The 72,089-nt window shown below is 40.8% G+C and overlaps 3 protein-coding genes across 3 annotated transcripts in view; 1 reads left to right on the plus strand and 2 right to left on the minus strand.

The window, feature by feature from the left end:
• Positions 1-16,543, minus strand: part of PDE6C (phosphodiesterase 6C) — a 72,080-nt gene extending 55,537 nt beyond the window's left edge. The window contains exons 1-7 of the mRNA XM_036736535.1: positions 16,064-16,543; positions 8,011-8,163; positions 6,540-6,629; positions 4,046-4,186; positions 2,718-2,792; positions 1,349-1,413; positions 1,159-1,225 (exon numbers count right to left, since the gene is read on the minus strand). Coding sequence (XP_036592430.1) covers positions 1,159-1,225; positions 1,349-1,413; positions 2,718-2,792; positions 4,046-4,186; positions 6,540-6,629; positions 8,011-8,163; positions 16,064-16,543 — 1,071 coding nt within the window. The remainder of the gene's footprint in view (positions 1-1,158; positions 1,226-1,348; positions 1,414-2,717; positions 2,793-4,045; positions 4,187-6,539; positions 6,630-8,010; positions 8,164-16,063) is intronic.
• A 17,963-nt stretch (positions 16,544-34,506) lies between these two features.
• On the plus strand, positions 34,507-45,810 carry RBP4 (retinol binding protein 4). Its single transcript, XM_036734414.1, has 6 exons — positions 34,507-34,613; positions 34,721-34,853; positions 34,967-35,106; positions 35,396-35,502; positions 44,454-44,666; positions 45,531-45,810. Exons 2-6 carry the CDS (start codon positions 34,743-34,745, stop codon positions 45,542-45,544), a joined length of 585 nt encoding a protein of 194 aa, XP_036590309.1. The 5' UTR covers positions 34,507-34,613; positions 34,721-34,742; the 3' UTR covers positions 45,545-45,810.
• A 1,396-nt stretch (positions 45,811-47,206) lies between these two features.
• Positions 47,207-60,113, minus strand: FFAR4 (free fatty acid receptor 4). The gene is made up of 3 exons (XM_036734413.1): positions 59,520-60,113; positions 52,217-52,345; positions 47,207-48,518 (listed from the first exon to the last, which is right to left on the minus strand). The coding sequence occupies exons 1-3, from the start codon at positions 60,093-60,095 to the stop codon at positions 48,120-48,122; spliced, it is 1,104 nt and encodes a 367-aa protein (XP_036590308.1). The 5' UTR covers positions 60,096-60,113; the 3' UTR covers positions 47,207-48,119.
• Positions 60,114-72,089: the final 11,976 nt, after the last annotated feature.

Genomic DNA, 72,089 nt, shown 5'->3' on the forward strand with positions numbered 1-72,089 from the left:
CAGATGTTCAGGGATGAGAAGAAACAATATGTGTCCTCCAAAGGCCAGGCAGTGTGGGATAGCAGCCAGGACAGTGACCTGGGCTGTCGGAGATTTGGGCTCTAGTCCCAGCTTTGCCTCCAACTTGTTGAGTGACCTTGGACAACTCATTCCATTTCTCTGAGATACTTTTTTTTGCATATAATAAAACAACACAATAGTGTTGGATCATATGGCTTCCAACTTCTGTGATTCTACATTAGCAAGGGAGGGTTATGATATGGTGAGTGAGCCCTGATACTGTTTGGCAGTAGCCAGCACAGATGTGGAGGAGGTATTTAACATGGGAGAAATTGGTGCAGATTTCAGGTTTCCTTCAGTGCTCTGAGAATCGAAGAATTTTAGGGCTAGAAGAAAGTGAAGAAGGAAATTGAGCTGTTGAGTGCATGGAACAGACAGTAAATCTGGTAATTCATGAGTATCCAGTATGGGAGGGGTAAAGAAATAAAAGAGAAGAGCAAGGAAATTATAGAATGAGACTATATGAAAGAAGAAAAACCTGAAACTGAATGCTATGTAATTATGATGACCAAGTCTGGCCCCAGAGAAGAGTTGAGAAAGTGTACCTTCCCGACCCATCTTTGCAGAGGTGGGGACTATGAGTGTGGAATAGTGCAATATTATCAGATGTGAATAATGTGGTGGTTTTGTTGAACTACCTTGTATATACACGTATACATACATATATTTAATATTTGGGATTGCTCATTAGGTAAAGGAGGGGAGAGATAGATTAGAAAATAAAGATGTCAGAAAAACAAAAGACATCAATAAAAATAAGGTTTAAACATTTTTTAAAAGAACAATATAATAAGGAAACTATTTATAGAACATCACACTATAGTAGAAAGGGTCTTGTTGGAAACTAGAGTCCAAAGACCTAGGACCAGGATCTAAGCTTGGTTGTGTGGGCATACCTTTGGCATTCCTCTAATAATATGGAGTCTAGAAGTCTTCAAGTAGCTTTATGACATATGTGTCACTTTGTCTCGCATTTGAAAGAATGGTCTGTCCCAAGGCTAACTAATGTGGCTATATCCTGATGTTTTATTTTTAATTTTTTAGATAACATCAGTTGGTATCTACATTTTGATAAATAATAATTGCAGAGAAACTTACAAATCCATGTTCAGCAACATATGTTGGCAAGCCACTAACAAGAGACCAGTGATCTGCAGGAGGCGTCCTTTAGGTTAAAAAAAAAGAAATTATGGAGCAGATAAATATAAGCTATATGAAATCTGTCAGTACACATAGGATAAAAATCATTTGCCACTCATATAACAATTTCATTAGTAAGAATACTCACTGGATGACTTTGATCTCTTCTTTTCCATGTAGAATATAATCAATAATCTTATAAAAGATAATTTCCTAAATGAAAGGGACAGATTAAGAATGTGTCAGAATGAACAAAGAAGCCTCCTTAAAAGGAACCCTTAGTTTGAGAAATAGTTTTCATAAGAATACTTTAAAGCAGAGGGTCCAGCATCTTCTCTACCAACCCCCTTCCCCAATGTACCTTTTCTTCCTGATATAAATGTCTGCTTCTACAGATTAAGGCTGTAGTAAAACTAAGAGTAGGTCATGGCCTACTTAGCTACACAATAAATCTCTTTTTTTTTTTTTAACAAATTTAATTGTTTAAAAAACCAGTTGAATTTTGGTCAATTTTTGCAGGATTTTTTTTTGTGGGGGGGGGAGTAGGAAAGAAATAGCTATAAGTTCTTTCATCATATTACCAGATTTAATCCCTCCTCCACCCTACCCCCCAACTTTTACCTGCTTGCTTTCAGTAATGTAGAAATAGCCTGATAGAGATTTAAACTTGGTCTCAAGAAGTCACTTCTAGCTCAATTTTCAGTGGGAATTTTATTTTCCCATTGGTAAAATAAAATTCCATACAGACTATATCTCGACTGAATGAATGAATGAAAAAGCATTTATTAAACACTATGTGTCAAGCAGTGTGCTAAGTACTGGAGATATAAATAAAAGGAGCCCTCAAGGGGTTTACATTCTAATAGTGGGAGATAGTACATATAAGGGAGAGGTGTTCAGGAAGGGGCACTTTGGTCTTGAAATTTACAGCAATGGTGATTTGGGTCACGGAGGGGGAGGCAAAGATTGATATACCCTTCAAGGAACAATGGCAGAGATGAATGAATCATGATTCCCTTGGTGTGGAACTCAAGTTTCTCCAGTGCTCCAAGAGCCACAGAATATTTTAGAGTTAGAAAAAGGTGAGGGAGGAAATTGAAGATGAACCTTGAATGGCTATTGAACTGAATTGGGAGTAAGGGAAGTTTGTAGAGGCTCCCTGAAGTTACAAGGTGGTTATTAAGGTTGAAAAGAAAGATCTCTGGGGAGTAGAGAGTGAAGCCAAGCATGGCTGGTATCTTCCTGAAGTAATAAATCAGAAGCAGCAGTTCCAGTCAGGACAGTGGGACCCAGGGTATATCTTCCCCAGAATCTAGCACAGGGTTTTACATACAGTTTGTTATATGGGATGGATGAATGGATGGATGGATGGATGGATGGATGGATGGATGAATGGATGACTCTCCCAGTTTATGTTCGTGCAGAGCCTCCTGCCCAAAATGGAACTAAGACCCAGGATTTTTTTTCCATCTAGTACAATGTGGAGTGAGCCAAAGAGAGCCTTTCTTCGAACTTACTCTGCCATCTGGTGTCTTTGGACCTTTGTAAGGCTGTACTTCTCCAAGCTTGATTGGCCATTCATCATAGAACTCCTACAGAAAATTAGGTTTGGATGTTATTCAACAAAATATTTCACAAATCAGCCTGCTCTAGATACATCCTGTGTGGTTGTTTAGTTGAATGTATTTCACAGCATTTCTTATTCATAGGCACAGAATTGTCTAAACTACTTTAGAGGTCATCTAGTACAACACTTTGACCTTACAGATGAAGAAACAGGAAAAAAGAGGGTGAATGACTTTCTCAGGGTCACACAATTAGCTAATTAGCAGAACTAGGATTAGAATTCAGGGTCATGTTCTTTCTATACCACCACACCTCTTTTCTTAAGTCATTTCAAGTCTCAAGGGCATTAAGAAAAAAAAATGATTAGTTGTTAGTAGAATAATAAATGAAAACCCATGAGAGGCAGAGTTTCTAGGTAATTAATAATCAATTTATTTATTAGGCCAGTAATAAATTGATGGTCAGTGGTTTTTCTCAGTAACTGAAAAACCAAAGGGAGGCTCAGAATCACCTTAAATCCCTTCTGAAAGGGAATTCTAACAAGTAGAACTCAACCCTGATTGGTAGATATTTAATCAGGAGGTGAGCTAAAAGTCTTCAGCTCCTCCTTCTGAGAAAGTGGCTTATCTTGAGACTCAGCAGCATTAAGGCATCTGGACTGAGAATCTACTTCCATCCAGACCTCTGGCTAGTGATCTGGGTGGCCCTAAACTCTAATGGAGGGGATCAAGGACAGGGGGTTCTTCTCCCAGGCAAAGGCTTGCCCAGACTGGATACTGTTTATACTCTAAACAGAAATTAGGTTTCTAGTTGGGTGGGGTTGGGCCCAACCTAGGTAATGAGCATGTGCCTTGGGAGCAATCTCATCACTCAGTCATGTCTTTCAGAGACTGACTGACCTTTTCAGGAGTTGGACCTTAAACAGAAAAAAGCAAGAGAAAGTGTGGATCACAAATTAGTAATTAGTTATTAATATAATAGTATAATATTAATTTCTCTCAGTAGACATCAGATTTAATTACTACGTATTACAAATAGGTGAGCAACAAGCTCCTTATACTTCATCAAAAGTGGTAAACACCCTCACAGATCCTACTTTTAATTTTTTTATCATAAAGCTAAGAGCTGTAATTTCATCTGAGACAAGTACTTACGATCTATTTTTAGTTAGTTATTTAAATAGTTCAGGTGAATCATTAAGCTAATTGCATTGTCTGTGACAAGTGTGTGATTCACGGGAGACTGTAGGTGGGAAAAAAATCAATAGAATGATGAAGACCTTTTCTTTGGTCATGTCCAGTAGGCCAATGGAGTATCTTTCACAATTCAAATAGGCTCTAATGGTATATAGGGCTTTGTGAAATTGTCGCTCGATATCTGTAAGTTCTTCAAATACTTTGTTGGCTGACCATAAAAGGACCTGTGAATAGTTGTAGGGAAAAGAAAGAATGAAATATATAATCTTCAGATAAAACATTAGAATATTCACATCAGGAAAAAAATATTATTTATGCTGATACTTTATGAATATACATTCAACAGGCTCCTAATGTGTCCAATTCTCACTCAAGTAGGAGCAAGAATGGATAATTGAAAATATATTGATGGGACAGCCTTCATGAATTGACCAATGGGGACGAAGAAGGCAATGCAGTATTCTAACATGCAGAATTATACCTAGTGAAAACTTGAATGTATAAATCTCTGAATATGGGTCTTAAGGTGAGGGCAGGGTGAGCTAATAAGCTAGCAAGTATCTGGGACCAGATTTGAACTCAGGTCTTCCTGACTCCAGGCCTGGTGCTTTATACATTGTGCCACCTAGCCATACATACTCTGCCCACTATCCACCAAAGGAAGTAGTGAGTACAAATAACCATCATGATTTCATAAAGAATAGGTCACATCAAACTAACCTGGTTTGCTTTTTTTTTTTTTTCAAGGTACCTAGATCAGAAGAAGATAGATATACCGAATATAGATATGAGTTTACCAATATTTTAGCAAAGCATTTGACAAAGTCTCTCATGCTATTCTTCTGGAAAGTATGGAGGTTGCTGGGTAAGATGATATTACAGTTAGGAAGATTCAGAATCAGTTGAATGGATGGACCCAAAGAATAGTTATTAATGGTTTGATATCAGCTGGGAAAGAGGTTTCAAGTAGATGGTAGAAATCTGTGCTTGGCCACGCACAGTTTACCAGTTTTGTTCATGATTTGGATAAAGGCATAAATGTCATGTTTATTAAATTTGCACATTACACAGAGCTGAGAGAGCTAGCTAATATACTAAATGACTAAGTTGATACCAAAAAAGACTTTGACAAGGTTGAGCATTGGGTTGATTCTAATAAGATATATAATAGGGATAAATGTAAACTTTTACACTTGGGTTTAAAAAATCAATTTCCCAAGTACACAAAGAAGGAGGAAATTTAAACAGCAGTTTGAAAAAGATCTCAGAGTTTTAGTGGACTGCAAGTTTAATATGAGTCAATAATATTATACGGGCAACCAAAAAAGCTGGTGCAAGCTTAGAATGCATTAAGAGAGACATAGTATTTAGGACTGGGAGATAATAATAATATCAATGATAATATCTAACATTTATATAGTGCTTCAAGGTTTGTAAAGCAATTTTCCTATATTACATTTGGGAACAGACCTACTGTACTCTACCCAGGTCAGATGATATCTGGAGTATTGTGTTTGATTCTGGATATCAAATTCCAGAAAGGCTGTCAGTTTGTTTTGTTTTTTAAAAATATATATTTATTAAGTACCTGCTATGTTCCAGGCACTTTGTTAAATGATGGGTATTCAAAGGCAAAAGCAAAACAGTCCCTGCCCACAAGAAACTTGCATTGTATTGGGAGAAAAAACATAGATACATAAAAATATATACAAAGGATGTACAAAATAAATCTCAGGTCATTTTGAGGGATGGGAGAGACTGTAGTTGCTGGGGGTCTCATGTAGAAAAGGTGGCATTTGAGCTGAGCTTTGAAGCAAACTAGGCATTTTTAGAGATAAATGGAAGGATGGGCATTCCAAGGATGGAGAACAGTCTCAGAGCAATCATGACAGGCTTTGGTGACTTCCTTCTGCCTGATGAGCCTTTGACATGTGCTCACATAAACACACACACACACTCACTCTCATGCACTGACTCTGGATTTCCTCGTGCCCTCCTCCCCCTTGTTTCATCTGAAGACAACTTTAGGCTCAGAACTGTGCCTATCAAGTCTGTCTGGATTTTGTCACCATAGTCCCCAGAACTAGAATCATTCTAAAGATATAGCACCAGAACCTAGCACACACTCAATCACAGGGTTTGAAGCACCCACCAGCAGAGGAAGTCCCATAGTGCCCAGAATCTATATGCTCCCACTTTTCTGTAAACACCCAGTGCTTAGTACAGTGCCCAGCAAATAGTAGGGACTTGAAAATGTTAATTGACTGATTATACTCCACAACTTCTTCTACCCCAAAAACCAAGAGACTAGACTTTAGAGCACCAGTCAAACCATAATCAACAGTACCAAGTCTGGGAGAGGTAGTAGAGAGATTACTTATTGCACTTAATGCACAGCTAAATCTTCTCTCCATAGGTGTAGACCTGCCTCAGGGATCTTAGCCTTAATACCCATGCTTAATGAGACACAGCTAGCCTCTGGAATCCTGGAGGAATTTAGGCTCATTGTCCCTTGTGTGCCTTCCTTAGAAATGTTAGCAAAAAAGTATATTATTGACCCTGGCTTCATTATTTTACCTGAACTTTTCGAGATTCAATACTGTAGAGGTATGCCATGTGGTGCTGCCTTAGAACAAAAGAAACAAAATTGAGGTATTTGGAAAAAACCTAAAAATAAAAAAAAAGAAAAAAGTGAGTAGCCATTAAATTCATCTTTTTGGGGGGGGGGGAGGGGATGTAGATGGTCCACATATAGGGAATATAGATCCAATATAGGGAACTCTCTGCATGGAAACTTCCTTCATTGGTGCAGATAGATCATTTGTTCAGTCAAGTCTAACTCTTTGTGATCCCATTTGGGGTTTTCTTGTCAAAGATGCTGGAATGGTTTGCCATTTCCTTCTCCAGCTCAATTTACAGATGAGGAAACTGCAGCAAACAAGGTTAAGTGACTTGCCCAGGGTCATACAGCTATTAAGTGTTTGAGGACAGATTTTAACTCATGAAGTTGAGTCCACTGCACCACCCAGCTGCCCTACATAGACCACTACTTATCTTTTTTTCTTTTTTTTTTTTTGGAATAATATTTTATTTTTCCTAATTACATGTAAAGGTAATTTTTAACATTCATTTTTAAAAATTTGAGCTCCAAATTCTCTCCCATTTTTCCTTCCATTGCCTCTCTGAGATGGCAAGCAATTTGACATAGGTTATACATGTGCAATCATACAAATGTGTTTCCATATTAGTTATGTTGTGAAAGAAAACACAGACTAACTTTAAAATAAACACACAAAAAATTTTAAAAGTGAAAAACAGTACACTTTGGGCTCCATTCAGACTCCATCAGTTCTTCCTCTGGAGGTGGATAGCATTTTCCATCATGAATCCTTTACAATTGCCTTGGATCATTGTATTGCTGAGAAGAGCTAAGCCATTCCCAGTTGATCACTGTTACAATATTGCTGTTACTGTGTATAATGTTTGCCTGGTTCTGCTCACTTCACTCAGCATCAGTTCATGTAAGTCTTTGCGGGTTTTTCTGAAATCAGCCTGCTCATCATTTCTTATAGTGCAATAGTATTCCATTAAAATCATATACCACAACTTGTTCAGCCATCCCCTGACAGATGGACATCCCCTCAATTTCCAATTCTTTGTCACCACAAAAAGAGCTGCTATAAATATTTTTGTACATGTAGGTCCTTTTCCCTCTTTAAAAATCTTTTTGGGATACAGGCCTAGTAGTGGTATTGCTGGATCAAAGGGTATGCACAGCTGGGTAGCCTTTTGGGCATAGTAGACCACCACTTATCTGTAACTTCTAGACTTAGAGCTGCCTGGGGTTCTGAGAAATGAAGTGTCTTGCCCACAAATACATGCCAAAGGCAGAACTCAAACCCAGGTCGTCCTGATTCCAAGACTGGCCGCATAGGCTGCCTTTCATTTTGAAACAAAAAGAAGAAAATGAGAATAAAATCTCATTTCTAATTCCTTTCCATTAAAAATGGAACTTGTACCTGTTTCTTGTCCCCACACCCACCATTACCTCTTCATCCTGCTTAGTAAACTCGGGCTCATTGACTTTGTTCACAGCCATCATTACAGCGAGGACCTCCTTGCCCATCGTGATAGGCATTGCCAGCATATTCTTAGTGGTATAACCAGTTTGCTTATCCAGAAAGTCAGAAAAATGGCTGTTCTGAAATAAAATAAATATTCATTCATTTATTAAAGTTGTTCAGGCAGATCATCCCTCATCTAAGGGCATTAATTAGCTCCATGAAAACTTGACATTAGGTGTCTATTAGTAATAGGGTGTGTGAGCTAGCTTGTCATTCTCTTTCATTCACCTCCTTCCCTAACCCTTGATGAGGCGGGGCTACTCTTCCTTTGGGTGGGATTTTTTTTTCAACTACTCATTCTCTCAACCTCTCCTCCTTTGGAAGAATGGTTTTCCTTTTAAATTAGGTTGTGAGAAACAATGGGAAGGAAAATAGGAAAGTCTCATCTCCAATACCATCCCAAGCTAGTCAGAGCCCACTTTCCCCTTCCCCCTTCCCCAGCCATTGCTGACTCATTCATTCATTGCCTAGAGATATCCTGATACAGGTTTCTCTTTCTAACTTGGGGAATTAAAAAAAATAATTTTTTTTCAGCTCCTAGCCCTCACTCATTAGGTTACTGATTTAAAAAAAAACAAGCTGTAAAAATTATAGTTTTAAATGTATTTTTCCTCCCAGATGCTCCCTAATTTCCCCTCCTTGATTCAATTCACACATATATACAGGCACACATAGACACAATGACACACACAGATTATCAGGCTCCCACCTGCTCGTCTCCCTGGGAAGGCATGAGAGGAGCCAAAGAAAGGGAAAGGGAAAAGGGAAATGAAGAATAACCACCTGGGAGTCTGTCATGAGGGTTTGGTGGGGGACAGTGTTGGTCAGCAATACAGCCTCTGTTCCTCCATTTCACACATAATATCCATTCACTCAGCCCAATCTTGGAGTCCAGTACTGATGGTCATGTAGCTCGGCCTCCCACTTCCATATGCTCATGGGGCTTCTCTGGCTACTCTTTCTCCTCTGCCCTAGCCCCATGTTTACCTGCTTTTCTGATTTACTTCCCAATAATCACTCAGAGTGGAAAGAGCTAGTACTGGCCAAAGTTTGGTCCCATTAGTCATAAAGCCAGGGGCAAATTCCTTAGAGGATCAAGGAGGGTGATTTTTGCCGGAGAAGATCGCCATCATCCTGATCTCCTTGGCAACAAGACAGCACCATAAGTGAAAACATTATCAAAGAAGTGATGGGGAGTGATTCCACAGGAGCAATTTTCTAAATAGGTGGTTGGCTGAATGAAGGCAGAGTTGGATTTTGCAGCATTATTGGCGGGGGTTTTAAAGAAAAGGAGATAAGGGCTGGTCAGGCGGTGAGAGTGAGGGATAATTGATAGCGTCTGTGTTCCATTGATATTCTCTCATTATCGAGGGAAAGCAAGGAAGGGTTCCAGTATGTTTCATGGCTCTTTGGTGAAATTATGGGAGGAGATGGGGAGAAGCCTCATGGAATAAATGAACATGCCAGGTTGTGATCTGCGTGGTGAGGTTAGGTCACAATCAAAGATGTGGTGAGGCTCAAATGAGACAATGGATGTAAAATGCCTTGCAAAACTCAAAACTATGTAGAAATGCCAGTTATTATTATTATTGTTAATAATATTATTATTCTTATTCTGCAGTCACTGGGTCTCCAGTCTGGTGACAACTTCATTCCCTGAACCTTCTAATGCACTCAAGCAGTGTTACAGAGCAATAAAGAGGTATGCTGGAAAAAGTTTAACTACCAGGCTCTCTGAAAAATATATCCACATATCCATAAATACTTGAATGCATACACACACACACACTTTTAAGTTTAATCTGCATTATTAATATTTTATTAAGCCTAGAAACCAACAAAAAATAAATCAAGCCCTGATTTGAAGTGATTGGGCTTTCCGAGGTGTAAATGCTCATGGTGAAAATTTAACAATGAGCTCTCACTAGCTAGTTAGAGCTGGCTCTAGTATAGCCCTAATTATAATGCATTTTCAGGGAAATATTATATAGCATAATCCTGATAACTGATACTTCTCTGGCACTGGAAGATTTGCGAAGATCCTTATTGGACATTATTTCATTTGGTTGTTTAACAACAATCCTTTGAGTTTGCTGCTCTTTTTATCCTCATTTTGCATATGGGCCTGAGAGAGTGCCTGGGATCATACAGCTTATAAATATCAGAGCTAGATTTTGAATCCAGACCATTCTGGTGTCAAATCTAATACTCTAGTCAATGCTCCAGGCTGCCTGTATATAAAGCTAGTACCTGCTTGGATAGCTGTGAGCACTGGTCGCATTCAAAGTAGCCATTTTTCATAGACCTAAAAGTTTCTGCAGAACTAATAATTCTCAGTTTCAGAAAGGATTAAATTGAAGCCATTCAAGACAATTCTCTAAGAAATGAGAGAAAAACTTGTACGAGAAGCCCACTCCAGGAGCCTGTAACCAAGAAGATTTCCTTTTTCCATCCCCTATTCTTCCTGTGCCCACCTTTTTTTTTTGCTCATTGGAGATGGAGTATATGTAGCTCTGGGATAGAAATTTGCTATAATTCACATTAAGATCTTTGGATTCTCTGAGCATCAGAGAATAATAATAATGTAATAAAATTGTAAGACATCATTAGCAAATAGCTTTGAGGTCAGAACTATTTTCAATATAAGGGATAGAGACTAGACCTGTAATTTCATTGGTACAAGGAACACCTGAGTGAAGAGACTTTCTCTATAGACATACCTCATTTTATTGCACTTGGCTTTATTGCACTTTGCAGATATTGGGTTTTTTTTTTTTTTTACAAATTTAAGGTTGAGTAAGTCTATTGGCACCATTTTCCCAATAGTATGTGTTATGTCTCTATGTCATATTTTGGTAATTCTCGGAGAATTTCAAAGTTTTTCATTATTATTATATTTATTAGGGTGAGCTGTGATCAATGATCTTTGATACTATTGTAATTGTTTCAGGGTACCATGCACTGAGCCCATATAAGATGGCAAACTTAATTGACGTGTTTGTTCCGACTGCTCCCACTGACTGGTTGTTCCTCATCTCTCACCCGGGGCCCCCCTATTCCCTGAGACACAACAATATTGAAATTAGGCCAATTAAAAACCCTACGATGGCCTCTAAATTTTCATGTGAAAGGAAGCAGCATGCTTCATTGTTGTCTTATTTTAGGAAATTGCCACACAGCCATCCTAACCTTTGGCAACCACCACCCTGATCAGTCAGCAGCCATGCATATTGAGGCAAGACCCTTTGCTAGCAAAAGGATTACAACTAGCTCAAGGTTCAGAAGATGGTTAGTATTATTTTTTTTTAGCAATAAAGTATTTTTAATTAAGTTATGTACATAGGTTTTTAAGACATAATACTATTACACACTTAATAGACTATGGTATTGTGTAAACATAACTTATATGTGCACTGGGAAACCAATAATTTCATGGGAATCACTTTATTGAGACATTTGCTTTATTGTGGTGGTCTGGAACCAAACCTGCAATATCTCTGAGGTATATCTGTACTTAGAAACAGGTTGGTACCTTTTCTGCAAATTATAATCTTAGTCTAATCTAAAAGCAGGCTAGTGGGCTGCCTCTGTAGGGACTGTGTTCCCCCTCACTAGAGATTTTCAATGGAAGGTTGGTTGGGTAAGTCATAGGACTTCTTGGTCATGTAGGGGTTGGGTGAAACTTTGAGGTCCCTTCCAACTGTGAAATTGATGATTCCCCATAGCAACCATGGGGTAGATAGTATAAACAGCATTATCTCCTTTTTATAGGTGAGGAAATTGAGACTCCCAGAGACAGAGAGACCTGTGGTCAAGAGGCAGAGTTAGAAAATGATGCCAGGATTCTGACTCCAAGTCATTCACCTCCATCATATCGCTTCTCACTATGTACTGTGTTTCCTCTCTGTTGTGCCACCATAGTTTTGCTCTGCACACCTTGTAATCCTCAGTTGTTGAAATGACATTTTTTTTAAATGGTAGAAATTTGAAAAGAATAAGATACAGGAGCCCTGTAACAGGAATTGTATCGGGGGTGGAGGAGGGTGGGGAACCAGAATATTGTCTACCATTAAGCTAACCAAGGTTATAAGTTTCATTACACCTACTATTATTTTTGAGAGGCAGAATAGCATAGTAGACAGTGGCAGAACTGGCCTCTGACTCAGAAAGACCTGCATTCAAGTCCTGTTGGTGTCTGCTGGTCCATGTTTCTAGTCAAGTCACTTAACTGCTCAAAGCCCCTGGGCAACTTGGTAAAATTAGCATAAAATGCAGAATAGTTGCCAATATGAATTAGTAGAGGGAGTTTCTTCATTGGAAGCTCCCTATGCCAATGAAAAGACAGGTCCGGTCCAAGCTATTATCTTTGGAGAGACATGGTTTGATATAGAATATAGGCATTCTCCTCTGGCTATGATGGGAACTTGCGGTACTTTGGAGCCCTGGGTTAATGGGCATTTTATAGCATGTAGACAAACCTTTTGCTTATTCTTGTCAATTCTTGTCTTGACAAGGATAACATGAATCCATGAAATCTATAGAGAATTTTTCAATAGTCTCCGCCTTCTTCCTCACTGTGCCTTCATAGGAAAATAGATTGATGAGAATTTCACATCCTCTTCCTGTACCTGCTCACCCCCTAGTGGAAGTGCTAATAAGCAATAAAATAATTAAAAGATAGACAGCTGATGAATGGAGCTGTGATTCCCCAGCCTAGAAGTCCTCTTCTCCTACCAGTAGAGGGGAATGGGCTTTCAGAAATCTGCATATGGATCTCTTCAGCATCCTTCTCTTGAGTAAGGCACTTCATGAGGTCTGTATTAAAATTAGCTATGTAGTATTTTGTAGGTTTCATGGTAGTTTTTACAGTAGTGTAGCTGATAGAGGGCCAGTGTTGGAACTGGGAAGGCTTGCGTTCAGGTCTTACCTTTGACACAGACTAGCTAACTTCTCGGTTACCCATGCAATTCTCTAAAACTGCAAATTGCATAGTTGTTAATCTCTCCTGGCATTGGCTAATTTACATCAGGCATTACCTATACTGACGAAGTTACTGGCCTGGACCCTGGCCCTCTTCCCCAAAAAGTCATCTACCTGTGTTAACATTGACAAGTCAATGGGACCTCAATTTCCGAGTCTGTCCATTGACAGGGCTTGGACTAAGTCATCTGTGGGATCCTTTCCACGCTAAGGTTCCATTGGTTTTGTGATTCATCTTCTTTCTGGGCCCAGTAATATACTAAAACAGGCACACCATTCAATCAACCCCATTTAGAATCATGGCGGGGGAGGGGGCAGAATAAAGAGGGAGGGGCACCGCTGCTGAGCCCTGTTTCCTTGTCTGTCAGAGAGGGAGTCAGAACCAATGCTCTTTTAAAGGTCCCTCCCAGCACGGATTGTCTGTTGTTCTATGTCATTGTCTATAACTCCTGCTGTTCTGCTGTGTAGACATGTGACAGAGGACAGAAGAATCCTGAGGCTGCAAAGTATACTGAGCACCCCCACTGTGTTTGTTCCCTAAACTTGAGAAACCACACCCATTAATTATATAAAGGCAGCAGAAAGAAATAAACTGATGTTAAAAAAATTTCTTTTTCCTCCTGTTAAAAATTAAAGGAATCAAAAACCTTTTGACTTAGTGTTTACTTAATAACCCAATGTCCTACTAATTGTGAGCAGTAATTTGGCTAGAGATGTTATAACACGTGTGAAAGTGTTCAGGATTTTCTTTCCTATGTAATCACCCCCAGCAAAAAAAAGAGGTGCTTTCTGGCAGCAAATGACCCAGAATGTGGAGCTACAGTCCTTCCAGTTGATTAAAGCTCCTTGCATGAAGGGCTCACAGCAGTGTGATATCCTCCCATCACCTTTAGAAACAAACTTGGGGCAGCTTCACCAGAGAGAAGGATAAGAAAGGAATCACCCACGTGGCATCTTTCTTGATCTCTGCAGTCTTTTCCCCATGTAATCAGCTTCATTAATTTAGAAGGATTATCCTTCCAGCCTGCCCATGGCATGTCAGGGGCAACCCGACAGAGAGAGTATTTTTAATAGCAGTCCAGCATAAAACAGTCGGGTAACAGCAATCATTTTACAAGACATTTTCTTCCTACCTCATCTTAAGGTACAATGCTAATGATGGCTTGTGTATGTGTTGGTTATTTCCTTCAAGAAATTTTAACTGTGTTGTGTTCATTGTATGTAACTAATCTCTTAGAAGAAAGGGGGCTGACTTTGGGATTAGGAAGACCTGGGTTAAGGTCCTGATTCTGGTTCACACTAAATGTGTGACCATGGGGAAAGTCTCAGCCTGTCAGTGCCTCAGTCTACCATCTATCCATATTGAGAAAAGAATTTGTGTAACTGGAAATTCCTCCACACCAATAAAATAATATAACCAGATCCCTTCCTCTTCTCTCCCCAATATTCCCATGATGTAGAGAAGCTTTACACAAAATCCTTGTGTTTAATTTTGTTCTAAATTCCATATGAAAATGATGAGAAAATGAAAAATCTGGACTTAGCCTCTCACTGTGGAACCTATTTTGAAATTCTTCTAAGGAGTCTATAGGTAGAAGAGCAGTGCTCATGTGTGAACCTATTTGGCTAGATTGAAGGGAAGACTTCATGGCTGAGTGTTGGAGAAATAGAGAAACTCTCAGAAGCACTAAGGAAGGGCGAATAAATAAATATTTTGAAAAAGAAAGAAAAGGAGAATAGGAGCTATTTTTCAGTCATGTCTGACTTTTAGTGACCCCATTTGGGGTTTTCTTGGCTTTACCATTTCCTTCTCCAGCTCATTTTGCAGATGAGGAAACTGAGGCAAACAGGGTTAAGTGACTTGCCCAGAGTCACCCAGCTAGTTACTGAGGCCAGATTTGAACTCAGGAAGATGAGTCTTCCTGACTCTAGGTCCAACCCTTTATTCATGGTGCTACCTCACCGCCCCTAATAGGAGTCACAGACCCATTTTATAGGTCCCAGTGTACTATGGGACTTTGAACAAACTGCTTAAATTTCTCTGGGCCTCCACATCTGCAAAATGAGGACATTAGATTAAATGATCTTTAAGGTCCTTTCAACTTCCTTGATTTTATAGTTCTGTAAAAATTCACATCTCTAATAATAAATAATTTCTCAATATGGCAACTCAACCCAGGACTTCTGACTCCTAAAGGAAAAGAAGGAAACATCTAGACCACCCACTTGGTAGCCATCACAGGCAAACTTTACCCCCATGAGTCACTTTGAGGACATACTTGAATTTAAAGATACCCTGGCACACAGGCAAAATTCTCTCACCTTGGGAAATAATCTCTATTTGCCTACCCCAAAACTCTCCTTTGTGGGACTCTACCCCCATCTCACAAAAGACTGTCTCACTTCAGGAATTTCTTCTACCAGGATCATGTTTCCAGATTAGAAGAAAACCTGACTGCATTTTCCACAAGCACCAGGGATAGTCTTCTCTCTCTCTGAAGATTGTTCTTCTTTTCTCAGGAAAAAAAAAAATCAAACTTGTTTTTTGGGACACCTTTTGTCTTCATTGGATAACCTTTCCTTGAATGCCCCTGTGGGATCTCCAGCCTGGCATCATAGAGGATTGCATGAAGCAAATAGCCAGTCACTTTATGCTCAACCCTGGGGAAAAAACATTTACTCACTAGGAAGAACTGATGAACTGATAACATATTTGGAGCAAACAACCTATCAACCTCAGAAGCTATGGGATATGGGTTGAATAAACCCTCAGCAGGCCCCAGGTTCCTGTCTGTCAGATAACAGCAAAAGAGTACAGCAAATGCAGGAGGAGGTTTCAGTTACCGGCCCTCTCCCTACTCATGTCCAGTTAACCAGGGTCAGTCCAACCACTGCAGTACTAATAGGAATGTGTCCCTAGGCTACAAGTTTTGCTTTTCCATGAGACCCCTGAAAACAGATCCCCTCCCCTTCTCACTCCATGCTCAGGTCACCTACCTTGGTTACATCCGGAATATTAAAGGATTTTTTAGTATGAGCGACCCAACCCACAATCCCGATGTCTAGTGGAAAAACAACTTCTTTGTCAGGAGACACAAGGTTCTCCTCCAGTGTGGAGGTTGGGGTGACATTAAGCAGCCTCGACGCCACCTCTGGAATTCCATTGCGTGATCGGCAGATGAACATGCTACAGCGGTCTGCAGACAGCAGCTGGCACAGCCTCCTCAGACCCTTGTGTACCACTGCCTCCATGCTGGCTGCTTCATCTTGCATGTTCTGTAACAACTCAAAGATCAAGGCTGATTCCTCTACTTGGGTCATCTCATTAAAGGAGGTACTCTTCTGGATGGAGGCTGGGCTGCCTTTGAAGACTTCTCCCAGCACCTCCACCCTCAGCTTCTTGTCAAAATACTCCTTAGCAAACTGGGGGTTATTTACTAGGTATTTCTCCACGTCCTCCTTGGTGATCTCAGCCATTTTATTTGCTTTTTTTCTTCTTGCCTCTGAAGAATCGAGTTGCCTATGAAACGTTAACAGCAAGGAAGGCAACTAGCAGTAACAGCTACTGAGGAAACGGTGAAAGCTATGGACCACTCTCCAGTGGAGACATCTTGCAGCAGCTCCCCAACCTTCTGAAAGCCCAGAAGTATGACAGAAGGTGCTGGCTTAGTGGACTCTTTGCAGGGTAGCCTGGAAGCTGTGACTTTGCTGTTCAGGACACTAAGCCCTGTAAGCACAATTAGCTTCTAAATCCTAAGAGAATCATTTGAGCATCTTAGACCAAGCCATTCTTAGACTTCAAATCGCAAGCGAATATGTCACAGGTAACGGCCTAGCACTGGTTAACGTCTTCAGCAAGGACAAAAATCTAGAGAATTTCACAAATCGTATTTATTCAGTATTCTCTTTACAAAGTGACTGCCTTTTCACTAAAGCAAAGACTACCTTTAATTTTAAACTTCTAGTAAGGGAAACTATATGGATTTGAAAAGTGTGTTTTAATTTATCAAATCATACTTCAATCAGGGTGTGAGTTTGGCAGGCCATTTTCAAGTGCCCTTAATTTTAATCAAGGAAGAAAACTTTTTTTGAAACAAAATCTATTAATGATTTGACTGTGAAATTAAGTTGTAATGGCATAATATATAGGATGCGAGTAGTACAATTTTTCTCCCTTAGAATTCAGCAGTATATGTGTTTAACTAAATATTTGTGATACATCGATATTATGGCTAATTACATAATACAAAATAATACCCACAACAAGGTTGAAAAATGAACAAATCCATTGTGTTTCTGTTTACAATCCTATTGTAAACATGGTTTTCTTTACTCTCCACATTTTAAGAAGACATCTATTGCTCTGGTCATGGATGGCAGCCATAAACCATGTCGTTAGTTCCCTAATCAAAACCAAGCATAGTGCACGGCATATAATAGATCTTTAATAAGTGCCTGCTGATTGAACAGTTGATTTTGTGTATATCTTATATTTATTTATTTGTGAATGTTATATCCTCCTAGTAGAAAGCAAGCTCTCTCAGGGCAAGGGACTGCATGGTTTTTGTGTTTCTATACCCAGCCCCTAGGATAATTAATGCTTTGCAAATTGCAGATACTTAACAAATGTCTGTTAAATGAATAGTGGATTCTGTTGAGACTTTCCTCAGGATGTCATCCACGACATGGGTGAGCACCTTTGGAAATCATTTGTTTACCTGTGTGATACTTTGATTTTGAATTTTAGCATATTGTTGAACAAAATTATTGCTGTGGTCTAAATGTTGTGGAATATTAACATATACATGGGTGGCACCTTGTGTGAAGAGGATCTTTAAGGTTACATTCTGCTCTCCTGAATCAATGCTTTTTTTCGGTTAATTAATAAAGGATAAACATGATAGGATATTATATTTTGATTATGTAATAATCTAGGGCAAGGGGTGAGCTGACCACAAAATCTTCTGATCTTGAATTAGTTTCTTTTCTTCCTAAACACAAATCCCAGGGGATTTTGTGGCCAGTTTGCCATTTGCCCTGGGTGGTTACAATTATATTCTCTATAGCCTTATGTCAATTGTTTAACTATGAAGCTGTGGCTTATTGTAAAAACAAAAACAGAAACCTGCCTATGAACGTCTTCTTGTTTCCTTCTAATATTTTCACTACGAATGCCTTTATTGCATTAATAGACCAGTCTTACAAACTCTACAAAGAAGATAAAGTAGGTATATAAGTTATTAGTACATCAGGGCATGACTTGGTTCTTGGAAGCTATGCCAAGTCAACAGAAGCTTATCAGGTCTTACTGAAGCTGGAAAGATTTTGATCAGAATCCCCGAAGTGTGGCCCATTTGAGTAACGGCCTACTTAAATATAGAGAACCTCATGACCAGGAGATGGAGACTTGATGATGAATTTTTTCGGCCATTGTGATTCATGAAACAGATACCAACATCAAATGACACTTTAGAGAAAAAGATGAAAAGCAGAAGACATGCCTATCCAACCCAACCTATTAGCAATTTCAAAAAACAAGGACTATTTAATAAAAATAATATCATTAAAAAAACAAAAAAACAAAAACAAAAAAGGGGGCAGCTAGGTGGTACAGTGAGTAGAGCACCAGCCCTGGAGTCAGGAGGACTTGGGTTCAAATGTGGCCTCAGACACTTGACACACTTAATAGCTGTGTGACCTTGGGCAAGTCACTTAACCCCAATTGCCTTGTCTTCCCCCCTCCAAAAAAATGAAAACAGAAATAAAGGTAATATCATTGCTTATCACCTTTTCTTTGAAAAGTTTCAACTATGTGTAATGATCCCCACAATAAAGGCGCTGAAAGAACCTAGATATTACATCAGCTAGCAAACACTGTGTCTTATTGTTAGCAGAGACATGGTAGTCGAGGGCAACATTAGTATAGAGTTCCAGCTTATTTGCAAAAAATTGTGGAGAAGAATGATGTAAAATCAAAAGCATCATTGCCCCGCTAACCATCCAAAAATAGGAATGGAAAAAAGAACCAAAACATCTACTTCATTGATGGAGCCTTCATGGACCCAGTGCAACCTCCATGTCACAATGATATACTGGAATAGGACTTTTGACTATATAACTTTCATAAAAATATCAGTTTTAAAAGTCTGCTCCAGATAACCAAAAAAGATAATGAATTTTAACATGTATTTCCTTAGTGTATAGGTGTAAAATAAAGCAGGCTTCTGAAAAATGTTTTTTTTTAAGTTTAACTCTAATTCAGAAAGCATCTAATAAAAATAATAATAGCTTAAATTTACATGGTACTTTTATAAAAACTCATATTTACATAATATCTTAAGGTTTATAACAAAAGAATTAAATTCTCGTAAGACAAAAAAAATGTCTACACAGCGTTTGGCTGCGTGCCAACTAAGTGGCTTACTCTTTTATTAAATATCAATTTAATCTGTGAAACAGTAGTTTGAATCCTAGAGTATCATAAATGCATTTTATTACATTTCTTTGTTTTTTTATGTTATATTGTATCATTTTATTGATAAATTGTTGCATTAGTATTTCTTCTTGAAACTGTTTTTTCACAAAACCGTGTTTGCCAAAAACATTGTTTGGAAGTAAAAACAAAGAAGTAGCTGAGATCATCTGAAATCACCACCTTTCAGTTTCAGCCTTGGCCTAGTCCACTGATTCCTTGGCCTAGTCCACCATTTTGCAATGCTCCTTCTTCTCCCTGACCCCTAGTCTTCCTCTTCCCAGCACACACGTTGAAACCAGGAGTTCCAGGCGATCTCATAGCACTTTTTTCCTCTTAACTGAGCTCCAACGTGAAGCCCTCTGATTGGAAGAGAACGGGGAAGAGAAAGAGAAGGAACTGAACATTTATCAAGTAAGCATCTACTTACTATGTGCCAGGCCCTGTGCTAAGGGCTTTATAGACATTATCTCACCAGATCCTCCCAAAAATCTTGTGAGGAAGGTGCTATTATGATATCCATGTTACAGCAGAGGAAACTAAGGGAGACAGAAGGTAAGTGACTTGTAGAGGGACACATAGCTAGGAAGTATCTGAGGCTAGACTTGAATTCAGGTCTTCCTGACTTCAGGCCCAGCACTCTAAACACTGAACCACCCAGATACCTCTGATTAGCTTTGGTTTAAATGGAGAAATGGGCATGGCTAGGCCTTTCCATGGACAATATAGTTGGGGTCACTACAGAGATAAACCAGATGCTGTTCCATTCAAGCACACCGACAACCTAATTTTCTAACCAAATGAATTAAATTGATTGATTGCTTTGGTGTAATTGAAAGGATCCCAGAGAAAAAACAAGTCAAACTCGTTGTTAGCTTCCATGCCACCAAAACACAAGGCAACTGAGTAAAGTTTTTATTTTTCAACTTGGTTTTGGCATCTTGTAAACAGAGTCTGGGGTTAAGAGTATATGGTCCAGACTACACATGTATAACCTATGTTGAATTGCTTGCCTTCTCAAAGAGGTGAGGAGGGAGTAAGGGAGAGAGTTGGGAACTCAAAGTTTTAAAAACGAATGTTAAAAATTGTTTTTACATGCAACTGGGAAATAAGATATACAAGCAATGGGACATAGAAATCAATCTTGTCTACAGGAAAATAGAAGGAAAGGGGATGAGAAAAGGTGTTGGGGGGGTGATAGAAGGGAGGGCAGACTGAGGGAAGGGGTAATCAGAATGTATGCTGTCTTGGGGTGGGGGAAGGGAGAGATGGGGAGAAAATTTGGAATTCAAAATTTTGTAGAAGTGAATGTTGAAAACTAAAAATAAATAAATTAATTAAGAGTATATGGTCCATTCTCTGTCTTCTCTTTCTCTTGACTGCCATTTTGGAATGTCATTGAGAAGTTCGATTCATGCTCAATGGACGTTTAGTTACGTGTCCACCGGTCTTAGATCAGGGCTAAACATTTTTTGTTAAGTGGAATGATGCATAGTGTGATATGATTAAAAAAAAGCACTGGAATTAGAATCAGAAAACCAGGATTCAGGTCAGGATTCATCACATACTTGGCTGTGTGACTTTGGGTAACCCACTAAACTAATAGATTATAGTAGGTAGAATGTTCAATTTGCTGTTAAGGAGATCAGAATTTAAATACTGCTTCTGTAACCTGCAATTTGTGCTGTCGTTGACAAGTCACTCAATCTATATCAGCTTCAGTTTCCTCATCTCTAGAATCGGGATAATGGAATAAAATACCTGTCATACCTCCCTCGCAGGGTTGCTGTGAGGCCTAAATTAGATACTCAGAGTCCACCGCAAACCTTAACTTATACATAAATCTATATAAGTGCATGAGGTAAATGTGAGCTAGTATTAAAACACTATCTATGCCTAATGTGTTATCATTATTGTAGTTATCTTTCAGTATAAGCAATCCAAATCTGAGTGGGTTTTTTAAAGCATTTTCTAGGAACCAATTTTCTCTAGTGGCCCAATGAATTGAGCACTGGGCCTGGAGTCAGGAAGATCCGCGTTTACATCTGTCCTCAAACACTTAGAAGTTGTGTGACCCTGGGCAAGTCACTTACTTTCTGCCTGTCTCAGTTTTCTCATCTCTAAAATGAGGATTATAAAAGTATCTAACTCATGGTGTTGTTGGGAGGATCAGAGGAGGTAAAAATTGTAAAATGCTTAGCACGTAGCAAGTGCTTAATAGGTATATTTTTTAGAAAAAGAGTAATGTCTTACAATGAATTTAACATCCTCCACCAAGTCAACATATATTTTAATTCTCAGTGACTTTAATGAGAAGGTAAGCAGAGGGAAGGAAGGTGAAAAACATATTGGAAATTATGTTTCAACATTAAGAAATGAAAGAGAGAAGGTGGCGGCTAGAAAGCAGGGACATGCCTAAAGCTCTCCCCCAGGACCCTCCAAACACCTATAAAAATGGCTCTGAACAAATTCTAGAACTTCAGAACCCATGAAATAGCAGAGGTAAGCAGGGCTCCAGTCCAGGACAGCCTGGATGGTAGCAGAGTAAGGTCTATCGCATGCAGCTGGGAGCAGAGCGGAGCAGAGCCCAGTGGGCTGCGCAAGGACCGACCAGACCGGGAGCCGGGCGGAACAGGCCCTAATGCCCTGAATCAGTGAATTGTGGCAGTTACCAGACTTCTCAACCCACAAACACCAAAGACAACAGAGAAGGTTAGTGGGAAAAACTGCAGGGGACAGAGTGAAAGGAGTTCGCAGTTGGGCCACCGCCCTGGGGGCAGCAGAGGTGGTGAACCTACAGAACTACAGCTGCAGTTGCTTCTGGCCCCAGGCCCACCTGGTGGGAGGAATTAAGTGGCAGAACAGAGCAGGAATGCAGAGCCTGCTCAAATCTGAGTCACGGTCCAAATTGGCGGTTCTTGGGGGAGGAGGAGCACTGCTGTGGCAGAGTTTGCTGTGTAGAAAAAGCTCTGAAAACAACAGCACAGGCCCTCAAGCTTGGGACAAAGCACTCTATACTGTACAAGCAGTCATACCCCAACAAAAAAACTCAAAGGTCAGGTAGTTGGCTGGGAACATGGCCAGGCAGCGAAAACGCGCTCAGATTCAGACTCAGACTTTGGAATCTTTCTTTGGTGACAAAGAAGACCAAAACATACAGCCAGAAGAAGTCAACAAAGTCAAAGAGCCTACATCAAAAGCCTCCAAGAAAAAACATGAAGTGGTCTCAGGCCATGGAAGAGCTCAAAAAGGATTTGGAAAAGCAAGTTAGAGAAGTAGAGGAAAAATTGGGAAGAGAAATGAGAGTGATGCAAGAAAACCATGAAAAACAAGTCAATGACTTGCTAAAGGAGACCCAAAAAATACTGAAGAAAATAACACCTTAAAAATAGACTAACCCAAATAGCAAAAGGGCTCCAAAAAGCCAATGAGGAGAAGAATGCCTTGAAAGGCAGAATTAGCCAAATGGAAAAGGAGGTCCAAAAGACCACTGAAGAAAATACTACCTTAAAAATCAGATTGGAGCAAGTAGAAGCTAGTGACTTTATGAGAAATTGAGATATTATAAAACATAGGTAATCTTTCACAACATTAGTATCATGGAAGGGTTTTTAAAATTTTTTTAATTTAATTTATTTAATATATTTAGTTTTCAGCATTGATTTTTACAAGAGTTTGAATTATGAATTTTCTCCCCATTTCTACCCTGCCCCCCACTCCAAGATGGTGTATATTCTGGTTGCCCCGTTCCCCAGTCAGCCCTCCCTTCTGTCACCCCACTCTCCTCCCATCCCCTTTTCCCTTCCTTTCAAGATAAATTTCTATGCCCCATTGCCTGTGTATCTTATTTCCCAGTTACATGCAAAAACTTTTTTTTTGTTTTTGAACATTTGTTTTTAAAAACTTTGAGTTCCAGATTTTCTCCCCTCTACCCACCCTCCCTAAGAAGTCAAGCAATTCAACATAGGCCACATGTGTATCATTATGTAAAACCCTTCCACAACACTTATGTTGTGAAAGACTAACTATATTTTGCTCCTTCCTAAACTATCCCCCTTTATTGAATTTTCTCCCTTGACCCTGTGCCTTTTCGAAAGTGTTTGTTTTTGATTACCTTTTCCCCCATCTGCCCTCCCTTCTATCATCCCCCCCTTATTTATCTTCTTCCTCCTTCTTTCCTATGTGGTAAGATACCCCATTGACTGTGTATGGTATTCCCTCCTCAGGTCAAATCTGATGAGAGCAATATTCACTCATTCCCCCTCGCCTGCCTCCTCTTCCCTTCCTACAGAACTGCTTTTTCTTGCCACTTTTATGCGAGATAATTTACCCCATTCTATCTCTCCCTTTCTCCCCCTCTCAATATATTCCTCTCTCATCCCTTAATTTGATGTTTTTTTAGATATCATCCCTTCATATTCAACTCTCCCTGTGCCCTCTGTCTCTCTCTCTCTCTCTCTCTCTCTCTCTCTATATATATATATATATATATATATATATACATATATATACATACATATATATACATACACATATATATGTATATATACACACACATATACATACATACACACATATACATATATATTTTATATATATATATATATACACACACATATATATATATATATATGCATATTCCCTTCTGCTACCCTAATACTGAGGTCTCATGAATCATACACATCATCTTTCCATGTAGGAATGTAAACAAAACAGTTCAACTTTGGTAAGTCCCTTGCGATTTCTTTTTCTTGTTCTTTTTCTTGATTACCTTTTCATGCTTCTCCTGAATCTTGTGTTTGAAAGTCAAATTTTCTATTCAGTTCTGGTCTTTTCACTGAGAAAGCTTGAAAGTCCTCTATTTTATTGAAAATCCATATTTTGCCTTGGAGCTTGATACTCAGTTTTGCTGGGTAGGTGATTCTAGGTTTTAATCCTAGCTCCATTGACCTCCAGAATATCCTCTTCCAAGCCCTTCGGTCCCTTAATGTGGAAGCTGCTGGATCTTGTATTATTCTGATTGTGTTTCCACAATACTCAAATTGTTTCTTTCTGACTGCTTGCAATATTTTCTCCTTGATCTGGGAACTCTGAAATTTGGCAACAATATTCCTAGGAGTTTTCTTTTTGGGATCCATTTGAGGAAATGATCTGTGGATTCTTTCAATTTCTATTTTAACCTCTGCTTATAGAATATCAGAGAAGTTCTCCTTGATAATTTCTTGGAAGATGATATCTAGGCTCTTTTTTTGATCATGGCTTTCAGGTAGTCCAATAATTTTTAAATCATCTCTCCAGTATCCATTCTCCAAGTCAGTGGTTTTTCCAATGAGATATTTCACATTGTCTTCCACTTTTTTATTCCTTTGGTTCTGTTTTATAATATCTTGATTTCTCATAAAGTCACTAGCTTCCATTTGCTCCAGTCTTATTTTTAATGTAGTATTTTCCTCAGTGGTCTTTTGGACCTCCTTTTCCATTTGGCTAATTCTGCCTTTCAAGGCATTCTTCTCCTCATTGGCTTTTTGGAGCTCTTTTGCCATTTGAGTTAGTCTATTTTTTAAGGTCTTGTTTTCTTCAGTATTTTTTTCAGTATTTTTTTGAATCTCCTTTAGCAAGTCATTGACTTGTTTTTCATGGTTTTCTCACATCTTTCTCATTTTTCTTCCCAATTTTTCCTCTACTTCTCTAACTTGCTTTTCCAACTCCTTTTTGAGCTCTTCCATGGCCTGAGACCACTTCATGTTTTTCTTGGAGGCTTTTGATGTAGGCTGTTTGACTTTGTTGACTTCTTCTGGATGTATGTTTTGGTCTTCTTTGTCACCAAAGAAAGATTCCAAAGTCTGAGACTGAATCTGAGTGCGTTTTTGTTGCCTGGCCATGTTCCCAGGCAATTTACTTGACCCTTGAGTTTTTCAATGGGGTATGACTGCTTGTAGAGTAAAGAGTACTTTGTTCCAAGTTTTAGGGGATGCACTGTTGTTTTCAGAGCTATTACAGCCAGCTCTGCCACACCAGCACTCCTCCTTCCCCAAGATCCCCCAACTGGGACTGGACTCAGATCTTATGCAGGCTCTGACTCCTGCTCAGATCCACCACTTAATTCCTCCCACCAGGTGGGCCTGGGGCCAGAAGCAACTGCAGCTATAGTTCCTTTAGCTGCCCAACCTCTGCTGCCTCCCGGAGGTGGCCGAACTGCAAACTCTTTCCACTCTCTCCCCTGCAGCTTTTCCCACTAACTTTCTCTGTTGCCTTTGGTGTTTGTGGGTTGAGAAGTCTGGCAATTGCCACAGCTCACTGATTCAGGGTGCTAGGGCCCGCTCTGCCCCACTCCCGGTCTGGTTGGTCCACAAGAGCCGAGCCGCGCTGGGCTCAGCTCTCTTGCTCCCAGCTCTGTGCCCATTAGACCTCACCCAGTGACCATCCAAGCTGTCCTGGGCTGGATCCCTGCTTCCCTCTGCTATTTTGTGCATTCTGCAGTTCTAGAATTTGTTCAGAGCCATTTTTTATATGTTTTTGGAAGGACTTGACGTGGAGCTCAAGCTAGTCCCTGCTTTCCAGCTGCCATCTTGGCTCCGCCCCCTCGTGGAAGGGTTTTGCACAATGATATGCAGGTGGCCTATGTTGAATTGCTTGCCTTCTTAGGGAGGGTGGGTGGGGAGGGAAGAAGGGAGAGAATTTGGAACTCAAAGTTTTAAAAGCATATGTTCAAAAAAAAGTTTTTGCATGCAACTAGGAAATAGGATATACAGGCAACGGGGCATAGAAATCTATCTTGCTCTACAAGAAAGTAAGGGAAAGAGGATGTGGGAGGTGGGGGTGGGGTGACAGAAGGGAGGGCTGACTGGGAAATGGGGCAATCAGAATATATGCCATCTTGGAGTGGGGGGGAGGGTAGAAATGAGGAGGAAATTTATAATTCAAACTCTTGTGAAAATCAATGCCGAAAACTAAAAATAGTAAATAAATAATAATTAATAATAACAAAGAAATGAATGAGGCCAAAAGCTTGTAAATTACTCAGAAACTTTGCACCCATATGTAATGAACGTATCTTGAAGGAGAGAGTGCAAGGTGCCAGACATGGCAAGCCCAAAATAATATAACAAAAGAAATGAAAATGCTTTCTCTTATGAGATAAAAAACAACTTTACCAGTGTGGCAGTCCTTTCAGAATTAGTTATTTGTGACTTCTCAGGTAACACTAACTGTTAAGGGCAAAGGTAAAAATCAGGAGAAAGGATAAAGACATGAAAAAATTGTGTGCAAGTACAAAAACTCTAACTTGACCTATTTAAATAAGCTATTGACTATCTAAAGAAATGGATAAAAGCAAAGACATAGTAAAGTAAAAGTAAAGACAGAGTAAAGACTAATTCTTAGGGAATTTTAACCATTATAAACTAGTTGCCACAATGAAGATGCCAAAAGAAATTAGAAACTGCTTGGGCAACAAACACTTGATCTTGTCCTAACTAGAAAGATGAGGCACTTAGGCACAATTTTGTGGCATGACTTGGTCCCTCTTAGCTGAAAGTATTATTTTTTTCCCTTCCAATTTTCCTTGGAGTACTTTGTCTTAATTTCTACCTTGTCTTATACTTATCCGTGTATTGTACATCTCCTAATACCCCAGAGAGAAATCAACTACTCAGGGAAAACTTTGTAACATTTTATTTTTGTATTCCCAACACACTGCTTCATATGAATACTTGTTGAATCAAAGTGAATTGAAAATCTGTTTAGAGTATGGGCTCATTTGCAAAACATTACATAGGAAGATGAGTAAGCCAATGAAGTATGCCATTTTACAGCAAAAAATCAATGAAGGGCAAAATGACTCTGTAGAAAGTTTGGAATGAATGGAAAATGCTATCCACATCCAGGGAAAGAACTACAGAATCTGAATGCAGATAGAAGCATACTATTTTCACTTTTTTGGAATTTTCCCCCTGGTTTTTCCCTTTTTGTTCTGTTTCTTCTTTTACAACATGATTAATGTGTTTATTATTAAACATATTAAATATGTTAAATTTAATATGTTAAATAAGTTTAATATGATTGTACACATAGAACCTATATCAGATTGCTTGCTATCTTGGGGAGAGGGGAGGGAGGGGAGGGAAGGGAAGGAAGGAGAAAAATTTGAAGCTCAAAATCTTATTAAAAAATGAATGATGAAAAGTATCTTAACCTGTAATTGGAAAGAAATAAAATACTAGTTACAAAAAAAAGAAGAAAAAGAAAATTTCGCCTGAGACTAAGGCAGACCATCCTGAGTATCTATAGTTGAAAGTGGGAAGAACACCAGAAATAGGTGTCAAACTGAATAGATTGGCCATCAACTAAATATCATCATCAATGGTAGTTGAACCAACACATTTGGACTCTAATATCTGACTCCCTCGTGTATAATATAAGGAAATAGAAATGTCACTTAAGAAAATGAAATTGGGGAAAGTAACAACCCTTGACCATACATATACAGATGAAAATCATGCTCGAGGCTATACAATTTGGAAGGCACTCAAGTCAGTTTTTAAGATATTTCAAAAAGAGAGAAAGATCCCAAGAAAATGGAAAAGGTTACAGTTTATATTAATTCCAAAAGGTGACCACGAAGTCATCAGCAGCTTTTGACTCATGTGTCCACTTTCTCTATAAAATCTTAATGAGAATGATCTATTGATGAGTGAGAGGTTACTACAACAACTCACAGATTTATTCAGCACCTTAAGGCTTGCAAAGTGTTATTCTCACAATAGAGCTGTGAGGTAGATAGCATAAATACAATTATCTCCATTTTGCAGATGAGGAAACTAAGATTCAGAGGTGGTGTGATTTGCCCATGGTCACACAAATGGGACTATTTGTTAGAGCTGGGATTTGAACCCAGTTATCCTGACTCTGAGTTTAACATACTAATAGTACGAACATACTGAATACAGTAGAACATACTACTTTGTAAGAAGGACATATGTTTTTATTTTTATTTTTTCTCTTATACTGGAGATGTTTGGACTAAGCCATTCATGTTTGTTTACCCTGCCTCCCTTGTGACTACGTATTTTTGCAAATTGCCTGCTCAAAGTTAGATCAACTAGTCTGACCAGGTCAGTTTCTTTGTATGGAAAACTACCCAGGTCACCATAGAGTAAACTGATGATGCTGTGATCTGATTACCACTACACCCTTAGCTTGGGACAGAAATATATTGCAAGTGTGTGTATGCTCTCAAATACATGGCCTGAGAGATGGCAATGAGGGGATGGGGCTTCTCAATCGTGTGGCCCCAGGACAATTTCTAACCCCAAGTTCCTGGACCTTACACTCCTAGATCCAGCTGTGGAGAGGCACCGGTATAATCTTAGAGCCAAAGAAATGGCATACAGGAAGAAAAGAACCTCATAGCTAAGTGGTAGGAGCTCCCAAAACCCCAGCCTTTGAGCAGTGGTAGAAATCCTTTACTAGCATGTGGTCCTGGGACTGAAGCACAGAAGAGAGGAACACCAGAACTCAGAATGAGCTTAAAAAGGCAAGGAAAGCTGAGAACAACAAAGAGGGTTGCTCTTGTTTTGATGTAGTCGTTAAAGCTATGTTGGGCACAGAGAAGGAGGATCAAAGGGAAAGCAGACCTGCTGCGTGGCACAATAATCACTGATCACAGAATGAAGAGAGAGCTGAGCTGCCCAATCCTCACTTTGCTTCTTTCTCTCTGCCAAGGAGAAAGCTCTTTTTACTAGAAGGGACAAAGATGGCTAAAATGGTATTGATGCCCGTGATGCAAGCACCTGGCCGCCCTTGATTAATTCATGTCACCAGGACCAAATGAGTTGCATCCTCAGGTACTGAAAGAGCTGACAGATGTGATTATGATTGTGAAGACACAACCAATGATCTTTGAAAGATGTGGGGAGCGGGAAATGTGTTCTGGGATAAGAGAAAAGCAAAGGGTGGCTTAATTTTCGAAAAAAGGGAAGAGAAATGAGTCTGCAAACCAGAGGCCAGTCAGCTTGGTTTTGATTCCTGAGAAAATTTTAGAATTAAAGATCTAGTGCCTGGCACATAGTAAGCATTGATAGATGTTTGTTGATTGACTGATAGAGAACATCTCGAAAAAGAAACAGTTATTACAAAGTGCCAACATGGCTCCATCAAGAATAGACCAACCCAGCCTAAACACTTATTTCCTTTTCTGATAGGGTTACCAAACTGATAGCTCAGGGAAAGGCTGTAGATAGTTTACTTAAGAGGTTGTGTGGCATAGTGGATAGAGAACTGGCTTCCATGCAAGGAAGACCTGGGTTTAAGTCCTAACTCTGATACCTACTCATTTAACTTCTTAGTGCTCCAGGCGTTGATAAGGTTATGAGTTCAGGTTAACCTAAAGTGAGAGAGGAAGGTTTTTTTTACAACCTTTCCCCATAGTTTACCTAATTTTTTAGCAATATATTTGATAAAGTATTTTTATAATCTTCTTGTGAAAAAGATAGAGAGAGATGGGATAGAGGATAATGAAATTAGATGAATTTGGAACTGGCTGAATGTCAGGATTCAAAGATTAGTCTTTAATTGTTCAATATCAACTTGGCAGGAAGTCTCTAGGGGAGTGTCATAGGAACTTGGGCTTGTAGTATTTTTTTTTTACCAATAATTTGGATAAAGGCACAGATAACATGCTTATCAACTTTGCAGATGTGGTTGTTGTTGCTGCTGCTGCTGTTGGTGGTGGTGGTGGTGGTCCTTCCATTTTCAAAGAGGACCAACAATACAAAGTTGGGAGGGACAGCTCACATACTAATTTAAAGAGTTGGAATCCAAAGAGCTCTTGACAGGCTAGAACATTGGGCTGAATTTGATAACATTATTTTAATTGAGATAAATGTAAAGCCTTAGACTTGGGTTCAAAAATCAGTGTTGGAAGTAAATGAAGGAGTAGGTGTGCCTAAATTACAGTTGGCATGAAAAAGATCTAGGGATTTTGATGCAAGCTCAGTATGAGACAGCAGTATGATGTGGACACTAAGAAAAAGCTAGTATGATGTCAGGCAGCATTAAGAGCTTCCAGGAATAAGGAGATGATTCTGCCCTGGTCAGAAGAATACACGTTGTGAAGGGCTTTGGAGGCCAAATAAAAAAAATTATACTTAATCCTGGAGGCAATAGAGAGCCATTGGAATTTATTGAGTGGTGGAGGGTGGGGGTGAGGTTCGGGCAGTATGGGACATAAATAGACTCATGCTTTAGGAAGATTACTTTGAAAGCTGAATGGAGGATGAGTAGGGAGAGACTTGAAGAAGGGAATCCAATCAGAAGTCCATTGTACTAGTCCAAGAATGAGCTGATGAGGGCCTGCACTAGGGTGGTGGAAATATCAGAGGAGAGAAAGGGGAATATATGGAATATATGGAAGGCAGATAAAACAGGACTTGGCAACAGATTGGATATGAGGAGTGAGAAAAAGTGAGGAGCTTAGTATAACACCTCTGTTGTGAGCCTGGGTGAGTGGGAAGATACTTCAGCAGTAATTAGGAAGTAATTAGGAAGAGGGGAAGGCTTGGGGGGGGTGGGGAATAAATGTTCAGTTTTGAACATGTTGAATTTGAGATGTCCAAAAGGCAGTTGGAAACGTAAGTCTGAAGGTCAGGAGAGAAGGGAAGGTAAAAGACAACCCATTACAACCAGATAAAGGAATTTCAGAGTTCATAAACATGGAGGTAGAACAAGGTCAAGGTTATGACCATCTCTGTGTAGCTGAAGTAGAGTGGAAATGGGAAATGAGAAATATAGCAGTTGAGAAACTGAGAGGTTAGTATGTTTGAGTATCAGTATGTATGTTGAAGTTCCCTAGAATGAAAGTAGGAGTTAGGAAGGAGAGAAAGACTGAGACAGGCACTGAACTCATTAAGGAAGGAAGGAGAGTGTCCTGGAGGTCAGTGGATAACAGTTACCAGAATCTTGATTTGATAATAAATGGATTGAATGAACCTCAAAGGAGAAAAAGGTCACTGAGTAATGGTAGTAGAGGAAGAGTCTGGAAGTGGCAATGAGGAGCAGGAAGTATTCCCACTCACCCCAAGACCAGTGAGTCAGGAGTGTGAGTTAAAGTTCAACCACAGTTGGAAAGGGTAACCAGGGAAGCTGTATCATCAGGAGGGAGCCAGGTCTCAGTGAATAGAAGATGGAAGGAGTGAAAAAGGAAAAGATTTAAGATGAATCAAGGATCACATAGGATAAGAAGGGTGGATAGAGTGCAACCTGCATCAATGGAAGGAATGAAACATGGTGATGAGATCATTGATCTCTGGAGGTATATAAAAGCCAGTTTCAGCAGGGGAAGAATCAAACCAAAGTATTTATTAAAAACTTAATACATACAGTGCACTCAGAGAGGTATCAGAGCATTGCTGGCCTTGGAGTCAGATGTGGGTTCAAATCTTGCCTCTGACAAACTGGGCAAATCATTTAACTTCTTAATGTCCTGGGCAATTCTCTAAGATGATGTTACAATCTGCATCAGGCAGAGAGAGTTTTTATACCAGGAATTTCCTAAACTAAACCATGAGATGCTCTGGAGATACAAAGATACACTTGAGTAGCTATTTGTCCATTATAAAGTATGGTAAGGAAGCTTACTTTTTTAATGTGCCACAAGGGATAGGGATAGGGACAAGGACTGGAGCTTTAATTTTATTGGTATAGGGAATTTCTAGGTGGGAAACATCTACTAATTCCCTGAATTAATGATCACCTTCCTTGCAAGGTCTTTGAGAGTTTCCTAGAACAACAGAAGTTAAGGACAGAAGGACAGAAAATTTACCTGAAAGTCTTTAGTTTGCATAGAATAAGAGTCAACCTAAGACTGTTTTATGGGGCTAAATCTCAATATAGTTCAACCTTATTTTACTCACCAAAGCAAAAGTTGAGTTGACCTATATACAAGTATTTGTAATCATGAAGAAATCTGAGTAAGTGTGCCAAAATCAACGCTTAATTTCATCAGGACCAACTAAAAAACATATGAGAGTAAGAAGATTAAGTACCTCTTTCCAGGGTAACTAAGAATTACAAACATTTTGTTATAAAAATCACATCAAGATGATTAGCTGTCTCCCCTCCCCCCCCCAATACTTGTGGTAGGTATGATTAGCATAATTTTAGAATCACGGAAAATTAGAAAGGTCCTTAATGTCTAGTTCAAAACTTTTATTTTGTAGATGCAGAATCTGAGAGCCAAAGAGGTGGAGATATGCCCAAGGTTATGCAGCTAATTAGTGGTAGAGGAAAGGGATAAGACATTGGTCCTCACTCACAGGCTAGCTCTTTCTGCTACATCCCACTTTCTCATAGGAACCACGGATCTTGTCTATAAGAACACAGAGGTGAAGAGGATCTCGCTAGTATGTTCTTCAGTGGAATCCTTCCCACCAAGAGACTGTCCAGTTCTAGTCTATTCCTGTGGCTTAAAGCTGGAATCCTTAGTTTTCTCACTGGAGAAGTGATAGAATAGGCCTCTGTGTGGGAAAACATTCAGTTGGTTTAAAAAAATGGGCAGGAGAAAAAAGGAGTAGGAGATAGAGAATAGAAAAAGATGTTAAAGAAGGAAGTCAACCCATATCTTTTTAGAAGATCCCAAAGTCATCTCAATACTTGCCTAAAATAACCATTCCTGGGAACCAAACACCCTTCTCTACTTTTATTTAACTGATAAAGATAAATTTATCTGTGGAATGACTTGCAAACTAATCCACTTTTTTAAAAACCTCTGATCAAGTACTCAGCTCATTTTTTTCAAATGAGTCTTTTAGATACTGCAGATGTGGTCCATGCCAATAATGTTGGCAACGTATGGACAAGGGGGGATTATGGGATACCCCAGTTCTTGGTCATTTGGCCAATTCTCTTCCTCTCAGACAAAGGCTGTGTCTTCCTTGGGCACAACTAACTATGCCAATTCTTTGGCTTTCTCCAGACAAAGTCAAAGCAAACCATTTCAGACTCAAAAAATCCAGTGTATCTGAATGTATAGTACTGTGTAGACACTTCAGAATTCTATTGGCTCAAGACATAGGTCCTTATCTGTCCTAGTTAGCCCCAGATTCTTCCCAGGATCAAGAGTTTTGAAAAAACCCAAATTCCTATTGAACTCTAAAATGGTTAACTCCCCTCGCTGATGGTCTCATGGAGTAAGGAGGTCATCACTGTGATTATTGCAAGTTCTCCTCTGCTGTCCAGGATTGCATTGCTAGAGAATATTTAACAGGGGTTTTAGTGTTTCTACAGATGTTGAAAGGCTCGGACAAATATTGACCTAGGGGCACCACCACTTGCCTGAAGGAGAGAAAAATAAATCCTTTATGCAATAAAGAGTGCCTTTCCCTTTGCTGAAATTCTTCTAATATCCTTCATAATTTACCCTCCAGTGGGAGAAGGAAAACCTTTGACAACGTTAGCTCCATGGTAACTAATATGATGATGACCACACTGATTTCCACAGGGTCTCTAAGGGACCTAATGCTTCTGATGATCCGTCTTTCTTCTGCAAGAGTTGCAAAGGGCCTTCTGCCACTGAATCTTACGACGCTACAGACACATGCCCAACCACGACTGGGAACAGCTGTTGAGAAACTGAACCCGGGGCCTTTAGGCTATTGCTGGACTGCTTCCTATGCCTATATCCCCCCACCCCCCTTTTCAGTTCTAGCAGCAGCTCAGAGGTTCCAGCCATTGAAACTGAGAAGGTTTGACGTCCCTCCCAAGACGTTGTGTATAGGCTGGCTCCAGAAATTTGGATGAGTGGTGCCCCTCCAGGAGGCTACGGCAGACAGATGACTTGTTATGTAGGCTCAATCTCCGCGAGCCCCCTACCACCCGCTGAGCTTGACTCCCCATCCCCCAACTCCCGGGTCAGTCAGTCGGTCGGTCTTTCACCCTGCAAAGTTACGAAAGAGCGGCCCACCCCGGTGCTATAAAAGGGGCGGTGAGCCGCGCGCGCCTCCGCTTTGGCTCTGTAGTCGCGGCGGCAGCAACCCCGGGGATCAGTCGGACGCTCAGGCTGAGCCGCCCAGCATCTGAGTGAGTGTCTCGGAGCCAGATCCGGAGCTCGCCTCCCGAGAAACAGGCAGGCAGAAGGAGGAGGGGACTGCCGTCTTGCTGACACCCCTTTCGCTTGTGTCCTCCAGGACGGACAGCGGGAGCAGGAGGATGCAGCGGGCCTCGGCTCTCCTGCTGCTCCTGGCGCTGGGCGCCTGCACAGCGGAGCGCGATTGCCGCGTGGACAGCTTCCGAGTGATGGAAAACTTCGACAAGGCCCGAGTAGGTATCAGCACGGCCCCTGCGCCCAGCCCGCCTAGGACCCGGTTAAGGGCCGGGTCAGGCTCAGCGGGTCCTCTTCCCCCCCCTGTGTCCCCGCCCCTTCTCCTTTACAGTTCTCCGGGACCTGGTACGCACTGGCCAAGAAGGACCCTGAGGGGCTCTTCCTGCAGGACAACATCGTCACCCACTTCTCGGTGGAACCGGAGACTGGAAAGATGAAAGCCACGGCCAGGGGCAGAGTCCGACTTCTCAAGTTAGTGACCCAAGAATAGCTTTGCACTCACACTTCGCGGGGTCCGAGCTCTGCGCTCTGCGCGCCAGCGGGACCTGCGCGGGACCTGGACACTGAGCCCTGCGCCCTGCGCTCCAGGCAGGCTTCTGCCAGAGCCGGGGCCATCGTACGCTTGTCCTAGGAGTCTGTGCCCAGTCCCCCTAGCCCCCGGTGATGGGAGGTGGGCATGGGGGAGTGGTCGGAGAAGGGACCAGAGAGGAGGGTGCGTCGGCCAGACTCGATTTAAGCTCCTTTTCTGGCCCTTTTGCAGTGACTGGAACGTGTGCGCAGATATGGTGGGCACTTTCACGGATACAGAAGACCCTGCCAAGTTCAAAATGAAGTACTGGGGAATGGCATCCTTTCTCCAGAGAGGAAGTGAGTATTGACATGGTTTGACAGCCAGACATCCAAGATTTGTGGGGCAAAAATGTCTTTCTTCCCAGCCACCTCAGTACTCTGAGATATACTGTCTAAATATTACTCCTTGGGGACAGAGTTGATGATGAGCCTGAGAATGGGAGTGGGTGGGAAACCTGGGAAGATGAATTGGCTCGGTCTCTTAGGAGTGTTGGGAGGGAGGGTGGTCTTTCGATTATTCAGACTGTTTACAGGACCCTTAATTCCACACCAAGATATGATCCCAGGTCCTCAGAGGAGGTGGCAGACTACTGGTGGGTGGTCTTCCTTCCCACCCACTATGTCTTTAAATATGCAAAAAGCACAGGCATACCTACTTATCCTGGTTCAGGGAGTCACCCAGCAGTGTCTCAGAATAACGCTTTAAATTGCATAGAACTTTACCATTTACTAAGTGAATTCCCCTACATATCATCCCATTTGATGTTAACAATTCCATGAGGTAGTTAAAGCAGGCATTCTCCCCATTTTACAGATTTAAAAAGTGAGGTTTCTAAGAGTTAAAAGAACTTACCTAAGTCACACAGCTGGGACATAACAAAGCTGGGATGCTAGCTCATCTCTTTGGATTCCAGGTTGAGAGGTCTTTATGTGTTAGCACCTCTGTTTTCCCTACTCCTTTCCTACTCCAGGCAGATAGTGACATAGGGAAAGGACAGGGGAAGATATCATTACCTCAATTGTTTTATCGGAAAGAATCATAATAATTATCTAGAGCAAATAATTTTTCATTTCATTCGGTGGTATAGTGGATAGACCACTGGGTCTAGACTCAGGAAGTTGTTGTTCAGTCATGCCCAATTCTTCATGACCCCATTTTGGGGGCTTTTCTTGGCAAAGATACTGGAGTAGTTTGCCATTTCCTTCTCTATCTCATTTTACAGGTGAGGAAATGGAGGCAGAGTTGAGTGCCTTGTCCAGGGTCACACAGGTAGTAAGTGTCTGAGGTCTTCTTGACTCCAGGCCCTGAACTCTATCCACTTCACTGCCTGGCTCTCCTAGGAGTCAGGAAGATCCGAGTTCTAATTTAGCTTCTGACACCTAACTAGCTGTGTCACCCTGGACAAGTCGCTTAATCTCTGTTTGACTTAATTTCCTTAACTGTGAAATGGGGATAATGTCACAAATGAGATAACCTTTGTAAACATTAAGCACACCATAGGAGCTATGTAAATGTTTATTCCCTTTTTCTGCATCTATAAAATAAGAGATTGGACTAGATGACCATTGAGGTTTCTTCCTGCTCTAGAACTAGGATCAGATGAGCCTATGTTTAACAAACACATTGTTCTAGATGTTGGAACAGAAAGAAATGCAATTGAAGATTGAGAGCTGACATGCTACCTTAGGGGATTATGGAACCCAACTACCTCATTTTCCATGAGACCTAGTGGGTGAGAAGGAACAGAGTCAGGTCCTGTCTCCAAATGCAGTGGTCTTTCTGTTCTCCCTCAGCAGCCATGGATGTGGATCTCAAGGCCTTTATGATCAATTCATTTTCCCCCTCGCTTTGCCCAGAAGGAACTTCAGCCCCAGAGGGTTAAGTGACTTGTCCATGAGTCCTAGGACTCTGAAGGGCAAAATCAGGATTAATACTAACATTGCCGGCTTCCTCATTATAACTAGGTGTTATACAGCTCAGGGAGAGAAGGGGAGAGACAAAGGCCAGACAAAGGCCAAGCTAGAGGAGGTGAGGGCCAGCCAGGGTACTCACATAATTTCAGCAGTCTGCTGAGGAACCCAGGCTCTAATTCATTCCCTGTGATCTATAATCCTGTTTCGTTGACAGTTTTTGGACATTATCCCCTGAATGGATCTGCCTCTTACATGTCATATCTTCCCCTTTCCTATAAGCTATGGCTAGGTGCCATAGTAGATAGAGTGAAGGGCCTGGAGTCAGCAAAACTTGAGTTCAAATTCAGCCTCAGCTACTTCCTAGCTATGTGGCCATGGTCAAGTCACTTAACCTCTTCCTACAACACTTAACTTGCAGGGTTGTTGTGAGGACCAAGATAGAAAATATTTATAAAGCACTTAGCACAGTGCTAGCCACATAGTAGATGCAATATTCCCTTTCTTACTCAGCATCATTCTAGTATTCTAAGCTACTTTCCGGAATAAATGTGTTTGGAACTTGTTTTTATAAATTATTGTATAGTAAGGTGGGAAAAATGCTGGCTTTAGAATCCAGGAACCTGAGTTTGAATCCCAGCTCTACCACTTGCCCCCGTGTGACCTTGTATTGGCCCCTTCAGCTCTCCGTGCCTCAGTTTTCCATCCATACATGAAAGAGGTTGGAATAGGTGGCCCGTGGAGTCCCTTTCATTTTTGAATCTGTGCTCCTCGGGTGTCTGTAGATTTACCCAGTAGATGAGTTCCAAACTATGTATATCAAATTTTATTTTAGTTTTTCATTTTTAAAAAGGAAGTATATTCTTATAAGGGAAAAGAAGTTTCAGCCTAAGTAATAATGAAAGCACCCTAAAAAAATCAGGAAAACTTTAAAAATAATACATTTAAGGGAAAATTAAATTTTCTAATCAAACAATACTATTACTAAAAATGAATCATGATTACAAAACCTCAGCTGAGATATGACTGAAATCAGAAACCACAGAAAACAGTAATATAGGGAAAATGATGCAATCTGAATGACTTAATCATTAATTCCTTCTGGCGTTAGGAAGGTCCCACCAGCCACCAGGAAATATAAACAAATACAGAATCACAGATTGATAGAACTGTCAGGGACCTTAGAGATCATCTTTCTGGCTCAATTTCATCATTTTACAAAGAAGGAAACTGAAGCCCGGAGAATTTATTTTTGTTATTTTTGATCGGTGATGTGACTTGTCCAAGGCCACATAGCTAATTAGTAGCTATATTAGCACAAGGGTTCTTCAGCTGGGGTTGGTGAACTTTTTTTTAAGTAAATCATTGATAACCATTTCAATATAATTAGTTTCCTTTGTAATTCTATGTATCTTATTTTATGCATTTAAAAACATTATCCTGCTACGAGCTCTGGAGGGCTCAGCAGACTGTCCAAAGGGTCCATCAAACCAAAAAAGTTAAGAACCCCTCTAGTAGCATTTGAGTTCTGGACTTAGATGTTTCCTCTATTTTCAGCCTGACTGAAACCCCTCCTCATTTTCTGTGAACTTTTGTGTGTTTCTGCTTCTACCCCCATGAGTTTTATCTAGGTTCATATTCTTCCAAACACTTTCTGTTTCTACTTGGTGGAGAGAGCACTAGAGTTGATGTGAGAAAATCTGGATTTGAGACACTAGCTTCACAGCTTCAGGGAAGTCACTTAAATGAGCCTTAGTTTCTCATCTGTAAAATGAACGTAAGAATTTGTGCCGTTTGCCTTACAGGATTCCTGTGAGGAGTGAATAAAATAAAACCTGTAAAATGCTTTGTAAATTGTAAAGCTCCATAAAAATGTGAGGCGCTTTTAAAAAAATAGCTTATTCCTTTTCCTTATTTATTTATGGTGTGGGAAGAGAACTGGATTTGGAGCCAGATACCCTAGATTTAAATTCTGGCTCTTATACTTGCAGTTTGACCTTTGACTAGTCAGGGCCTTTGAACTTTAGCTTATCATAGCCTCTGACCTTTAGCTTATCAGGGCCTCAATTTCTCCAGCATCAAATTAGGGGAAAGCTGTTGACCCAGATGATCTCTATAGACCCCTTTCATATCTAAATTCTTTGATCCCCAAGATATTTAAAGGGAAGGATATCTACATCACTGAAAGAATTCAAATGCTACTATTTAATCATAAAAAAATCATTTATTTTAAAAGGAAAGTTACAAAATACCCCTCTCCCCTGCAAAAAAACCCCTATTTTGTATTTAAATATGTTACCTTTAAATGAATAGCTGCCCTGGCACCTTCCCAAACTCTGAGCTATGTGTCCTCCTATAAATGGAGAACAAAGAACCTCCCACTGTTCTGTCCCTAAGGCATCATGTTCCTATTGAACTGTGGCTGCAGTTTTGGGTGATGGGGGAATGGGGAGGAAGGAGAGAGAACTTCAACCCTTCAAACATTCCAGCCTGACTGATCTAGATAACTGGGTTCAAAGTGTTCTTTTTGCCCTTTCTAGTCTTAACATTTTTTTTTTATTTTTTACCAACCTTGTCCACATAGAGGCTGGAGTAAACCTGTTTGATAAATCAGAAAAAAAAATCTCAGCCACACTGTTTGTTGTATTGACTTGACTAGTTTTTTGGGGGGAGGTGATTTTTTTAGGGGGGGGCAAGAAAACGGCAGAGTAGCTAAACCAAATTGTGTATGTACCAGCTGATATCTTTTCTTTTTGGGTCCAAGGAAACCAGGTAGCAGACTTTCCACCATGTAGACCTTATGTCATGCTACCATTTGGGAATCAGCTCCCAGAACAGGGAAATACCCTGTAGAACATTGGAACCCTGTACAGATGAGCATCATCAGTAAATGAAGTTCCAGTGGGTTATGCAGGCCTGCTCCTCCCTGAATATCAGTAAGATTGTGGATTTGGTCTTTGTCAGTGTGGGCCGCAAGCAATTCTTCCACTGAAAACATTCTTATAAAGATGAGACTGTGACCAGTAGTTGTTACTCTGGAATTATTTCTTAACACCATCACTGAAGCATTAGACTGAAAAGAAAAGGTCAGGGGCAGAGATGGGAAATGACCGTCCTTCTTTTCCTTAGAGAGGTGGGGAATAATGGATGTAGAACATTGCTTGTAGTATCAGACATAGGAGCTGTGTTGATTGCTTTTTCTTAGTCTTTTCTCTGTCATGTAGAGACATTGTGTTGTAGTGGATGTAGAAATCGCTTTGGAAGGCCTGATTAGAGTACCATCTCTGATACATACTGTCTGTGTGACCCCAATCAAGTTAATTAACCTCTTAGCACTCTGGACAATTCTAAGACTACAAATTGCAGAGAAGGCACTGATCTCCATTGGTAGGGAAAGTTTTCTCATCTGGGAGTTCCCCAAATGAATGAAATCACAAGTCTTGTACATATCTCCTTTCCTTGTTTCAAGAGAAGGTCCTTGGTTGGGTAGGTGGATGAGGTGACATATCTAGGAAAGACTATATTGTAAAAACAAAAGGCATCAATAAGATTTTAATTAAAAAGAAGAAAGGCTCATGGGGGGATGTAATGGGGTGAACCCAAATATCCTCCCTCCTTTTAAAGTCAGGAACAGTCACATATTTGACATAGCAGGGGCAGCTAGGTGGTGGAGTGACTAGAGCACCGGCCCTGGAGTCAGAAGGACCTGAGTTCAAATCTGGCCTCAGACACTTGACACATGTACTAGCTGTGTGACCTTGGGCTAGTCGCTTAACCCCAATTGCCCTGCCAAAAAAAAATTGACATAATCAAAAATGAAAATTCAAGTGAATTTTGGTCTCCGAATTTTGTATTCTCCATGTTATTTGGGGAAATTCACAAGACACAGATCTGCTGAGCTATTCAAGCCTGGAGAGCATATCTAAGTAAAATGTCAAAGAAAAATGATCTTTACCTTTGTAGGAAAAATCACGCTCATTTATGAATCATTCTAAAAAAGCCTTTGGGGGAGAACAAAGGAGGATTCTCCATACACCATGGAGTCTGTGGGGGGCATGGAAGGAAGTAGGACTCAGTCTCGTGATTTCTATTCTTGGTTCTGTGGCTTAATAACTAACTGCGTGATCATAGGCCAGTCATTTAACAGATGCCCACCAGCTCCTCCATTAGTAAAGTGAAGGTAATTTTACTGAGCAGAAAGGTTTGGGATTTTAATTTGGAAAAAGTAGTCAAAAACATCTATTGAGTGCCTGATATATGTCAGTGTGTCATGGAAGACATTCAGCATATAAAGTAGGGCCTTCAATCAAATTCTTTCCCCTTCCTTGCCTGGGGTAGGAAGTACAAGAAGGTGGGCCTTGGAACCAGGCTCCGGCTCATTCATGGGTTGCTTAATGACAGTGGATCAGGATAAGACTACAATTCAGTCTAGAGGATTGCTGTGTGCAGCTTCTTGCTAAGACACATTCATGTAGGCACAAATGGTCCCTAACCTTTGTCCTAGGTCATGTGTACAAGTGCCCCGGGACAAAAATTAGGGATCATCTATGTAGATACTTGCCAGATCTCTATACCCAGCCCCTGTGGCTCCAATTGTCTACTGGACATTTTAAACTGGATGTGTCAGAGACATCTAAAACTCAACATATCCAAAACATAACTTACAATCTTCCCCTCTATAATCTCCCTTCTTCCAGACTTCCTTTTTTTCTATTCTATGCCTCAGCATTCTTTCAGTCTGTCATATTTGTGATGGCAGTATTATTCTTGACTCTTATGTTCTCTCACCCCACATATCCAATCCATTGCTAAATGGTTGCTTTTCTACCTCCACAATATCTCTTGCGTGTGACCCCTTCTCTCCACCCACACATCCACCGTTTTAGTTTAGGTCCTCATCCTCTCTCATCTTTATTATGAATATCTGATCTCACTGCCTCAAGTCTCTCCCCACTCTAGTCTTTCCTTCATATCGCCACCAAAGTGATGTTAGTCTCTCACTCACATGACTGCCATGGCTCCCTATTGCCTTTAGCCAATAAATACTTATTAACAAACCTATATGTGCTGTGCACTATACTAAGCACTTTAGGATAAAGTATAAACTGGCTAGCTTTTAAAACCCTTTGCAACCTAGTTCCAACTATCATTCCAGTTTCACTGGACATTACTTTCCATCCATACTCTGTGATCCAGCCAAACCAGCCTTCTCCCTGCTCCTCATCCATGTCATGCTATCTCAGTGTTCCTGTGCTGGCTGCCATCTCCCATGCCTGGAATGCACTTTCTCCTAAGCTCTGTGTCATAGAATCCCTCCTTTGTCAAGACACAGCTCAAACACCACCTTCTACGTGAAGCCTTTCCTGATCCTCCCAATTAGTGCCCTCTTCTTAACCACCTTCTAATTAACTACTTTGTGTTTACTTCCTTGTATAGGTACTCCTCTCCCTTCTTAGAATCTAAGATCCTTGAGAGTATGGATTATTTCTTTCTTTGTATTCCTAGTAACTGGCACAGAGCCTGGCACACAGCCGGTGCTTAATAAATGCTTGTTCATTGACTGTCCATCCTCATGGTCCCTAAATAATTCTTGGAGCATCCAACTATTTCTGTGTACAACTAGCCAGTACCCAGCATGAGTTTCAGGAGTGTGGTACCCTGTTCCACTCCCCAAGGAAGAGTAGGAGAGGGCAGTGTTTCTGTATCATCTTACATATCAGAGTACTGAGTTTATCAATTGTTAATATACTTTATTGGCAACAAGGTGGTAGAGAGAGCACCAGACCTGGAGTCAGGAAAATCTGAGTTCAAAACTAGCCTCAGACACTTACTAGCTATCTGACCCTGGCCAAGTCACTTCACCCTTATTTGCCTCAGTTCCTCATCTGTAAAATGAGCTGGAGAAGGAAATAGCAAACCACTCCAGTATCTGTACCAAGAAAACTCCAAATGGGGTCAGGAAGAGTCATACATGCCTGAACAGACTCCAACAACAACAACATAATGGAGTCAATACTCAGTTACCCACAAATAGGTCAGATATATCGCTCATTACCTATGACAGATCCTGTTTGTGCGTTTTTATTGACATCATCACCCACTCTACTTGGTTCTGAGATAACATTTTCATCATATTGGTTTGTATTTATTTACAGTATATAGCCCAGCAAAAGCCTTTTAAACCTATGTACTTCAAGGCATTTGAAGCAAAATTTAATTGTGCTGAGTATGAGGCTAGGCTAGCAAGCCTAGAGAAAGGCAGACTCTACCAAGGTTGGCAATTCACACCTGTCTAAGTACGATGCTGTTAGAGGTCATATATTTAGAGCTAGAACCAACCTTACCAGTCATCTAGTCTCAGTTGAGGATACTGAGGCCCGGTAACTTGTTCAGGGTCACACAGATAAGTGGCAGAGGTGGGATTCAAACCCAGTTCCTTTAATCCAATTGAGAGAGGTAGGGGCCTTCAGGTGCAGAAGGGACAGATACTCTTTCTCTCTCATCCATTCTCAGCATAACGTGGTCTGAAGTGATACCACAGAGGTTGGAAGAGGTGCTAAATTAGGCTATTTAGTGTGGATCTCTGCATGTGAAATATTGTGAATTCCTGAAAGATTATACCAGTATTAAACTGTAAATACTGAACCATCCTAAACTGCCTTCGTTCCATCTCATGTCCTCCTAAAATACCTACTATTACTGGCTTTGTTTCTTGGACGATAAAGCTGATGGAGGCACCTACCCCCTACCTGAGTCAAGGGGGCAAGGTCAGTAACATCTCTTGCTGTAACTAATTGTATTACATTTCCCTTTTTGGCTGAGATGTTGATATTAGCCAAAGCCTTCTGGCTAATACCAACATTACACACACACACGCACACACACGCACACGCACACACACACACACATTCACACACTCTATCAACATTTGCTCTTTATTACATGCACATCTAGGGAGATCTCACTCATCTGTATTATAGAGCAATTTAATAAGTTGAAAACAGAGATAGAATCATTATTAGAACCTATTATTAGGTTTACAGATAATCACTGAAGAAAATAATGTTATTCTTTGGTGTTTTAAATGAAGCAAAATGAGATCATTTCCAGATTTTTTTTCCAGTTCTGTAAAATTATCTGAATTTTTCTTGGTCATAAAATTTTCTGAATTTTTTTTGCTGACTTCTGAGCTAAATGAACCAAATCCTATTCAGATTTGTGTGCATTTGGAGAGGACTGCCGGAGAGCACTATTCATCCTCAGGGTAGCATCTTTCTAATCTCACTGTCGAAGTTTGTCCCTCACAACATTCGGCACCTTTATTTCTCTGATCCTAGATGATGACCACTGGATCGTGGATACTGACTACGATACCTATGCACTTCAGTACTCCTGCCGCCTCAAAAACCCTGATGGTACCTGTGCTGACAGCTACTCTTTCGTATTTTCTCGGGATCCTCATGGTTTACCCCCACGTGCTCAGAGAGTGATTAGGCAAAAGCAAGAAGAGCTCTGCTTAGGGAAGCAGTACCGTCTGATCGTTCATGATGGTAAGTGTTTTTCCAACTCCCTCTGGGTACATCTAACCAGTAGCCAACATGAGCTTCAGGAGTGTGGTACAGCATTTGTCTTGGTGAATCATGATGACACTCTTACCTTTTTCTACTAGGCAGTGAGTTGATAGTGAATTCTGTAGAGATAAATGTTATGTGAATGCAAGAAAAAATGTGGGATCTCCTGAACCCTAAAAAAATCCCAAGTCTAAATTTAAGGATTGAGTTTATTGTTGTTTTATCTTCTTTATTGTCCTTTCCCTGGAGGGGCTCAAAGACTGGAAGGACACCAACACAACCAACTGAAAAATGAAAAAAAATCAGGTGTCTCACCTACATGCTATTGAATTATCAAGGAGTACTTTTGGCAATGGTATTCTTGTGGAAAATCTGGGAGAGATATCCCCAAATGCCTGCTTTAGGAGAGGCTGCCACTCACCGTAGGTCTTCAAAAGAAGATCGATCAAATCATGACTTGGTCACCAAATCCAGAAATACTGGCATATGGGACAAGAGGGACCACTTTGACATTGGAGAGATAAACACAAATAACTCTTTCTGGGAGTTTTCTGTGAAGAGAAGAAGTCTCTAGGGTGACACCTTGAGGGAATAGCAGGATGAATAAAAATTGCTTAAGGTTGAGGGAGAAATGACAAACGCCAAGATGTACAAACTCATAGGGTAGTAAACTCATCCAGGACCTCCCTATACCAATGAAGTCACAGAGTAGGGTGCCACAGCATACCCTTTGAAAGGCCCTGATGGGGAAAGATCAAAATCAAGATCTGAGGATATCATTTTCTAGGCAATTAAGTCAGAATGTCATCTACCTCTAAATAATAACTTTGTTTTCTATTTCAGGCTACTGCGGTTAATAGAAACCTCAAGCAATGGAAACTCATTTTGACACTACACCATGAATATAGAGTTTCATTTAAAAACCTCAGAAGAAAAAACCCTCATTCAACCTTCAGATCTATTTATCTGAGTTGCCTAGTTTGTGTCTGAAAAACAGAGAAACCTTTACCAAACCTAAATTTATAAAGGAATGCATGCTAGCTGTAATAAAATGTATATGTTTACTATCAATTTATTTTAAAAAATATTGAAGATAAAGATTCCAAAATGTTATAAAATGTAATCTTCCATTTATTCGTTTTGGTTTTTGTTAATTTCCAAATTAGAGGTACTCAGCTATGTTCTATCCAAGCATAGTGTGGTCATATATTTTGATTCATGTAAAGAAATTCTCAAGTATTGAAATTTATCAGCTGGAGACCTCTATGTACACTCCCTCCTCCCCCCCCCCAAAAACGCTGAAGTCCCATATGAAGCAAGGTTAATGGGTTAATTTCAACTCTAAGCCTGGTATAGTCGAGTACTGTATTTGTCTTTGGAGAACCTGGTTTTCAAGTCTGTCTCCACTACTTAGCCTCTGGGCAAGTTAGTCAGCCTCCATGGGCCTATTTCTTTACCACTAAAATGAAGGAGTTGGAATAATCCTCCAACTAACTCTTATGACTGTGGTCTGCACCCATTTCCTAAAACAGGGTTTTTCTGTAATTAGGCAAGTGACCCTTCATACTTAACAGGTGGCTCTATGCCTCTGCCCAGCTGGGAAGGCTGACCTCTTAGTCTATGGCAAGGCCTTTGTAGTTGAATGTAGTTTCACAGGTTTGGAGATTTAGAGTTGGAAGAAGCAAACTTGTTCACCTTGCTCATTTTATAGCTGTGGAATCTGAACCCCAGGGAGGTTAGAAGCTCAAGGTCACCAGTGATGTCAAAGTTGGGCATCCAGCTCTTGACCCTAGAACCACTTTATTCTCCATCACAAGAAGTGGAAAAGGCTCCTTGTTTCTCTGTCCTATTCAAGTAAGACTCCACTGTCCCCACAGAAAGTTATAATATGTTTATCCATTGAGCCCTGGTTTGGAAGTGGGTGCTGGTAGACTAGGGGCTATGGCTGGGGAGGAACTGGCACCTGTTTGTGTAAGGGTGATGGTGTACTCCATCCTTCCCTCTCCCCCTGGCATGATGACAAATAAAGGACGACAGAAAGGGCTTGGGTTGAATGTCAGCGGTTTGAGGAAAAGTATGCTAAGATGCATAAGTTAGTGCTCTGCTCACAATGGATGTTCCCATGGTTTCAGGCAGACAGGGTGGAGCACTTGGCCTCCATGAGAGATGCTGAAAGTCCTGTCTAAACAAAATTTCTGAGAGGTCCTGCTAGGCAGAGAACCATGCCATGGGTTGATGTGCCAAGATGTATGGAAGGATATCGAGGGCCTACAAATGAGAAATATACCCAATGATGACTTAGCGGTCATCTATCACTGGTGCCAATTTACCTGCTTTCTGAAAGGAAGAAATGTCTGCGACAACCCAGAAGGTTTTCCATTTCAATTTCTATACCGTACTGTTCTAAAAGATACTATCTAGTCTTCTTCACCTAGATGCCTCCAGATCACAAAAGGAAATGCATAAAGCCTTTCACAAAACAGTTTTAATTTATTTTCAACTATGTTTGTCCGAAAAGATTCCAACCCTTTTGTCATGACGTTTCATACTCACAATGACTGCAGGTATTATTTCATTAGAAGTCTGTTATGCTGAAAATCAATTAGGAAAATTCCTGGGGAAAGGGGTGGAGTGGGACCAAGGTGACATCATGGTGGCTTCTCAATTGGCAGTGAATTGAAAATACCTATGGACATCTAGGATCCAGATGCATCTCATGTCTAGATCTCGGCTTTCTGGGGGCAGCCTCTAGTAAACTGAATCTAATTATTTCACATGCTATCACTGCATACCCTCTGCCCTCCATTTCCCCAAGTGCTGAATTAAATTAAAGTTAATTATGCTTGAGGAAGTTCATGGAAAGTCTTAAGGTGATCACTGGACTGGGTGAGGGGGGCAGAATGGTTGTCATGGAGGACTATGACACCCAGGGAAAGAGCTGTTTGAACTAGATCTGAATTCAAGACCACCGATGCGCATTACAAACTTGGTACAGCCAGGAAGGTATGTCTTGTTGAGTTTAAATAGAGTTAATAAAATTGGAGAAATTATGAATAAATTAGATAGTTACACATAAATCACATTTCGACAAACAGTCTTATTTTTAGTGCTCCGGGCAAATCACAAATTAAGAGGAAAAATGTGATGGATCCTTTTGTAAAGAAAAGAATATTTTGTTATAGTGAGTAAGCACCTACCCTCATTTAAGCATTTCTGTTAAAAAAAAATCAAATTCTATATAGCAAACTTTCTTAAAGGAGGACACACCTGTAATGAGAGTCCTAGAAATTCACCACCATGAGAAAAACCTTGCCTAATGCACACTCAATAGTGAAACTAAACACACTTCAGTATAAACTACAGTCGAGTAATATGCCCATGGAGGAAAAGAGTCCACAACCACCTCCATCAGGAAAATCTCAGCCAGTGAACTCATGAGGCAGTGACCACAGATAGGTCATTCTTTCTCACTGAAGTGTCTGTAGCTATCCTGGTCTTCTCAGGAAGTGACGACGAGCAGGAGGAAAGGACTTTCCACCACTCCTTCCGAAAGTGGGAGGCACTGTACAAAATGGGGTTGACTGCCGAGTTGGCAAATGTAAACACCATGATCCAGAAAAACAGGGCTGGCCATATGACCAGGTCCTGCTGGAAGTTCTGGATTAAGATCAAGAGGATGGTGATGATGATGGGGCTCCACATGATGAAAAATGAGACCATGAGCACCAGGAGAGTCCGGAAGAGTTTGTAATCCTGTTGGGAGACCCGGACCTGGTGGTCTTCTGAGTAGGCCAGGTTGATGTTTAACCTTTTTCTGGAAGCTTTTGTGATCTGCAACATCAAAACAAAGTGTCAGGTGATGCTGTCTGATACCTGAGTCCTTCTTCCACTAAGGAAGAGCCCCAAAGGGCTGGCCTCTGAAAATCCTATTGTCCATGTTCTAAGAAACATGACTCTCTCAGAGAGATCTAGGAGAATCTCCTATCAGAGCTGTCAGACTCACAGCAGCCTGCAAAACTTAAAATGTCACTGGGGAACATTTAACAAAATAAATAAAAGTACAATACATCATAGATAATGTTAATTTGTGGTTTTCTAAGTCACCATGCAGGGCTGGCAAGGATCAGTGATACCCCTGGTTTACATTATCAGTTAGTGATACTGCTTATATAAAGGCAAAGTAAAGGGGAGAAAGGAAAAAGGGAAGAGAAAAAAAAGGGAAGAGAAGGAAAGGAAAGGAAGGAGTTCAAATTAGAAATAGAAGACAGGGTTGATTTAGTGAAAAAGAAAAAAGAAAGGTGGGTAGGGTCATTCTAGGTCATCTATCTAGATCATTCTATGGTCATCAGCTTATTTCCACTAAATACTATATTAGATTGTATCAGAAGAGTTCAGAACAGCATAGTGCAAAGGGAAGAATTCTACAATTGGAGTCAGAGAAACCTGAGTTCAAATCCAGGCTCCTAAACTGACTACCTGTGTGACACTGGCCTTAATTTCCTTATCTGTAAAATGAGGGTATATGAGGCCTTCAAAGGTCCCCTCTAACTCTGCTCCTGTGATGGTCAGCAAAGTGCATTACTTTTGTAATCATGTCATTTCATGAAGTTTTTTCTCACCAAAGACTAAGGTAATAAAGGGAGAACATGAAGGAATTCAGAGAAGCATGGGAAGATATGTATGAACTAATGGAGAGTGAAATAAGCAGAACCAAAAGAATGAGACACTGGACTATAGCAATCTAAATGAAATTATTACTAAAGGAAACTGAACCAGGAGTGACTAAAAAACTGATAATGGTCCAGAAGATAAGATAATGAAACAAAGCTTCCTCCTCTCTCAGCCCAGAGGCAGAAAAGATAGAGAGATAGAGACAGAGAAAGAGAGATAGAGAGAAAGAGACAAAAACAGACAGAGAAAGAAGAGAAAGAGACAGCTACAGAAAAGAGAGATAGAGACAGAAACAGACACAGAGACAGAAAGAAAGAAGAGAGACACCTACAGAGAGATAGAGACAAAGAGACAGAGAAAGAAGAGAAAGAGGCAGCTACAGAAAAGAGAGAGAGACAAAGAGGTAGAGACAGACAAAAAAGAGAGACAGCTACATAAAAGAGAGATAGAGACAAAGAGACAGAGACATAGAGACAGACATAAAGAAGAGAAAGAGACAGCTACAGAGAGAGATAGACTCAAAGAGATAGCGACAGACAGGGAAAGAAGAGAAAGAGACAACTACAGAGAGAGACATAGAGATGAAGAGACAAAAACAGAGAGATAGAGAAAGAAAAGAAAGAGACAACTACAGAAAAGAGATATAGACACAAAGAGACAGAGACATAGAGACAGACAGAAAGAAGAGAGACACCTACAAAGAGAGACAGAGACAGAGAGACAAAGAAGACAAAGAGATAGCTACAGACAAGAGACATAGAGACAGAGACATAGAGACAGACATAAAGAAGAGAAAGAAACAGCTACAGAGAAAGAGAGATAGAGGCAAAGAGATAGAGACAGACAGAGAAAGAAAAAGAGACAACCATAGAAAAGAGAGATAGAGGCAAAGAGACAGAGACATAGAGACAGACAGAGAAAGAAGAGAAAGAGACAGATACACACACAGAGAGAGGTAGAGACAGAGAAATAGAGACAGACAGAGAAAGAAGAGAAAGAGATAGTTACAGAGAGAGATAGAGACATAGAGATAAAGAGGCAGAGACATAGAGACAAAGAAGAGAAAGAGACAGAGACACAGAGACAGACACAGAGACAGAGACATAGAGACGGAGAAAGAGACAGCTACAGAGAAAGAGACATAGAAACAAGAGAAAGAGTCAGAAATAGAGATAGAGACATAGAGACAAAGAGACAGAGACAGATACAAAGACAGAGACAGAGAAAGAAGAGAGACAGAAAGACAGAGACAAAGAGATAGAGACAGAGAAAGAAGAGAGACAGCTACAGAGAGATAGAGACAGAAGAGAGATAGAAAGACGGAGATACAGAGACAAAGAAACAGAGATAGAGACATCCAGAGACAGAGAGATAGACAGGGGCAGACAGAGAAAAGAGAGAAAAAGACAGGCAGAGAAAGAGAAATAAAGAGACAGAGATAGATGCAGAGAGAGAAGAGAAAGAGACAGAGGCAAAGAGAGAGATACACAGGAGGGAGAGAAAGGCCCTTGGGATCTTAATAGTAATAATAATAGCTCTCATTCATATAGAGCTTTATGGTAACAAAACACTTTAAATATCCTCCCAACGACTCATGCCTAATACAAGAATTAACTCCCCCAATTCACGGATAAGGGAGGCGAGGCTCTGAGAGACTTTGTTTAGGTCACAAACCTATGAAGTGGTAGAGCTTGGTCTTAAAGCCAGGCCTTCGGCCTCCATGTTCAGAGCACTCTCTCTCCTCTATATCATCATCCCTACCTCCTGGTAGAATCAACTAGACATAGATGAGGGGTACTGAGTCACCTAATGCTACAGGCATCATGTACAACAAATATCACAATAGCTGAATCTGAATAAGGATTGGTTAAAGTCTTAACATACTAGACAAGCTACCATAATACCCCCTTGGAATACCCTGAATTGAAATGGTCTTCACCTATTTGATGGGTTTGAATGTGGAAGAGGGAATGCTTGTCCTGCTTGATCCCAAAGGACAGAATTAGGACCAACAGGTGGAAGTTATAGGGAGGTAGATTTTGGCACTAGAAGGAAAAACCTCCATCCAATGAAATCCATCCCAAAGTATAATTGGCTGTCTTAGATGTGATGGGAGTAACACTTGTTTTCATGTAGGCTGGTTCTTCAAAGGGGCAAGGAGGCAAGTTTGCTTCCTGTGGTATAAAAGGCCCAGCCCAAGGGAAGTTGGAGTTAGAAGCTTCCTCTTGCTATCCTTGTGGGAATGCTTTCCCGGCTTCTTGTCGTACTAATACGGCAGGGAAAGCTAAGTATTATTTTAACTTTATATTTTTAATATTTTATAATTTAAATTTTATGTTTTAAATTATATATTGTATATCATTACATATTTTAATATATTTTATATTGTTCAACTTCTAATTGGTAAAGAATTGGTTTCTGATTGGATTCAATGGTCCACAAGTGCTTATTAAGGCACATTTTAAAATCTTGAACCTGAATGATTGGGCTAAATCTACTTTAAGCTTGGCCTTCATTACTCAGGAAATAACAAGTTCCCCATTTACAGAGGTCTTCAGGTGGAGGCTGGATGACCATTTGTTGTATGTAGAGGGGAGTCATGCACAGGGAGACTCAGAGCCAGCACCGTACAGGGGAAAGATCCCAGACTCTGGAGTCAGAGCTTCAAATCCAGCCTCTGGTGTTTATTATCTGTGTGGCCCTGTGTAAATTATTCAGCCTCCCTCCCCAGGTTTTGGTTTCCTCATGTATAAAATGAAGAATCAGACTAGGCAGCCTCCGAGGTCCCTTTTGATTCTCTGGTCCTACGATCCTAGTCCTTTCTGTCAATTGGTAATAGACAAGAACAACAAACCTACCTGTAAGATTTTGGAGTAGCTGATCACAATAACCAGGCCCGGTACCAAAAAGTTAAAAATCGCAAACAACACATCCCAAATGATTTCTCCTTCAATGCTGGGCCAGATCAAGGTACAAATCTGAACTTCCTATTGAGAAAGAACAAGGGGAAATTTCTGGATTAACTTTTTGCTCTTAACTCAATAAAAGGTGGGAACTTGCAAATAATTTCATTCTGGTCTTTATATTATACAGTAAATCACCATGTGACAGGTCTAGCAAGGGTCTTTGAAATCATAGTGTCTTTTTCCCTCATTTCAAGGAAGGGAAAACCAAGGCCCTGGGGAACATCCCCTGAGAAGATGGTGGAATATATAAATTGATACCACCTGTGAGCTTTGTTTGATCTTTGCAAAATTTCAATAAAGGGATGCTTGCTGTGCCTTTAGAAAGGGAAGCCGTAAGCACTAAATATCAGTACAGCTTATAGGATAGAAGGCAGATCAATTTAGAGCTGCAAAGGATCTCCAAAGTTATGTTCATCAATATCAAAGGAGATAATGCATTTAAAAATCTTCGGAAACATGAAAATGCTACATAAATGTCAGTTACGATGATGATGATGAATGGGTCACCCAAGCTTGACCTCATTTCCTCTTTTGACATGGTCACTAGATCAGGGAGCTGCTCAAGATGGAGTATACCAAGATTTTAGGAATGCATTTGACAAAGATTCTAATGCCATCCTTGTTGATGAGATAGAAAGGTGTGGGGGAGATTTGAAATTGATTTTAAAGTGCTTATGGTGTTACTGTCTGTTAGGATGCTGGACCAGATTCTGAGAGGCTAGAACTACAATATGGAATCTAATAAGATGAAAGCCAATAGAAATAAATGTAAAGTCCTACACTTGGGTTAGCATAAGTCAACTACAGGGGGCAGCTAGGTGGCTCAGTGAGTAGAGACCGGCCCTGGGGTCAGGAGGACCTGAGTTCAAATCTGGCCTTAGACACTTGACACACTTACTAGCTGTGTGACCTTGGGCAAGTCACTTAACCCCAATTGCCCTCCAAAAAAACCAAAAAAACCAAAATTAGTCAACTACAGAAGTACAAGATGGAGAAGGCATGAGCTAGAGTTTTATTGGACTGCAAATTCAGTGAGTTGACAATAATCGTATTTTTTTTTAGCTTAGCTTTTCAAACATTTTCAGTTGTGTCTGACTCTTCAAGACCCTATTTGGGATTTTCTTGGCAAAGGTACTGAAGTCATTAGCCACTTCCTTCTCCATCTCATTTTATAGATAGGGCTGAGACAAACAGGGTTAAATGACTTGCCCAGGGTCACATAGCTAATAAGTATCTGGGGCCAGATCTGAACTCAGGTCCTCCTGACTCCAGGGCCATCACTCTATCCACTGTACCACCTAGCTGCCCAAAATGGCAGCTTAAAAAACCTAATACAATCTTGGGCTGCATTAATTAGTGTCAAGAATGAGAGAAGTAACAATCTTGGTATACTCTACTCTGGCCAGACCTTATCTATTGTGCTGTTCTCAGATCTGGGTTTATCCAGCTAGGGAGGGCATTAATTAACTGGAATGTGTCCAGAGGAAGACAACCAAGATGAAGAAGGATCGGGCCATATTAGAACTGGTTAAAGGAAACAGGCACATTGAGCCTAGAAAGGATGAAACTTGATTTATTTGAAAGGCTGTCCTAGTGATGAAATTGTATATTTGTTCTAACTATTTCCAGGGAATAAATTGTAGAAAGGCAGATTCAGGATTGATTTAAGTGTAGTGGAGGGAGTTGATCTGATAACCACTTTTCCCCAACCCAGGTGATATGATCTCAGAAAGTATTGGACAGATAAGAGAGGCAAAGAGATCTTCAGATCTTAAAGTGTGAAGAAGGCCGGGTAGATAGAGTCCAAGGGTAGCTATTCAATGGGCTGGGAAAAGGTTTAGCCACACTGCTAGTGTTCCTTAAAAAGCAAAGACATACCTGCTAGGGAAATAAAGTCCAGGCAGGAGATGGCCTTGTGGAAGAAGGTGACTAAGAAGCAGAGAAGAGAGCCAGCTACGGATTCAAGAGAGAACAGGCCCCGTCAGTTAGGAATTGAGCTGAAGAGAGGTTGATGCCAGATGATAAATCTGCTTGGTGAAGATGGTGTACCTTGTGGGAGTCATAAGAGGACATCACAAGAGGAGAAAGATCATTGAGCCCTGCAGTGCCTGAGCCATGTAGTAGCTTTGGCAACATGTATTCCCCGAGTGCATTCTTCCTTACAAGTATATGTTGGTGCCCACTCTCCCCACTGACGCACTGTGAATTTGTGGGAAAGTATACCCCAGGTTTATGGGTAGGTGGGGGGAACATTTTGTAGCTGCTGTTCTTATGATGCCATCTCAGTAAATGCCTTTGCTTTGAAAGCCAATTGTGCCTATGAGCCAATTATTAAAGGGAAGTATACTGGCAGGGGCTCATGAGCTGTAATTTTAGAAGTCTAGACCCCAAAAGCACTTTGAACTTGTAAGAGAAGTCATCCCCTTCTACCCAACCTGCAGTATGCAAGTACCTGTCTGGGGAGGTATCCCCAAAGGATTGTTACATGAAATTCTTTCTAGGCTACCACAGAAAGTAGTGAATCCTGTCTCAGTAGAAGTTGTCATGTAAAGGGTGGATGATCACTTCTTGGGAATATCGTAGAAGAGAATTCTATTCATGTTCCCAATGGAATGGATAGCCTCTGAGTTCCTTTCCAACTCTGAAGTTGGGGTTTTCTGAATGACAAAGGCAAGAGCTTTTAAAAAACAAACATATCACTGGGCTAGAACAATGGGCTGAAACTAACAAGGTGAAAGCTAATAAAAATAAATGAAAGGCCTAGATTTCAGGTTCAACAAATCAATTAAACAAACATAGTGTGGGGTGTGGGACAACAGGAATGAGGAACAGAGGCAAGAAATGGCAGTATTTTGTGATCTGCGTGCCCCACAAGTAAACAGTGTAATGGCTTTCTGAAAAAATAATCAATATAACCTTAGTCTACATTGATAGAGAAGGAAACTGTATCTGGAAAAAAGAAGGCACCCCGCCCCTCCCACCCCCCATGCCTGCCCCGGCAGACCACTTTTGGAACATCTGTGTTTGGTTTTGGGCAACATATGCTAAGACAGCCACTGACAAACTAAAAGGTGGAAAGGAGAATGCTGGGCCTCCAAGTAGAAAAAAGACATGGGTGCCATCTTTGAATATTTGAAGGAAAGCAGATAGTATAGTAGATAGAATACTGTACTTGGAGTCAGGAAGACCTGTCCTGGACACTTATGAGATGGGTGGCCTCAGGCAAGTCACTTAACCTCTTTTAGGCTTAGTTTCCCCATCTGTAAATTAGCAGATGAACAGCATCTACATCAAAGGCTTGTTATGCACATCAAATGAGGTAATATTGATTAAATGCTTCACAAACCTTAATCTACCAATATTAGTTATCATTCTCCAGATGAGGGAGTAGATTTATTCTGTATAGTGCTGAAAGTCAGAACGAGGGCAATCAGGTGGACATATTTTAGCTCTATCACAGCTAAGAACTTCTTAATAATTTTAGAGTTGTGAAAAAAATGAAATGGGCTCCACATCCCTGGAGGTGTCAGAGCTGAGGCTCCACCACCCATCAGGGATGATTTGGAAGGGATTCCTGCACCTAGCAGGAGGAGGTAGGCCAGACTAAGTGGCCTGGAAGGTTCATTCCCATTGTAAAACTCTTATGTGAGCCTATGGTTTAATCCCTCACTAGTGGAATAAAGTATATTTAGAGCAAAAGTATATATGTGTTAATTTTTTCTTCTTCTTAAGTTTATATGGCACATACATATTATTGACACTATATTTTACAGGTCAGTTTCAGCCAAAAAAAAAAAGCTAGACACATAGAAAGAGCAAAGGATTACCAGATTAACAGTCAGGAGTCTCGGTTCCTAGTCCTGGCCCATAACTAACTACTTTCCGACTCTGTTTCCTCATCTGTAAAATGGGAAGTTAGACTAGAAATTCAGGGGTTCTTTACCTGGTTCCACAAAACCATTTTAATAACTATTTCAACATAATTAGTTTCTAATCCCATGGATTTAATTAATGTCTTTAAAAACATAATTCTGAGAAGGGCCTCAGACTGCCAATGGGCCATGACACAGAAAAAGGCTAAGAAACCTCTGATCTAGGTGATCTGTTAGGTCTATTCTACTTCTGAATTACAAAAATTTCTCTGATTTTTTTTATTATAAGGAGAATAACAACAACGCCTACTTATATGGCCCTTTAAAGTTTAGAAAGCCCTTTTCTCAGAAATATTCTGAGACTCATTTGAGGCCTGACTCTCGTTCTGTCACCGGACTTTGATGACTCAGGGAGAGACAGTGAGGCTGACAACTTTGCCTCACTTAAATCCAATTCACCCACAAATCAAGATGTCACCCATGATGTCATTGGTCTTCTTCGAAAACAAAGGACAAAGGACAACACGGGACCCATTTAGGCAGAAGAGGAAGACATGAAATGATTTGCTCAGTCACATTGTAAATAGTGTCTGAGACAGATAATTGAACTCAGGTCTTCCTGACCCGCAGCTCAGCACTCCCTCCACAGAAGCACCGAGATGCCTTAATAAAGGTCAGTGGCAGGACCTGAACCCAGCTCTTCTCTCAAAATTGAGCACCTTATTTACCATACTACCTTATGAACAAAGGGAATCTGAGAAAAATCAGATGAGTGAGAAGCAAAGTGTGCTATAGGAAAGAGAAGACGACTAGGTAATTCACCTTGATTTTACAGATAAGGAAACTGAGGCCCAGGAGATGATGTGTTCTATCCAGAGTCACACAGGCCATACATACTATGTAGCAGAGCTAGCTTGAATTCAAACCAGATGATTGGACAAGTTAGGAAGAAACTGATGTAGGATTCCAATCTGTACCTTTCAAACACTGCCTTTCCCAATCACATCACTGCTTTTTTCTTCATGTTTGACCATGAAAAGAAAAGCAGGGATCCCTCTCTGACCCTTCCCTACTTCCTTTTTCCTATTGTCCTTTTCCCAGAATCCTCCTTCCTCTCCCTTCAAAGACAGGGAAGGGACAGGTATGGGGTGAGGTGAATGTGTCCCAAAAGGTGAGGAATGTCTTGAGTTTGAGATGCCAGCTGGAGCTTACAGGTAGCAGACATTAAGAGAGGAATTAGAGAGATTTGGGATTCACCAAGATACAGACTAGAGAGATACCTCTTAGCTGTGGGACCAAGGGCTGTAAGCTTCAGTTTTTTCATCAGTAAAATAAAACTTAATAACCAGGAGCCCCACTCCCACCCCCACCCCCAGTGGAATGTCCCTCGAAGGCAGGGACTGTTTTAGGTTTTTGTCTTTTGTCTTTCCATTTCCAAAGCCTAACCACTGTGTAGTAGGCGTTTAATAAATACTTGCTGAACTGAATTGCAAACTTTAAAGTGTGATCTAAATGTGAGGTGTTAAAATTATCTTCACAGAGAAGTGGCAGGTGAGATCACCATGGCAGCAGATGAGCTCACCTGAAGGAACCAGTAGAGAGACGAAAGAGAAGAAATGGGCCTAGGACATTTAATCTTTATTTCTATCCCAACACAATGCTCTGTACACAATGGAGGCTTAATAAATATTTGGCGGATGAATTAATTTGAAAACCCGAAGTTACCCAGGTGATAGGGATCATAAACATTTGTCTAAAGTTAAAAGTCCAAAAAAATCTAAAAATCCCTTACCAATTTTAGAACCATTCCTTAAAGAGCAGAACTAGGAGAGATTGTTGTAATCCTAAAACATCACTTTTCTTTTATTTCCTTAACACACGGTGGGGGTGGGGGGTGCGGGGGAAGGGAAGAAGCCCCGCAAAGGAGCCCCGCAAAGGAGGAAGCTCAGGAAACAAGAGAAAAAGAAACGAGTTTGGAAATTTTATGAATCAATTTGATTTGTAAATCATTGTGGGAGAATCTAGTAATTCAGATCCGTACCAAAAAATAGTAATAGCTGGCAACAGCTTTAAGGCTTTTTACCTGTTAACTCGGCTGATTAGAGGTGGCCCAGGTAGGTATCACTACCTTAAAAAGTGCTGGACTCCATACATTTCAGCGATATTTGGGGGAGGCCGTTTAAGATAAAATACACCACAGGTGGTGGGTTTTGTTTTGTTTTTTAATTGTGCATTCAAGGACTTTTGGCAAGAGGGGGAAGGGATCATCACTCAAATCGTGGCAAACAACTACCAAAACATTGAAAATATTTCTTAGTTCTAATTCATATTTTCAGAAACTTGGACTTATTCTTAATGCGATCTATTAGAAATGGAACCTGCAAATAAATGCATGGGAGCTCGGTATCGGTTTAGATTGAGGTTCTTAACCTACAGTCTCTAAACTTTTAAAAGATGTTTTAATGATTGTATTTCAATATAATTAGTTCCCTTTTACTCCTATGTGCTTTATTTTATTCTTTTAAAAAGGGGTTCAGAAGTTTCAGGGGAGTGCCAAAGAGAGTCAATAACACACAAAAAGTTAAGGGCTCCTGGTTTAGCTGAACACTCACATCAGTTCCCCTAAATCACAAGGGGCACCATTTCCTCTTCTCTCCACCCCAGTACAGTGGGGGGCGGGAGGGGGGAACATGGCCAGCAGGTGTGTCCCTAAGTTCCTGGTTCTGTCATCTATTTGCACAGGCCCTGAGGTGACAAGTGTAGGTGACCAGACCAAGTTCCTCCACGAATGCTGACCCTGCATTAAGGGCCAGGTCGGCTGCAGCCAGAGCCTGGGCGCAAGATGGATAGAATGAACCTATAGAGTCCTACTCTGCCAGTGGGCACCTGGAGGGAAGATACTTCCCGGCTGTTTGTTCTCTAAGGGCTTTGCGCAAAACACCACGAACGATGCTACTGTTTGCTACGCGGTTCCTTCCCAGATGGGAAGGAAGAGAAAAGGGGCTCTGGGAGAGACGCCAAGCACAGAAGAGGGGGCCAGGCAGCGGGTCTGGGCCAAAGTCGGAGGGCTTGCTGCCCTTGTTTACAGAAGAGAAAACCAAGGCGCGGAGAGGTGGCTTGCCCGGTCACACTCACGCAGGTGGCACCAGATTCCAGAGGCTGGGTTCGCACGCACCCAGATCCTCGGACCGACCCCACGCAGCCCCTTTTCTACTCCGGGTAGAACAGGGCGAGCAGTGGCCCCGTACCCCTACCCGGGCCTCCCCGGGTCCCCTCGTAGGCGGCCCCGAGGCGCAGCGGCGGCGCGTCCCCCAGGCGCTCACCTTGTCGCTGCCGTCGAGCGGCTGGAAGACCACGGTGAAGAAGAAGCCGAACGGCAGCGAGGACACCGCAGCGTAGATCCAGATGAGAGCCAGCAGCACGGCGCGGACGCGGGGCCCGGGACCCTGCGCGCTGTGCTGCATGCGCACGATGCACACCATGCGCTCCAGGCTGACTGCGGCCAGCGACAGGATGGTGACGCAGCCGCTCAGGCTCATCACATAGAAGAGCAGGTGGCAGGCGAGGTCGCCCAGCCGCCACTCCTCGGTCCAGCGCACGGCCAGCACCAACGGGATGGCAATGATGAAAAGCAGGTCGGCGCAGAAGAGGTTGAGCACCAAGCAGGCGGTGGTACCCCGGCGCCGCTGGCGTGCCAGCAGCAGGATGGCACACACATTGCCCACCAGGGACAACGCGAAGATCAGGGCCAGCACCACCGTCTCCACGACGCTCAGAGCCACCCGCTGCTCCCCCTTGAACTCCGAGAAAAACTTGAAAAAGGTCCGGTTGGCCAGGTTCAGGCTCCTTGGCGAGAGCGCGGGCGAGGACGCGGCGGGACTCTCCAGGAGCTGCAGCATTGCGCCCCGGGCCGTCTGCCGGCCCCGAGACGTCTGCATGCACGGGCTGCAATCATCTGGCAGGCTGAGCCTGGCAGGAAAGAGGAAGGAGGCGGTTCTGACATCTCCCCTCCTGCCCCCTCCCAGGATCCAGGCACTTCACTTCACCGTTCCCCGTGGGCCCGGGAACGAGGAAGTGACTAGTGGGGGAGGGCCGATTACACTCGGCCTGGGCGGGCCGGCGCCGGCTTCCCAGCTGTGGGGCTGACAGCCCAGGCGCAAGGGGCGGGGGATGCCCCGCCAACCTTCCACGCCCCTGGCCAGGCTCCCTTTAGAAAGGTCTAGCTGGGCTGAGCCCTTTTGAGGTCCCTCCCTTCCTGGAGAGTGCCCAATTGCTGCCACAGTGGGAGAAAGTACACTGGTGGCATATGGCTTTGTACGGCCAGTGGTGCCATTCGGGTGCCATTTGGGAGACCTGGGGTCAAATTACACTTCTGATCCTCACCGGCTGCGTGGCCCTTAGGTAGGGGGAGCAAATCGCTCAGCCTCTGTTTCCCCATTTGTAAAATGGGAGTTAATATCTGTACTATCTATTCCCAGAATTGTTGAAATTCAAATGAATTAACGTCCAATAATGTTTGCAAACTTGAATGTGTTTTATGTTTCTCAGCTATCATCCCTGATTACCGACTGACACCTTTCTTTTACTTACCCATTTAAAAATGTATTTCATTTTTATTCTGAATTTAACAAAAAAAGAGTATTGCCATGTACTTGTAGAACAGATGATAGTACCTGAAACTGTCTCTGTTACCTACCGCGTGCTTTTCTTTATGTATATAATAACTGTAACTTTCAAAGCTGTCCTGTTCGTTTGTGATTGTTTCTAGCTTTCCTTCCGTTCTCTTTTCTCTTTTTGGCGGGGAAGGAGGGTAGCTTTGACTCTGTCCCAAAAACCTTTCCCTCCACTGAACTTTCCTCTCCTCCAACTCCCCACTTTTTCATCTACATACCTACTCACTCTGCTGGGTCAGATTTTACCTAAAGATTTATTTTTCCCTATTTGCCCACCTTTTCCCTTTTATTTTTGAGTGTCTCCAAATATGCGCATCTGTGTAACAAGTGGGTGGATATGTCTTTCTGTGAACTACCTGGTGACCTATGCATATCTCTGTATGTAGGCATATTTATGACAGTGTCTGTTTAGTGTGCCTCAGATTGGCATTTGGACAACCCAGAACTGATAGAGGTTATGCCAACAGTGGGTGGGCCTCAGGGTGTCTGGGTTCAACAGAGAGCCACTATGCTTCCTGACCCCGTTTAAATATAGGGACCTTGGGACAATGCTCCTCTGAATATCTGTCAGTATATGTGAGTGATATATGCATATTCTCCCCAGCAGGAATGGGTGTGAAGGGGTAGAAAAATCACTGGGGACAGAGAATGGATCCATTCAGTATAAATATGTGTAGTCCAAGTCTGTCACATATGTATGCATGCATATATATATATGTGCACCTGTATTATATATATATATTTACAAGTGTTTTATATGATAGACAAGGATTGTGTGTGTGTGTTCAGTATCACAAAAGGATGAGGGGAAAGTGCTTGCATGTGAGACTGAAAATGTGTCTTCTAACAAGGTGCCAGCACCTGTGTCCCACTGGGATTGTTCCATTGTTAGGATGACTATTCCAAACTCTGTCCTCACATTGTTAGCCCAAGTCTAGTCAAGTCTGCCTCCATAAATCCCACATCCAAACCACCTGTCACCTGGACAATTTGAATATTCTCCTAATTGGCTGCCTTGCTCCCAGTAACCCCCTCCTCTCATCCCTGAAAGCATTCCCTGTGCACATATCTTTCACTGGAAGGTAAGCATCTTGAGGGAAGCTACTGTTCTATCCCCAGTACCTAGGCAGTGCAATGCTTTTCAAACAGCAGACTCTGACAACAAAAGAGCATTTATTTTTGTTTTGTCTGCGTATTTTCCCACACTCTGTAACCTGTTTGTAACTTTAACTGTAGACATTATAGACTCCAATTTGAGGAAGGTTGGCATTGAATACAGTGACAGAGTTCAGGGGCAGTGACAGTGAGTTATCTCTCATTCACTTCAACATTGCTAAGCTGAGAAGGGACCTGGAACATCTCATTCAGCTTCCTCTTTTTTACAAATGAGGAAAGTAAAGCTCATCTGGGTGAATAGCAGCTAGTGGAGGTCAGGACTGGATCCCATGTCTCGAATCACACTAGCGCCCATTTCATTTCACAACATTCTCCACCTTGGATTTAGCAGTTGGGAAATTCCTTTCTCACCTAGACCCTGTGCACAGTCTGCAGAAGAGATACAAGTAGAGTATTTGTGTCTGGGGGGATGGTAGCAATGATGATAATTGACCTTTACATAGCATTTTAAGGCTTGCCAAATGTTCCACACATATGATCACATTTGATCTTCATAACAATCCTATGAGATGGGTACTACAAGTATTCATGCTTTCATTTTACAGAAGAGGCAACTGAGGCTTAATGAGAGATTAAGCAGCTTCCCTAGTGTTTGAGGTGGGATTTGAACCATCTTCCTGGCTCCAAGTCTATGAGTTAAACTGTTATTAAAACAAAAGTTTGTGTGTAGTCACTCGGTATTCTCAGCTTTCCCCTTTGACTCATTCTACTGTTTGAAAAATCACTGGGAACAGAGAATGGATCTGTTCTGTATAAATCTGTGTGGTCCAAGTCTGTTTGTCTCTCTAAGGCATAGGGGGTAGTGTTATAGAGAGAAAAAAACACTGACCCTCGAGGGAGAAGATCTGTTTTGATCCTTCCTTTGCCACTTAGCATACGTGTGACTGGAATGTTATTTCATCTCTGGTCCTTTCAAAATCTGGTCCTTTGGAAAGACTAAAACAAATTTATAATGTTTTAGTCAATATGATTTAAAAAACAAGTGAAAAGAAAATCAAATCCACAAAATAACAAATGAACAAGGTGAAATCACAATAAGTCATTTCTCACTTTTCTCAGTTTTTTCACTTGTCAAATCAGGGGTTGGACTAGATGGATGCTAAGGTCCTGTTCAGCTCAATATCTATGATCCTGTGAGATGAATAATGTTATTAAGTGATTTTTCTAAAGGAGTTTCTGTTTTCAACCAAATGAGGATAAAATGCAATTTGAGTTGACAAGAACTTCTTGTTTCTCGTTTGGAAAAAAAGTTAAAATTTGAAAATTTTTATTCAAAGAGAAGTCAAATTTTTAAAGCTATTTTATTTTTCCTCCCCAATTACACATAAAAACAAATTTAAACATTTTTTTAAGGTTTGAGTTTCAAATTCTATCCCTCCCTCCTTCCTGAGGTGGTAAGCAATCTGATATAGGTTATACATGTGTAATCATGTGAAACATTTCCATATTAGTCATTTTGTGCAAGAAGACTTGAGAAAGAGAGGAAGGAAGGAAGGAAGGAAGGAAGGAAGGAAGGAAGGAAGGAAAGAAGAAAAGAAGGAAGGGAGGGAGAAAGGGAGGGAGGGAGGAAGGGAGGAAGGAAAAAAAAGAAGGAAGAAAAGCAAAAAGAAAAAGAGTATGCTTCAGTCTGTATTCAGATATCATCAGTTCTTTCTCTGGAAGCAGATAGCACTTTTCATCAATGAAAAGTGTCTGGGACTGTCTTGGATCATTGTATTGCTGAGAATATTTAAGTCATTCACAATTCAAGAAATGAAATGTTAACATCTTATGATCAAGTTGTACTGATGGGAAAGAGTCTTGGAAATAATTGTGGTTCAAAGATGAAATTAAAAAAGGAAACTAGATTAACTCAAAATGAGTAATAGTTCAATTCTGAATTAATCGTGTCTGACCAAATGTATTTCTGAATCACAAATGTTTGAAAAATTATAGATTTGTGTATGCACATACCGATCTCTATATATGGCAGACACCAGAGTGCTATCATCCCACAGTCTTTAAATATATATTTGTTCACTTCCACCCAATTATTTTTCAAAAAATAAATAAGCCTATAGCACATCAGCAAAAATTCCAAGTATAGAATCAATAGACATTTATTAAGCACCTATAATGTGCCAAGCAGTTTGCTAAGTGCTGGAGATACAAATACGAAAAAGACAGTCTGGCTTCAAGGAGCTTACCATCCAATGGGAGAAGACAATACATAAAAAGAAGCTGAAAAGGGGGCGGGGGAAGGACTCACCAGAGGGGATCTGGCTGAGGCATGAGGTTGATAGAGTTGAAACCAAGTTTACTGATATGAAATGAAATTAGCATGAAAATTCTGAAGTCCCCATTAGACTGTGTGCTCCTTGAGGGCAAGGCCTGTCTTTTTCCTTTCTTTATATCCCCATAGCTTAACATGGTGACTGGGTCATAGGAGACATTTAATAAATGCTTGTTCCCTTCTCTTGAGGATCTTAAATGTGGCTCTGAAAAGTAGCTCCATCCTGCTCCCTGGTGGTAGTTGCTGCCAGTGCACTCACTTTTGCATTTTTTTTTTTATCCCTAAGGCAGCTCCCTCTTTTGCCTTTCGCCTGATGATAGTGGTCTTAGCTAAACATAATATTAACGAGACTTCATGACCATAAGACCTAAAAGGAAACTGACACATGTAGTTCCTGTTTTAAAAGCTGAAATTGATGCACATGATGTACATGATATACATAGGGTCTTTGACCTTCAATCTTTAGTTGATCCAAACTTCTCAACAGGAACCCTTGTTCTAGACAAGAAAGGAAAGATGACAGCAGTGGCAGCGGCAGCTGCCTATGCTGGGCTTGTAACTGGTTGGTTGTGGCAGAAGAGAAGGGAGTTTAGCATCTTTGCATTGGGGACGGGACTAGTTCTAGATATTTCTCTTTCTCACCAATTCTCTGCCAAAAAGGGGTTCTCATTTCATCTCTCTCTCTGTCTCTGTCTCTGTCTCTCTCTCTCAATCTCTCTCTCTCTCTTTTCTAGCTCTCTGTGGCCTTTGGACTCTCAGCCACCATAATGTGGATTTCCATCTGTGGGAGGCACCTACCACAGGCTAGGTTAATACCGCAGTTCTGAATATTTCTTATCAGCTATCGATGCTGACTGGGGTTTATACACCATTTGTGTGAGAACCATCTGCTGGATTCGTTTATTGAGTCAAAGTGAATTGTTTCTAAGTTTTCAAGAGAAAGTTCAGCTTAAGGAACAATCCCACTTGCATTTATAAAACATTTTGCATTCAGTATCCTTGGATCCTCACAACAGACCCCTGAGGCAGAATCATACTTCCAAGATCTGTAGTATTGGTCATTGGAGGTGCTCTTTCCATCAGTGAAGAGCAACACTCTTCTATTTCTCAGTAGATAACCTTTCAGAGTTGGTGTTTTAAAAGGTTAATTTCCATTAGCCTATAGGGGTAGATTGGAGCCACTTGTAAGATCACAGTGTCTAAATTCAACACCACCTATATGCTAGGTTCATGTTTTAAAATCATTGACAACTTTTTCCTGAGACGAAGTCTGACTTAAAAAAATACTAATATACTAGTGCTGGTTTCATGGCTGTGAATTATGGAATAATGTGTTTTCTAAAAAGTTGAAAATGAGCCAGGCATGGTAGCACATATTTATAATTCCTGCTGGGCTGGTGGCTATGTTGAGTTTGGGAGTTCTGAACTGAATCAGAGGGCAAATGGGCCAAGATCAGAAATAAAGCAAGTCAAAGTTTCCATGATAATCAGCACTGGGATTAGGCCTATGAGGAGCCACTACAGTTCTGGCCCAGGTGAGATAGGGAAACCCAGTCTTTAAAAATAATAATAATGATGATGATAATAAATTATTGTCACCCGGAGAGTATTGGAGAGATGCATGGATAGTACGAGCAGCAGCAACATGTTATAATGGATATAATCCATCATGGATCTGTCTTTCCAGTTTATGACCTACCAGGGCTTACACTCTCCTGGTACAGCCTTTAAAAACCAAAAGTCACCTCCATGAGAGTATGAGGCACCACAGTGGAAATTTAATGGACTGAGGGAGTCAGCGTCAGTAGTAGTATCTTCATATTATAGGTGAAGACACTGTTGCAGAAGAGGCTTCTTTCTCTAAGTTCCCACAGCTAATATGTCTGGATCAGTGAATGTTCCAGTCCTTCCCAGCATGGAAGGACCTGCCAAATCATGGAGGGTACCCTGCTGTACCCTCCATGACAGGATAAGATTAAGTAACTTGTGAAAGTTCACCTGGCCACTTAGTGGCAAAGCCATGACTTGGACCTGGGTCTTCACTCCTGTGCTCTTAGTCATCTATCTCTCCCTAGAAAATTGTCCCACTTCACTCTCAATTCATTTGATGATTGGGAAGAAATATACCTCTGGGAGGCAACTGAATCCCTTCCCACAGGGTGCCACTGCTCTTGCAAGGGGAGGGGTGGTGTTTCAAGTGGGGATATGGGTGTGTACATTAGGGCTGGCTAATACCAGGCAAGACCCAGTAGGTTTGGAGTTTCACTTGGCTGTAATCACACCACCCCTGGCTTGCTCCAGGACACACTTTTTTTCTTTTCTTTTCTTTTGTTTTTGGCAGGGCAATTGGGGTTAAGTGACTTGCCCAAGGTCACACAGCTAATAAGTGTGTCAAGTGTCTGAGGTTGGATTTGAACTCAGGTCCTCCTGACTCCAGGGCCGGTGCTCTACTCACTGTGCCACCTAGCTGCCCCTTTTCTTCTCTCTGGATTCCAGAGGAAGTCTAAAGTATATTTTATAATGTGTTCAGAGATTATCTCAGCTGAGGTTACACTAGGAAGCAACTCTTTGGAGAAGAAAATTAGGGATCCAGCTATGAAAGTGATTCCCAGCCTCTTCCCTGCATGTAAATCTGCTGTAGATGGTCTAGGCGCTTAGCCCACTCTTGTCCTGCTTCTATACTGGATTTTGTCCTTTAGCAACATTTAGAAGTCTCTAGCTTTCTTTACCTTGTTAAGGAACCCTACCATGAAATTTGCTTTACTGTATACCCTTTTGGCTTCACCCGTGGAATTTTTATTTTAGCCTTCTGGACGTTTGGATCAAGAACATAAATCCTCGTTTGTCTTGTCTATGCTTCTTGAATGGTCAGTACCCTTCCAGGTCTGCATTTGTGCAAGAAGGGGTGATCAGGGATTGTTCAGCCACGAGAAAGAACAATGGTGAAACCAAAAACCAGGAGAACTTTGCAATAGTCTAAACCTGGAGTTGAATATCGTGTTTAAACACAGATGTCAGAAGTTATTTCCAAAGGCAAGAAGAGGGTTTTTTTAAGAAGTATTTTATGTAGGTGAAGTAATTTGTCAAATATTTACTTTCTTTATAGCTTATGTATTTGAAGGCCTGCTTTGCACAATATTTGGTACATCTTTATGCCTATTTAAGTATTGAGTCATATTCCTCAGTTACCATATATCAGAAATTCTAAAGATATTATACTTTGCTTGTAAGCAGACAAATACAGAAATGCAGTAGTTCTTGTAAGAGCCTTGTAGTTTCTGTTCTACTGAACGCACCCAAGTACGAGGTCCGATAAAGCACGAGGGAAGAAAGGGGTAACATCTACAGAGGATGGATTGAAAAGAAGAGGTAACAGAACTCTCCACTCACAAGAGTAGTAACCAATAGTGGACTTTTGAGGGTGCTGAACACCAATGGATTTCATTTAAAAAAAATGCTATTAAAGCATTTGCTTTCACACAACAAATACTATGCAATAATCACTCAGACAAACCCGACAAAGTACATTTCCTGAAAACAGGGAAGCAAAATGACCTGATATCATTATATTACATTTTTGATGGATATAACTTTGCAGTTTTGTGGCTTCTGTGATTATCAACAGGTCAACAGAAAGGAAAGACGTGTGCTCTTCTGTCATCCGCTCTCCACACTGTCTGTTGTCTTTGACCTGAGCTGTGTTCCCTGTGAGTGCCTCTATTTACAATTCTAGTTATTGATCATGATTCTTCTTGTCTCTGCTTTCTTCCTTCTGCACCACTTCATACAAGTTTCCCTGTGATGCTCTGAAACTTTCAGCTACATACACAATCTGTTCAGTTGTGCCCTAATTCCCAGAAATATATCTGGCTTCCAGGTTTTTGTCACTACAAAAGATGCTGTGACTAATATTATTTTTGCATATGAACCTTCCTCTTAGCTCTTTTAGTTTTTATTCAGTAGATCTGACAAGGTTAAGTGCCTTCATTCTGCATTTTTTCTATTATTTCCCTTGCCATTTTGGAGCTTTTGTTCTTCCATATTAATTTTGTAATTATTTTGTCTAATTCATTAAAGTATTACCTGAGTAATTTGGTTGGCATAATGCTAAATCTATAGATTAATTTGAAGTTATAATGGCAAGTCATAATGAATGTTTATACATTGCTCTATCTCTTTGCTAATATTTTAGTAATTATTTTGCATCAATATTCATCTTTGATATTGGTCTATGCTTCCCTTTCTCTGTTTTCTCCTTTCCTGGGTTGTTTCAGAACCATATTTATCAAATAAAAGTGGTTTAGTAAAATGGCTTCATCCTCTGTTTCTGGGAAGAGTTTATATAGCAAAAGTTTTTTTTTTCTTTAAATGCTTGATAAGATTCAATTGTAAATCCATCTGGAACACTTTTTTTCCTTTGGGAGGACAACTATGACTTACTTGATTTCTTTTCCTAAGATTAGGCTGTTTAAATTCTCTATTCCCTTTTTGGTTTATTTGATTTTCTTTTCCATTCATTGTGAGTTCTCCCTTCTTGCTTTTGATTTTGGTAATATGATTTTCTTTTTATCTTTGAGGAACCAAATTAGCTAATGGTTTACTAACATTGCTACATAAATATGGGAATGAACTATTTGTTGAATGGGTTTTGTAGCATGGCAGATTTTCTTTCCCATTGTGGGAAATCTTTCAAACAATACAGATCATAATTCATTTATGACTCAATAGCTATGTCCTAGGAAGTTGTTTGAGGCATACAGAGGTTAATTATAAACAGGGTCACATAGCTTGTAGGTGTCAGAAGTGTGATCCGAGCCCAGAACTTCTTGGCTCTAAGCCTAGAGTACTATCCTTACCTCCATGCCAGGGGTTAACCTGAGATCTGTGAACTTGTTTTTTAAACATTTTGATGACTTTATTTCAATATAATAATTTTCTTTGTAACACTACATATTTTATTTTATACATTTAAAACATTACTCTGAGAAGGGGATCCATGAAACAAAAAAAGGTTAAGAGCCCCTGCTCTATAGTCAATCAATCAATAAACATTTAAGTGCCTACTATGTGTCAGGCATTGGTCTGGGGGTACAAAAATAGGCAGTAGCTGGTGTGGTCTCCTATCCTTTCGATACAGTAATGGCGGGGGGGGAGTGGGAAGGAAGAGACAGAAGGGAGGGAAGGGAAGGGAGAAGAAGACAATTAGGAAGAAGGAGTAGCAAGAATCCTTGCCATAATTCCTTGTTAATTCTTTCAAGTGCCCTTTTTCAGAATCCTTTCTGAAATACAGTTCACTTTTCTGCCTAGCACCATAAGTATTTGTTTGAGGAATATTTTCTGTTTGGGGTATTTCTCTTATCAATACAGACTGTTTTTTCTAAGGTGCTGTGGTTAAGAACATCCATCACCTGGTGGCCAGTCTTCTGATGGTGGTACTCTCTAAGTTTAGGCTATTCCTCAGATGACAGACAGAAGGACTGTCACTAGGCCTATATTTGAAGCTTGGTAGGACTTGACATTCCTGACATAGTCTTCAAGAACCAGAGTCATTTGGATACCACAGTGAGGTACTGGGGACATGATACCAAATGGTGAAGAAACCAGTAGTATGCTAAATGATACTATTCTTAATGATCCAGGATTTTGCCAATCAGTATTTGCAAATTATATCTGAATTGTATGACTGGATGAATGAACAAATAAATGATAAAGCATTTATCAAGTGCTCAGTATTTGCCAGGTACAGTGTTACAGAGGATACAATCACGAAAGACAGTCCCTGCCCTCAAGGTGCTTCCATCCTAATTGTGAAAGCTTATGCATACAAAAGGGAAGTGCTAATATGACAGAATAGGAAATGATACAAATTGGAGGTTTGGAAAATTGGGACACTAATACCTTGTTGTAATTGCAAACTGATCCAACCATTCTGGAGAGTAATTTGCAACTATGCCAAAAGGGCGATCAAACTGTGATCCGGCAATACCACTACTAGATTTGTATCCCAAAGAGATCATAAAAGAGGGGAAGGGACCTACATGTACAAAAATATTTATAGCAGCTCTTTTTGTGGTAGCAAAGAATTGGAAATTGAGGGGATGTCCATCATTTAGGGAATGGCTAAACAAGTTGTGGTATACGAATGTAGTGGAATACTATGGTACCATAAGGCAGATTTCAGAAAAACCTGGGAAGACTTACATGAACTAATGCTGAGCGAAGTAAGCAAAACCAGGAGAATATTATACACAGTAACAGCAATATTGCGCAATTATCTGCTATGATAGCTCTTCTCAGCAATACAATGATCCAAGACAATACCAAAAGACTCATGATGGAAAATGCTATCCACATCCAGAGAAAGAACTATGGAGTCTGAATGCTGATTGAAGGATACTATTTTTACTTTTGTTTTCTTTTTTACATTTTTTCCCTTTTGTTCTGATTCTTCTTTCATAACATGACTAATGTGGAAATACATTTAACATGATTGCACAAATATAGCCTATATCAGATTGCTTCCTGTCTTGGAGAGGGGAGGGAGGAGGAAAGGAGGGAGAAAAATTTGGAACTCAAAATCTTACAAAAAATCAATGTTGAAAACTATGTTTACATGTAATTGGAAAAAAATAAAATATTTACAAAAAAGAGAGAGATAATAGAATGGCCAAAAAAAGGCAGTGGTGGACAAGAAGAGATATTTTGGTTTGAGAAGTCGCAGGGATAGGGATGGGGAGTATAAGAATAAGGCAGTTGATTGACATGCCCTTTCCAGAAGCAATGGTATTGTTGATTTGATTACTGTTCCCAGAGTGAAAGTTGTAAAGTGGATGTGAAAAGGCAGAGGAGGAAGTTCATGCCTTACAGCTGGCGGGTTCTCAACAATCAGGGCAGCATTATCCATTAGATGTGGGAAACTGAGTTGAATCTGTAATGGCCTATAACACCTGGGGACTAGCTTTAAAAGAAATAGATTTCCAAATGTCAGGAGGCTTTTCCCCCTTGCCATTTACCCTATCTCATAAAAGTTGAGTAAATACGTGCACTTGTACGAGGCCCTGTGCAGCCTAATACAGCTACCTTTCACAAAGATTGGTGACTTGGAGAACGAAGCTTTGCTTTATTAAAAATCATCTTTTACGGCCTTTATTATTGTCCTTTGACTTTTCAACATTCGAATTTCTCTATTCCATGATGCTCCAAGCAGTCTCAGGCTCCTTGTCAGCTTCAATCTGCATTTCAACTTGTTGGTTGAGAAGGAACATCTTTCATTGTTGTGAGATTTTATGATCATGGAATATGTCTGCAAATTCTTCATCAAATTAAATGTTTGGCAAACATAATACAGGCCACAATTTTCTTCAAGTTCTCCTTAACATTTTACTTTTAACCTAATTCTAGGCACAGAATTAAACATTAAAAATGATATCTCTTCTATTACAGCAAAAGTTAACATTCTGTTCTCCGTAATCCCATTCATATGGGACAGCATGATGTACTGAGTTTGAAATCAAATGGTGTGGGTTGAGTGGCTCTGTCATTACTTACCTCTGTAACTGAAGGCAAATATTGATAATATGAGAAACTTCTCTGGACCCCAGCCAGGTTTCTTAGTCTACAAAATACGGATGACAATGCTACCTACATCACAAGATTACTACGAGGAAAGAACTTTGTAAACTGTAGTCTTCAGTAATTTTGACTTTCTGTTTATTTTTATAATAGCCTGGTCCATTGTTTGAACCACTAACATAACACTGGCAGACAGGGGA

Source organism: Trichosurus vulpecula, chromosome 8, assembly GCF_011100635.1.
Source record: "Trichosurus vulpecula isolate mTriVul1 chromosome 8, mTriVul1.pri, whole genome shotgun sequence".
NCBI classification, from domain to species: Eukaryota; Metazoa; Chordata; class Mammalia; order Diprotodontia; family Phalangeridae; genus Trichosurus; species Trichosurus vulpecula.

Coding starts and splice junctions, on each gene's coding strand:
- FFAR4 (XM_036734413.1), bottom strand. CDS start 60,095: ATGCTGCAGCTCCTGGAGAGTCCCGCCGCGTCCTCGCCCGCGCTCTCG. Junction 52,346..59,519: donor CGCTCGACGGCAGCGACAAG/GTGAGCGCCTGG, acceptor CTTTCTCAATAG/GAAGTTCAGATTTGTACCTT. Junction 48,519..52,216: donor GCTACTCCAAAATCTTACAG/GTAGGTTTGTTG, acceptor TTGATGTTGCAG/ATCACAAAAGCTTCCAGAAA.
- RBP4 (XM_036734414.1), top strand. CDS start 34,743: ATGCAGCGGGCCTCGGCTCTCCTGCTGCTCCTGGCGCTGGGCGCCTGC. Junction 34,854..34,966: donor AAAACTTCGACAAGGCCCGA/GTAGGTATCAGC, acceptor TCTCCTTTACAG/TTCTCCGGGACCTGGTACGC. Junction 35,107..35,395: donor GGCAGAGTCCGACTTCTCAA/GTTAGTGACCCA, acceptor GCCCTTTTGCAG/TGACTGGAACGTGTGCGCAG.